At 41.1% G+C, this 62,862-nt stretch overlaps 2 protein-coding genes across 2 annotated transcripts; one reads left to right on the forward strand and one right to left on the reverse strand.

Annotated features, from left to right (window-relative positions):
• The first annotated feature begins 3,556 nt into the window (after positions 1-3,556).
• cmklr1 (chemokine-like receptor 1) lies at positions 3,557-5,530 on the forward strand. The gene is made up of 2 exons (XM_080893877.1): positions 3,557-3,660; positions 3,777-5,530. The coding sequence occupies exon 2, from the start codon at positions 3,809-3,811 to the stop codon at positions 4,853-4,855; it is 1,047 nt and encodes a 348-aa protein (XP_080750003.1). The 5' UTR covers positions 3,557-3,660; positions 3,777-3,808; the 3' UTR covers positions 4,856-5,530.
• A 7,096-nt stretch (positions 5,531-12,626) lies between these two features.
• Positions 12,627-54,888, reverse strand: wscd2 (WSC domain containing 2). Its single transcript, XM_080893125.1, has 9 exons — positions 54,394-54,888; positions 30,001-30,905; positions 26,998-27,112; positions 24,929-25,113; positions 21,973-22,094; positions 21,728-21,902; positions 17,264-17,428; positions 16,969-17,169; positions 12,627-14,387 (listed from the first exon to the last, which is right to left on the reverse strand). The coding sequence occupies exons 2-9, from the start codon at positions 30,386-30,388 to the stop codon at positions 14,035-14,037; spliced, it is 1,704 nt and encodes a 567-aa protein (XP_080749251.1). The 5' UTR covers positions 30,389-30,905; positions 54,394-54,888; the 3' UTR covers positions 12,627-14,034.
• Between the last annotated feature and the right edge of the window lie 7,974 nt (positions 54,889-62,862).

A 62,862-nucleotide genomic window follows, 5' to 3' on the forward strand; every position in this document is an offset into this window, starting at 1 on the left:
GCTCTAAGGTACAATCTCTGTGCCTTTCGCAGAAAATGTAACAAAAAAAACAACACATGTATGATTGCATGAGGGCACTTTTTTTTACCATTTTAACTCATCAGTGTAAAACAACAGCATCTCAGTGGGGAGATAGTAAAATGTTACAGTATGTTGTACAGTATATGAATTAATATTAAAGATGTTATTTTGTAGATGTTTTTTAGAATATTTGATTCACAAAGAATGCTCGAAAAGTAAAAACAAGAGAGAAACAGTGTTAAAACACAGTTCAGTAATATTTAATATTAAAAAAAAAAATTAAAAACACTGAAATTGAACAAAAAAATCCATATTTATAGTTTTACAGCTGTAAAATTGATTCCAAATACCAAGGCATAACCTGCACCAGACTACGTTTAGGCAGCTGAGACGTTAATAATGAAAGTAATATACAAACCGCATTCCAAAAAAGTTGGGACACTAAACAAATTGTGAATAAAAACTAAATGCAATGATGTGGAGATGGCAAATGTCAATATTTTATTCAGAATAGAACATAAATCACAGAACAAAAGTTTAAACTGAGAAAAGTTATCATTTTAAGGGAAAAATATGGGGATTCAAAATGTCATGGTGTCAACAAATCCCCAAAAAGTTGGGACAAGGCCATTTTCACCACTGTGTGGCATCCCCCCTTCTTCTTACAACACTCAACAGACGTCTGGGGACCGAGGAGACCAGTTTCTCAAGTTTAGAAATAGGAATGCTCTCCCATTCTTGTCTAATACAGGCCTCTAACTGTTCAATCGTCTTGGGCCTTCTTTGTCACACCTTCCTCTTTATGATGCGCCAAATGTTCTCTATAGGTGAAAGATCTGGACTGCAGACTGGCTCCTACGCAGCCATGATGTTGTGATTGATGCAGAATGTGGTCTGGCATAATCTTGTTGAAAAATGCAGGGTCTTCCCTGGAAGAGATGACGTCTGGATGGGAGCATATGTTGTTCTAGAACCTGAATATATTTTTCTGCATTGATGGTGCCTTTCCAGACATGCAAGCTGCCCATGCCACACGCACTCATGCAACCCCATACCATCAGAGATGCAGGCTTCTGAACTGAGCGTTGATAACAACTTGGGTTGTCCTTGTCCTCTTTGGTCCAGATGACATGGCGTCCCACACAAGAACTTCGAATCATGACTCGTCTGACCACAGAACAGTCTTCCATTCTCCCGAATCTTCGGATGATGTTATGCACAGTTGATGATGATAACTGCGAAGTCTTTGCAATTTTTCGCTGGGTAACACCTTTCTGATATTGCTCCACTATCTTTCTGAGCAACATTGTGGGAATTGGTGATCCTCTACCCATCTTGGCTTCTGAGAGACACTGCCACTCTGAGAAGCTCTTTTTATTCCCAATCATGTTGCCAATTAACCTAATTAGTGTTAATTGGTCTTCCAGCTCTTCGTTATGCTCAAATTTAGTTTTTACTCAAATTTGTTGACACTGAAATTTTGAATCAAGATATTTTTCCTTTCAAATGATACATTTTCTCAGATTGAACTTTTGATCTGTCATCTATGGTCTATTCTGAATAAAATATTGACATTTGCCATCTCCACATCATTGCATTCAGTTTTTATTCACAATTTGTTTGGTGTCCCAACTTTTTTGGAATCCGGTTTGTAGATTATTGCTGTGAATGGCTTATTTCTAATCTGTGAACTCTTCCACTGGAGACCTTGCAAACCAAGGCCATGTATATCGCAGTGCCTTGCTACAGCTAAGGATGCTTTATGAGCATAGGTTGGTGAAGGACAACCTCCTCATTTTTACTGTGCCATAGTTCTGAACCCAGTGCACTGCATAATTTTTAGCTTTGACACCCTCGAGAAAAACAACAACAACCTCTCTCTCTCCCCTTTCTGTGTAAAGCAGAACTAATGGTACCAAACTCTACAGAACCTGCAGTATTATCTTTATTGACAATTTTTAACATATGTTTTTATGATATTCCTTTAATGCTTTAAGTGCTATCACCCTTATCAAAGTGACCCTTTAAAATCCAAACAGTTAAATATCTGCATGCTTAGTGAAAGTATGAACAATGATCTCCTGTCCTTTATGAAAGCGTAACACATCTTCTTCATGAGGCAGGAAGTTGTGTTTTCTCACATGCACGGTGCAGCAAAGAAAAATGTGGTTACTGTGTGTTTTACTGTTTATACGTGCGTGGTTATTTTTAACCTTACCTTCACTAACACATCCATCCAGCAGAGTCGTTCTGAGTTAAAGTAGTTTTGCTGAAATGCATCATGAGGTCAGCTAAGCAATCTGCACATAATATTTCCGAAACTAAGTTTGTTACTTGTTGCTATCTACCATATTATCTCATGACGGCAAAGTAAGAGGGGCGGCCTGTGTTTGTGTGTTGTTTTTAGATAAAAGTACTGTAAATAAACCATGAGTGTGTTTCATAATGTGAGTGCTAAATTCATAAATTCACAACAAGTAATCAATAAATATAACAGCTTACATAACACTATGAGCCAAATATGTAACCTCTAAAAGCTTGTTTCAGTGTCTGGCTTTGGTCATGCAAAATAAGAACTCATGTTAAAAAAAATGTGAGCTACAAACAAATTGGTTTCCTCAATTTGTTAGAAAGTTTAAAACACCTTCACATTTCTCGTTGGATCACCTCTCTGCCTGATGGACCCAATCAGTGAATTATCTTGTAGAAAAGTGGAAGTTTGAGATGCAAAAAGGAGTCACGCCTGAGCGCACTGCCGTCCTCCTCACTCATCACAGCATTTCTACACTGAGCAACTTTGCCATCTGTGTTTCTTCTTCTTGCAGCTGTTTCCTCGCGGTCAGGAGAAACCCAGAACGTTAAGGAACGGCTGTGTCTGCCTCCGTGATTATGGCTCCATGCAGCAGGACAACCATTGAGAGCTAATTCAGTCATTAAAATGATAACAGACGTGTGTTTACAACAGCTGCTGCACTTTGTGCGCATTAGTTGAATCATCTGCATCAGAGGTTGGCGTTGCAATATCAAATTAAAATCATGTTGACCAAAGCTTAAATAAACAATGTGCTCTGGCTTGCTTCCCTTCCACATCTGGCCAAAAGCGTGCAGCTGTCAGAGACAGAACCATCAAAGCCAAGTCACAAAACTCACACTGGGCAGCACATGTGTGGCAAATTCAATACTTTTGTTATTTACGTGCCAGAAGAAGAGAATAATAACCTTTGCTGAAGTAGGATATTAATATTTAACCTTGCCCACTGATCATATGGGTAATAATAATAAGTAATAGCTAATAACAGCCTAATGCTGCGGTTTCTAGGACTACGATCAGTCATCAGTAATTTGATATATAAAAAAGTAAAAAATTGTTTAGGTTGAAAAAAGAAAAGAAAAGAAAAGAAAAGAAAAGGAAAGAAGAAGAAAAACATCCACAAAAAACAATCAAATGCCTCAGAGCTATTAAAGTGCAAGACCACAAAATGCAGTAGTGAAATTAGGAGATGGAAGTGTTAAGAAACCACCCTGTCAGCTGACTTTGGTTGCATGCTGTTTCTTATACCTCTGCAAGCATTATCTCAGCTCAGTTGGTACTGTGCACTGGACACGATCATCACCAGCAGAGAACAGTTGTTGCTGCAGGTATGTTGTTGTTGTTGTTTAATTATATGCAGTTATACACAAAGATGTTTATTCAGATTAAAATTAAAATGGGAAACATTTGTTTAAATTAAATGTTTGTTTGTTTGTTTTCACAGAAATTCCAAACATATTTTCACCCTTAGAAGAAATGGATTATATAGAAAATTGGGACTATGACTATTCTGAAAATACGTCCTACACTTATAATGATTCCTCCAATATCACTACACATGAAGAGCCAGTTTTTCAGCACAAGCCAAAATGTGAAGGCTCCTGTGTGACTTTAGTCATAATTAATGTGATCATTTTCCTGCTGGGCACCTGTGGGAATGCTTTGGTCATCTGGATTTCTGGCTTCAAGATGAAGAAAACAGTCAACACCATATGGTACCTGAGCCTTGCGTTCTCTGACTTTATGTTCTGCTCCCTCATCCCATTCACCATTGCCTACACGGTGACTGAGGATTGGATTTTTGGCAGTTTTTTGTGCAAGTTTATCCCGTCAGTTATGTTCCTCAACATGTTCAGCAGCATCTTCGTCCTTGTCCTCATCAGTGTCGACCGCTGTGTTTCAGTCATGTTTCCAGTTTGGGCTCAGAACCAGCGCACTGTTAGAAAGGCATTAGTTGCTGTTGTCATGGCGTGGTTGCTCGCCATCGCAGTTAGCATTCCCTCTATGATTTTTCGGGATGTTAAGGAACACCTAGGTCGGATGATTTGCTTGAACAGTTACACACACCAACACGGTCACAAGTTTGTCGCAGTGAGCCGTTTCATCGCTGGCTTTGTTATCCCTTTCATCATCATTACCATCTGCTACTCTATCATCATCCTCAAGCTTCGAACCAACAGGATGGCCAAAAACACCAAACCATTCAAGGTGATGACTGCTCTGATTGTTGGGTTCTTCATCTGCTGGCTTCCGTACCACGTGTTCATCCTGCTTGAGCTGAACCCCCACCACCACAACCTCACCATTTTGAAGATCGGACTCAAAGCAGGCACTGCTTTGGCAGCAGCAAACAGCTTCCTCAATCCTGTGTTGTACGTTTTCATGGGCAACGACTTCAGGCGTAAGTTTAAGAGCTCTCTGCTTTCAAAGATGGAGAATGCAATGGGAGATGAAGGTCGTACCACCAGCCGTTACCTGTCCAGGTCCAGCTCCATGGATGGACGAGCCTCTACACACATCTAGATGTGCAAAAATCACCCCAAACTGTTTCAGTCAGTTGGTTCACTGGACAACAAAAATAATGTTTAAAAATGTGCAATCAATGTAAAATATGTCTTTACTGTGAATGAAATATGTATATTCCAGCTGTAAAAATGACCATGTATTATACATTAGACTCAAAGCATTACCTGTATATTAAGTGTTTACTAAAATAAAATAAATTAAAAACAATCGTATGATATACTTTCATGCATCAAGGAACACAAAGTGGTGCATGCATTTGCAGATCACTTTCTGATTCTTGCGGCACTCCTGCATGGTTGGATGGTTATAGAAAGCCTGATTTGACTGGTAAAACACTAAAACAAGAAGGAAACAACTTGTGTCTGTTGTTGGAACAGACACAAGTTTTGACTTGCTTTCTTGATATCTTAATTAAAAGTTAAATAAAGGATGGTCAAGAGCACTCACTCTAATTATAATATAACAACGCATTATAGTTTCATGCTGCAACACTTCAATAAGTGTAACTGACCACAATACAGAGTAAGACAGGGTGAAGCTCAGCCAATCACACACTCTGTATTCACAGATACTGTGCAATAATTTATGTTATGTCATGTATGAGTGCTATGAATGTAGTTGTAGTTGTAAAAGTTTGACTTTTGTTGCTGCTTTTCTTTGTTTCTGAGATTAAACAAGATCCATTAAAGTTAGTTCTCTGATTCAATCTCGAATTTCTCAAAAGTTGAGGCTTAATTTGTATTTGGAGGCTGTGCTTTTCAAACAAACAATCACTTACTGAAAATGTACTCATTTCTTATCTGCAATGAGATATGCATTTGGGAAACTGTAAAAAAAAAATGCACAGACAACACTAACATCAGTTAAAACTGTGCTAAGCAATGCGTTTCTGGTGATGAAAAATCTGTAGCAGCCTTCCAGTTTATCGTACATCAAGCTGTTTGCCAAGGAAAAGATAGACTTCTCTCTCAAGGCCAGTTTTCATTTTTTGGGAAAATGTGAGGCAAGAAATATCAAGAATAAAAAAGGGCAAGAAAGGAACGAAGCCATCGTTAGTAAAATGTGTTAATTTTGTCAGAAAATGTTGTCGTGGGGGAGCGAGGTTTGAGTAACATGTGAGGCCAAAATCCTTTCTTTTCACAGCTTTAATAAACTAAAAGAATTTTAATGTCTGTTGTGCATCCGCATTTCACTGACAATTCCAGTTATGTCACTAACATTTTATTTGCACCTGTATCTGATCCAACGGTATCACCTCCGCCTCTGCACACCAGTAGAACCACATGACATATTTGCACACTGTGTTTGAGCCTAATTTTGAGTCTAAATTAGGCTCAGAGATAAACACTCTTAACATTTTTAACCTAAGAGATATCACAACAGGAATTTAAGAGTCTGGGGATTTTTATTCACCATCTGGCTGAAGGACCGATGAGCTCATGCATGCCAAGGAATCCATCGTCCACTTGTTCAAACTTCACAAGAATCACTCCTCCTACACCATTAGCGAGAATTTAGTCAAACTCACACAATGATCACCTAACAGGTCTCACCCAAACTGGGCTGAAGGTCAAGGTGACTTTTGTCGTGTCAGATTATCATAGGCTTCTCCGATAAATGTCTGTGCACTTTTGTATACTCATTGTTTTCCACACCTTAATTATTATTGGCCATGAAATAATATTAATAATAATAAAAATACTCTGGAACTAAAACATTTTTATTTGGTGGTGAAGTAGATTAAATCATCCTTGATATGGCTGTTTGTGAGTCTCACTGACTTCTCAGTGGAGTTTAATTGTCTTAGTTTGTACAGCCAAGCAGTGAGAAAACCTTATCACCTTCCTTTTGTACTTCACACATTACAAAAACCAGTGAATTTTTGGTAAATCGTGGGCCGGATGAGTTCCTATACCTCAGTGACATTCTGCTGAAGCAGTGTAGGGCTGTGACAAGACACAAGTAGATTTCTCAAAACACTGGCAGTGAGTCACAATGAAATGTTGGTTAGAGAGTTAGAGACTCTCAACTATTTCTGATCTGAAGTTCAATTGTTTTTCTGGAGTTCTGCCCACTGAGGCTTCAGGAAAACTTTTATACTGTGAGTTAAATGTGAAATATATGTGGTTTACTGTGAAATGCCAGTTATTTCATCAATATTTTACTTGCATATATTGTATATGGTGCAATGGTATCATACCGGTCACTGCACAAGAACAGAGAAGCCTCTATTTCACAGCATGTTTGAGGCTATGTTTGAGTACGGTGGGGTGAAAGTTATGCTTAAAAAGATATACGCTCAAAACACTTGCATACACACTTTAACAGAAAGGAACAGTCTCTAATTTCTATGGTAGTTGTATTTTAATCAAGAGAGACAGAATTTCAACACAATACGAAACATGAAGTTATAAACTGATTTGCATGTCACTGAGTGAAATCGGTATTTTATCCCCTACAATACAATCAGAATTCTGGCTCCTATAGATGGGCTGTGTGCCACATTACAGTCGATCAATTTCAGATACTCCTGACTCAACTTGTTATGTGTGTAAAGCACACCTGTATACAGATTCAGTCTTTCTTTCGAATCTGTCCACCACCGTGGACAAGACCAAAGAGCTGTCAAAGCAGATCGGGGACCAGATTGTTGACCTGCACACAGACTGGAATGCTCTACGAGACCACCAGGAAGAAGCTCGGCAAGAAGTTACCATTATTCTGAAATGGAAGAAACATAAAATGACAATCAGTGGCCCTCAGGATGGAGCCCAAAACTACACAGGAGGAGCTTAAAATGACCTGAAAGCAGCTGGGACCACAGTCACCAAGAACACTTTTGGTAACACACTACACCCCAATCTTCCAGCATCCGCAATCCCCCTGTAGGCATGTTCCCACAGTCAAGCTACAGGACACACTGAAGAGGGGTCATGGATGGGTCCTTCAGCAGGACAATAACCCAAAGCATACCAACAAGTCCACAAAGGAATGGCTAAAGAAGAAGCACATTAAGGTGATGGAGTGGTCTAGCCAGTCTTCAGACCTTAGTGTTTTTGAAAAATTGTGGTGGGAGCTGAAGCTTCGAGTGTGTGAGAATCTAGTGAACAACTACAAGAAGCGTTTTACTGCTGTGGTTGTTGACAAGGGTTTCTCCACCAAGTAATGAGTCAGTGTGGGGTCCAAATACATCATTCACTCAGTGACACACAAATCAGTTTATGACTTTTATGTATGACTCACTGCAAAAATGAAACTACTTCAGATGAAATATCTGAGACTGAGGATTCAGAAGGGGATCAAATAATTATTTCCCACGCTGCAAGAAGATTCACAACTTAACAGGAAGCATGAGAGGAATTGAGTTTTAGTAATTTTTTAAAATGTTGAAACAGTGTAGGGCTGTGGGGAAACCCTTAAAGCACAGATTACCTGAAACCCTGTCAATGAGTAACAATGAAATGTTGGTCAGAGATTTAACCTTTAAAGCTGAACTGTGTTTGTAACCTGCCCACGTATAAATGTGAAAGAGTTTGCTTAAAGTCAGGAGTTCTACAAACTGTGTCAGAAGCCACTGGATGGTTTCTGTTTACAGTCACCACAATCAGTCCTGTTTTAAAACCAACACACATAGTTGCTAGTAAGTATTCTACTATGACTTTAAATGTGATCTAGATCATGCTGGAGGAAATGCTGGCAAACCTGACAAAAACCATAAGTAAGTATTAGGGTCATTACTCAAAAACTAAGCAATTTGTCATGTGCAATTACTGCTGATTACGTGACTTTTTGGTTACTCTGTGGCCTGAAATGCATGGTAACATAATTACAAGTTAATACAAACCTCAGGCTACAAACCAATCATAATAGGGACACACTTTTTTGATACCGGTATATCATTGATAGCCACCACACACTCAGCCTGTCATTAACCTGTTATTAACTATTAAATGACTATATGATGCCTTTGCTTTGCCTGTAAATCTCATGAAGCTTTGATCATCAAGATATTTTGCAAATGTGGTTTTCATAAAAGTGACTAAGGCGCTGTCAGACAGTGTATGTGTACCTTGACACCAAGCTGTGGCTTGGTGTAGGAACATCATTGGTTTCTCCAGGAAATGTTTGTGGGTGATGTGAAAAAAAATGAGGCACAGATGCAGTGTTGTCTTTAGTGTCAACTTTTACAGAAAATATATGCCACTATACAGTTTTACCATTGATGTTTAATTCGTCTTTCTTCTCTGGCGTCTAGCTTGTACGCTTTTTTGATTATGATTATTCTTTTGGAGTTCTGCATCATTTATCTATTTATTTATTAAATTTTTGTTGTTCAAGCATACACTTTTTGCTGCATGCTAGACATATCTTCAGTGATCTACACTGGCCTATCGGCTGTTACAGACAGCCTTTCCCAGATGACCCAGCCGGGGTATGCCAGGCCCCGGCTTGTATCCAGGGATCCTCTGATATGTATCACCCTTCTTCAGCCAAAGCCAGCTTCTATGCTGCTTCCAAGATTTTTTGACAGTTTTACTCATTTGGAGTCTCCATATCCCCAACAGCAGTATGACTCAGTGTAGAGACTGGCCTGCAAAGACTTTCACCCCTCTCACCTCTCACCTCACACCTTCCACCTCTGCCTCTGACAGCTGGCAACTAGGTCCACGTCTTTCTTTCCTGAGCTTACTGTACTCTAACTGGTCTTCCCACGGGACTGTCAGCTCCAGCATAACACACTAACTTCTTTCAACTTTCTGGATAACTGGACAGTGTCTGGTCTGAGTGTGGTGGGTACAGTAACGTCCAGGAACCTCAGCTATCTCCCTGGGACAACCAATGTACACTTTATACAGCTCTTATTTAGCTTCAGTGCTGAGGACGCAGCTTCACTGCACCAGTTCCCACAGCAGCCACTACCTAAAACACACAGTGAAACATGCAAGTATAGCAACAGAGGCTACAACATCACAAGCCTGCATGTCATCCCTGCTTTGGTTACATGATGAAGATCAGGCTCAAGCTGCCGGGCTGCGGTTGGCTTACACTCGGCTTTAACATCACTCTGGGTTCTTGCCTTCGAGCTTTGTGTTAGCATGCTGTCTGTGCAGATGCTTCAAAGGGTCATTTCAGCAGCACTGGATAGATGTTTCTGTCCTGGATACGGTTTGATCTTTACCATCATGTTATTTCTCTTTGGTGCAGTACAAATAAAAGTATAGTTCACATCTCCACTCATGGAAAGATGCAGAGTGGTCTATTTCTTCCCAGCACAACTGACATTAGCTCATTGGAACTTGCTTGCAGGAAAAAGGCACAATGGATGATTTTCTTTCTCTCTAATCACAGATCATCCAGATAACTAGCTGTAGTTGACTATCTGATAGTTGTAACTGTACAGTAATCTATTATATTACAGCATTTCAGAAATATATAATGCGTTTCGTGATGCCTTTCACCCAAAACTAGACAGCTGTAGTATAAATGCTGTTTGGTTTTTGGTTGGGAAGAGAAAGACAAGACAAGAAATATCTCGCTTACATCCGTCTGGCAGAGGTCACAGAGGATGAATCCTGATATCTTTGGTAATCCCTTCAATTTTCCTCCAGCCAGTAGGAGGTCAACATTTTGGCTTTTTCTAATAAACTGCCAATAATTTCAGCACAGATATCCACAAGCCTCAGGTAAATTCTCATGACTTTTTCATTACGCTCACTTTTCCTCTTGGACAACCCAACCACCGAGGGCAACAGGCCAGGGTACTCCTAGTGCTGGTCCCAAGCCTGGGTAAATGAGGGGGGATAGTGGATATATACGTAGGACAAAGGATGTTGAATATGGAGCTGTGAGGCCGGAGTAAAAGGGCAAGACCATGGAGAAAATTCATGGATGTAGTGATGTAGAGCAGTGTAGGGATCGGATGAGATGGAGAAAGGGCACAGCCAAAAGATAAAGAATTTTCATCTTGGACCTCTAGAAGCTGCCATTAATTTTTTTTTTGTACAAATATTTAAAGATAATTGAGTTAGTTCTCAAACTCAATTAAAAATACTCAAACTCTTCATTTTATTTGATTTTTATTTTGTCCAAAACTTTGCTAGTCAGACTCAATAATTACTGCTAATTAAGTTTCACTAAAAGGTCCAAGGGATCTGGAAAAGTAACAAAAAGCATTCGAGAAAAAAAAGAAATGAAAAATAGTTAAATCAAAGGTTTTTATTACTAATTAAACTGAAAGAGATGGTTAGGTTACTATCATCTTTAAAAGAAAGGAAACACAACAAGACCCAGGAGCTGATCATTAAACAGAAGAAGGACTAAATCACCAAATTACAGGGTCAGAATCACAGGAGGCCGAAATAGACGTGCTGTCATGTTATTATAAGGTGGTGAACACGGTAAACACAGACGGCAACCTCTAAAGGGATGAAAAATGAAGCCCTGGAAGTGCTACAAACTACATTCATGGTGGAGAATGAATCCTCACAGAGTGAAAAGACACAACTCTGCAGGAGAAACATACATAACAACACACTTTTACTACAGCAAAGTTTAAAATAAGACAGTGTTTAGCCTCCTAAGAATAACCTACATTTTTACATAACCCTCTTTCCTGCTAGAAAAAAAGAAAGAGAGAAGGTTGGTTTGTAAGGTGCATTCCTGGATCAAGCAAGAATTGGGAAACTGTTTGCTTTCTATGTTGCAGCAGGTTGTTTTCTCAGTTCTCTAACATGTACAGCGTGTTGCTAAAAAGAGAGAAAAAGATGTCTCTGTTCAAACTTTCTTCAGCTGTGTTTCTGGTTTCACATTCTAAATGGGCTAAATGAGTTTTCACTTGTTTTATATTCATTTTGTACTATTTTAATTTATAAACAGTTTGAATGTTATTGCGTCCTCACTGGCCACATCATTAGGTAGGTCTGTTCAACTGCTCATTAATGCGCATTTATGCATGTCGACATTGTGCAAACCAGCTGCTCTTCCTTAGAAACTGGCATCCCATCCTTTATCAATAGTTGAGGCTGCTGATGGTGTAATGGTGTGGGGGATACTTTCCTGGCACACTTTGGACAAACTGAGCATTGTTTGATCACCACAGCCTTCCTGAATGTTGTCACTGAGCATGTCCCCTTTATGACCACAGTGTACTTATCTTCTATCCTACTTCCAGCAGGATAACACACCACACCGCAAAACCCAAGCCATCTCGAACAGGTTTCTTTAGCATCACAGTGAGTTTACTGTGCTGGCCTCCACAGTCACCAGCTCTCAAACCAATAGAGATAAGGTGGAGCCGGAAATTCACATCATGGATGTGCAGTGTGATGCTAATATGGACCGAAATCTTTAAAGAATGTTTCCAGCCCCTTGTTGAGCTCTTCTGAAGGCAAATCTGTCTCCAATGTTTGTCTTTCATATACCTGTTTTGATATTTAACCTGCTAAAAGAAATTAGCACGTGCATGTTAGCAGCACACGACATTAGTATTTATAGCTTTAGGTAACGAAGCAGAACGCTTGTCAGTGCTTAGTCTTGTTTTTCTCTTGGCTGCGCTCTCAGAGGTTTACAGGAAAGCCTTGTTGTGCACACTGAACCATAAAACTACAGAGCGCCTAAGGGTCACAGCAGGAAAACACTTTTTCTCTTACCTGTAGTCACAGGCAGATTGCTATTGTGATATGGTATGCGATATATTAATAAAAATGTTTAAGACTACTGCAGATCGTAGCAGATTTCTAAAAATTCAGACATGAGTCACTCCTTGGATTCACTCATTTATTGGGCCATATTACATTACATTCATTCCATAGAAAATACATTCAAATGTGACACCTGTTCAATAAGTGCCGGCTTGTCAATAAATGCAAAGAGCCAATAAAGTTTAAAGCATGTGTTAAAAATAGAAACAACCTCTCCCGTTTGCCTGTTGCAATACAAATATTTTGAACGTGTTCAGCATACACTATAAAAATATAGTTTTATTATACTGAAAATGGAAGTCAGTTAAATGCTGTCTGGCTCTCAATCACTGGTGCTGTTGTTGTTTTTTTATCCTTGGATTTATCAATCTGTGTATTTGTTTGTGTTTAAGCGGCAGAGGAGATCGAGCGCCGTTTTAAGACGTGCTGCACAAAAGTTTGCTGGAGTTTTTTTGTTTTTTCAACAAGGAATAGGAAAATGATTACGAGCTTTAACGGTTTCAAAGCTTTTCTTACAACAAAGCAGTGAAAAAAAAGAAAAAAGACAGTTTTCACATTCAGTATGATTAGCTCTCATAAATAAACCTCTACAACAGTCACTACTTATAAGGTAAACTCCAGTCTATTACATGAGTGTAATGCCTAATTCCGCAGTGATCTTTGGGGAAGGTGTTGCACACCGAAGTGCTTTTTGGATTTCTGCATCGAGTCCAGTGTTAAGAAAACATATTCACAGCCAAATGAATCAACGTGTGCGCTGCTCACGGGAGATAAATAAATGCCGCAGACATTAATCCTCTTCTCTCCTCGAGTCAGTCTCTTCGAAAGGGATAACTCAGCTTCTTGAATAACCTTCTGATTTCTCGTACATACAGTGAATTAAACACCTTACAAAATCTTGGAAACACACAGTATCATCACCATCAGGTAGTTATACCCTGCATATTGCATTTTCCCCCCTAACAAAGAGATACAGCTTTCAGTGAGCTTCTTATATAAAATAGTTCTGTAACTGTAATAGCAGCAGGAAAATTAATGTTTTGACTTTTCTTTTGCACAAAATAAGCTCACTGAACACACTTTGCAGTGTTGTATCGTATCTTTTGTCAGCACAGTCAGATGAGCCCCTCTGTAGTCACAGCTACTGTAGCTTCTTTGTGTTAAGGCATGTGCACATGCCTACACAGCACATGTGCATAGAGCAGGATAAGGAGTGCTTTTCATTCAGCAAATGAGAGAAACACAAACCTTGCCTGCTAAAACTGTCACGTCTACTCCATGAATGCATGAAGCTGATTTAGTTTCGTTTAAAAAAGAAACAGATGACTGAAAAAATGAAATAGGTGTCCATCTACATGACTTAACAGACATCTAACACGATAAAAAATCTATTTATCTCATGAAATTCTACAAGATGTGCAGGAATAAAAAGGAAAACTAACAAAATAAAAAGGAAAACAGAGGTCTTCACATTTATCATCTTGGCATGTATTCCTCTGGAACCCCAGACATGTTTCTTTTCTTCAAAGCAGCATCTACTGTTCTGATCAGTTCATTGATGTTTGAACGCATTTCAGGAGTATACGGGTCGTACTCGAGCTTACGTAGCCCCGACCGCTTGAAGTTCCCGTCCTTCTGGCCCTCGACGCAGAGCAGGCGATCCTCAGAAACCTTCAAACCCAGAAACTCGACCATTCCTTTGAGCTTGGTGAACAGGTCCCTCTTCAGATCCTCAAAGTGGACCACGTGGACGTTCCTCCCATAATGCAGCCAGTCCAGCGTGTGGGACGCCCACCAAGGGGCATAGTTCTTGACAAACTCGGGCCACTCTGCAGGACAAAGAGGCCACAGAACATAAATAAATGAGGGTTTTGGGTACCAATGCACAAGTTAAAGGGCATTCTACAGTACAGACTGAAATATAGCAGGAAGAACATCTACAGCCACCCTGTGAACAGCAGATGGATCACCTCTGGCGTCTTGTGTCAGGTCTTTGTTGGATTTTTTCCTGTATTTTAAGAAAATGACTTTCAGATATTGTTTATCTGCTGTAGTTTTTTCAGGCCTGACACTTCTTCTTTTGACCTCCACTTCTTCAATTTCCTAATTTTTCTGTTTTTAAAAGACACACGGCACACCATGCTGCGATATGCCCAGTTTTGGCTAATAGCTCTTTGCTCTTGCAAAAATACTATTTTATCCTAATTAACTGTGTTATGTTTGGCATTTTTCATAGATTCAAATAAAGAAATGGGAATAACGTATGAATTTTTGTGTCAGCATGCTAGTACAAAGTGCCTAAAGATACAATTTAAAATTGGTTCTTTGCTAAGTTTGTCTGTTATGTGTTGACACACACTGGTTCATCCTTTGAGTTGTTGCCTTTATGCTTGAATGACTCATAGGTCAACTTACAAAAAAGCACTGCTATAGCAGACTGCAATTAAAAAGAAGTGACGGGGCAGCCGATTTCCAAAGCAAAACCTTGAAAGACCTTCAGAAAGCCACTTCAAAGTGCTCAAGAGCACTTCAAAAACTTTTGCTTGACAATGATGAAACAACTGTAAACCAAAAGTGTAAGTGAAAGAAAGATAATAAAAAAGAAATAACAGAACTGAGCCGTCTCCATTAACACCAGAAAATTTGCACTTTGAGATTTCAGCTTAGACGAAGAAGCGGTTACCAAAGGTTATTAAGTCATAATTGTCAAAGAGCTCATATTGCTAAGTGCATGTACGTTTTGTCTGTTCGAATAAAATTTAAGTTCTCGGTAAAATGAACTTCGGTACAAAAAAGTCAAAGTGTCAGCGTGGGCATAGAGTTAAGAGGAAGTGAGAGCTGTGTTAGCTGTGTTAGCACTGATGTCATTCAACTCCAGAGGCAGGGAGGACACATTAAGTAATTTCTGAAATGTCCGGACATTTTTGGTTGTCATTCAAACTGCAGAGCTGCTGTGAGAAAACCTTTTCTTTCAGCTTCATCTAGTGGCCCATAAAAAGTGGGAGCTGGCAGGAGCTGTGCTGCATAAGGACAAATCTTTACTGCTGGGAGAGGGTATCGATAAAGTTTAAAGTCTGCTGAGTTTGCAATGTCTCAGAAACCAATCATAGAGGCAACTTTAGTGCCAGAGTGGACAGAATATCAGAAATTTCCCCCCAAAAACACAACCAGCAGTGCAGAAATGCCAAGAAGCTGCAAATACAGAAGTTACAATAAAAAACATCAAAGTATTTTAACTTTTTCTCCAAAATCCTGTTCTGCTCATTTCAGAGTGAAGACACAGACAGTATCTTTTTGACAGATTACCCCAAAAAAGGCATCTGTATAGCTTCTAAATCTACGAGATAACAGTGGAAAATAACTCACTGTGCTTTCTAAAATGGCATGACCTCCAAAATAAGTTGCACTTGCCCCTGAGCTGACATTATGGGGCCACGCTGGAAGGCATCAGTGTCTGTGACATCATCTGTGCCCCACAGGCTCCCTCTGTGGAGGTGAATGCATCAAATCGTACATGTGGGGCCCTGCGCACAATGTCACGCTGACCCGCTCTCCGTCTATTCGAAGTGGCAGCTGTCAGAAAGCCTTTCTCTTTAGTGATGTCACCGCATCATTTTCCAAACAACAGAGGGAATAAACACTCATTGGAAATGGCAGGCCAAAGTCAGACAGACGATACGGGGACGAGACAAAAGCGGTTGCCACGGTTACTAAGACATGAAGAATGCAATAGGAAGAGCAAAATTTGCCTGAAATATAAAGACATCTCTATATTTTAGACATAGTTATTAAGCATCAAGTGGACAAAAGAGGAATTAAACATGACTAAACTGTGACTTCCTGAATGGAAGACATTTCACCAGCTTTTTAAACTGTGTATTCGTTTTCTGACTGATAACATCTGCAGCTAACAGCATAAAGAAGGAAACAAAGTAAGCTGCTAAGTGTTCAGATCATGTATACCGGTACATATATTTCCCACTTTAAACCTAGAATGAAGATCTGAATCAGACTTGTCATAAACACTTCTAATTTATCTGACTGCTGATGCTGTGGCTAAATGGTGTAAATGATTTTCAAAAGACAAAATGTTGCGCTCAGCCACACTGGTGCACGTCAAACTGCTAAAAAAGGCCAGAGTTTGATTGCATTTCCTCAATCCTTTGCCCTTCTATATCACAGTTTCTCAGTTCTTTTGTTTTTCTCTCATTTTGCAGTGTTTCAGTTTCTACTTATTGTGAAGCTTTACTCAAACTTTGTTCACCACAATGTTATCAGCACAAAAAATGAAATATGCCCTCAGTGCCTCAGTTTAATGAAGTCTTTTATTTTCATTTTCTTCATAGTACGATGACGGAGAGACTTCCGTGCAACATAATATTCACTGATCCAGAGATTTCAGCAGCTTACCTTTCCCTCTCCAGTGGGCCTGGGAAGCAAATCCAATATGTCCACCATATTTCCGGTTAAATTCTGCCATCAAGGCTTTGTAGGGGTTTCGTATCATGAGGATGCTGGAGTCGAAGGCTTCGATTTCTTTCCTGCCGCTCTCATGTGTCTTAATGCACATTGTCCTCCCACTCCGCCAGTGGTCGCGCTCCCCTTTAAATCCTGTGAAACAGCCCAGAGTGACTTTATAGCATCCACGGTGGTGCATTCATGGCTGAGCGCCTGTGAATCGTGTCAAAAACATGCCGAGGCATACCTTTATTGTACAGGGAGCCATCAAAGTAATAGCTGCCGGTGTAGAAGCCAGTGGCGAGCTCTATAAGGTGGCGAGCCCAGGTGTTACCAGCTCCAGGGAAACTGGCGAGGGCCACCAGCTGCTTAGCACGAGTGGGAAGGAAGTGCCGGTCCATGCACCGATTATCTGACAGTGGACAAAGATCAGCCGATTAAATGAACCTCAAAGTTTAAAATTAATACTGAAAATCAGTCACTTCCTGCGTATTTACACAGTTTTGTAATAACAGACACAGAATTATTACGTTTCAACTTTGGATGATTATTATAGAAAGAAGAAATGTCAAGGCGGGCTTGTTTTATTATATTTTTCTCCACAAAATATCACCTAATAACTTCAAACAGTCTCCCAACAACTCAAGTTGACCTGTCTGTTTCCATCCAAACTATTACACCTTTTAGATATACAACATTTGTGTTCAATTTGTAATAATTAGGGTTTGAATTATTGAGTTATGTCTCAGTCATGCAAGTGTAAAAACAATCTCCTTAAAACTTGCAACAGGATGCAACCTGTCTCCAAATATTCATGATCCAGACCAACTGCAATCTCTCTCAGACACTCTGTGAACAAAGCAACTGACTGCAAGGGGTCACAAACCAGACAACAACATCTCAGCTTCACAGCACTACTGTCTTCCCTAGTAGGGTGTAGCATTGGGCCAAAACCATGTGGTGTGGTAAACAATTGTTTTTTCCAACTGAAACCAGATTTAAAGCTAACACATTCAGACCTCTGACAGGTTCCCTTTTCTGGGTTCAGCTTGCCAAGAATGATCACATGAAGTTCATTTCCCACAGCAGCTGATTTTTGTTTTGTTTGTTCACAGCAACCTCCATTTCTGTTTACTGCAATGTGACTCTGCTGATCCAAGCCACATCTGTCCACTGCGTTAAGGAAACACAGCCCACAACAACGCCTGGACTGAAGACAGACCTATTCTGGATTTTTGAGTTTCATAACAATATTTGGAATAACGAGAAATACAGCGATAAGCATGCATGTGTCTGGAACCCAAGATTTTACAGTCAAATCCAAGAACATTCATGATGATATTGTTTTAAGTAAACGTTTTAGAGCATATACTATTTAAAAATTTGCAAATTTACAAAAAAGGAAAAAAACAAATAAAAATGAATAAATAGTGTTCGGATGATTTGCAACATCGAGTGTGCATAATGGCACGAAAATAAGAATTTAGTGCATGTGTGTGTGTGTGTGTGTGTGTGTGGGGGGGGGGGGGGGGGGGGGGGGGTCAGGCAGAAGCACTCAGAAGTGTGACTTCCTCATATGTGACCCATCCCTTTGCTGTTCGTGTGCATGTCTGCAAACTCCAGACAATAATATCACAGCCATTTTTTTTCTTAGTGCCCTCTGCTCCTGCTTAAACTGCGTGGACACACTCGGGTGTTTTCACACTTGCATCCTGTTTGTGCGCACACAAAATGCTGAGACTTTTTTTTATTTCTGTTTATTCCCGAAATTGTTCACATGTTGTGGTTTTAAGCTTTGTATTTATTTTTAGTTTTTCCAGCTCATAACAAGCAAAATATCTCAGTATTAGGAAAAAAGGAGCCACAGTGGGATAATTATACCTGTTGTGCAAACAGAAGGTTATTATTTTTCCTTCATGACAGAAATTCAGAAAGAAACTAATTAAATTGGAGCCAAAGTGCTTTGGTGTATTGCATCTGGGTTTCCTAAGGTAGGGACCCTGCCCACTCCATATGAATAAGTGGTTCATGTCTTCAGTCCTGTGTGTTTTCCAGGTTGGTATACCAGGAAACCACACACACACACACACACACACACACACACACACACACACACACACACACACACACACACACACACACAACCTTTTAGCACTAGTGTAATGAGTCTTTTTAGGGACACGGCTGTTTATCTTAGTTTAGTCTGTTGCCATGGCATCTTAAGAAAAAAAAAGGCAGGAGCTATGTTACAAACAACGCTTTTTTAAGCTTCATAATGTACCGATAATCTGTGTGTGTGATTGCGTGTATTTATTTTCAATACTGCGGCGCTGAACCCTTGGCATATGGCACAGTGCCGATAGTGTTAACGCTGTGACTGGGTTAAGGTTTAAAGTGTGACGCTGGAGGTTTTTTTAGTTTGTAATTCATTTGATGTTGTGAGCTCAAATGAGAACAATCATAGTTATTTAAAAGTAACTCTGAGGCTGTGATTTATGCTGTGAGATACCTGAAATATTAACTGGTTGAAAGTGAAGCCTCCTGAATGAATCTCAGTGTTGATTTGGTTTATACAGTTTGAAACTGAGCACGAGTTACGTCTGTTGTTGACATAAAGTAAGTATAGCCAACGCTGGACACTAGAACAAAGGAACATGTGGAAATTTATAACAGGGTTTATAAGTCATGTTTATAACCAACCAACCACTTGTTACTTTGGTACAACTAGTCCTAGGACTCGTAACATTAGTTCACTGCTCTTTAGTCAATGAGTTTGCATAAATTGCAGCTTTTCCCCAATTTTTGGTTTCTGGTCAAACAGGGAACTCTCCAAGCGGACCAAAGTGCGTCACTGCAAACCACACCAGAACAATCAGTCTGCTTACTGAGCACATGTGTCTGGAGAAGAAGCACAGACAACACATTTACTCCTAACATTTGTATTTATATATCTGTTTCCCTCACTTCAGTTTGCTAAAAACTGTGCACACTGCATTCTCCCTGAATGCAAAGTGTGCTTGGCAATGGGCGTGTTTATTGTCAGCACACAACTCTTAGCCTCTGAGATGGATCATGCTCCCACCATAAACAAACCACTATGGAGTTCCTTTGGAAGTACAACTAAAGCCACCTCCTCCAAATTAGTCTTGGTGGTCTCATCTGTACCTGAATGTGAGAGTGCAAAGCTGACATCTATACAAATGAATCCCACCTCTTTATCCATTTCTCTTTATGTGGTTCTGAAGTCAATTATCTCTTCCTTTAGCCCAACTACTCCATGAAGTTTCCTAAAAACCGGGCTGATAGCTTTTGGATAGTGTGGAGGTACTCAAAATGTACCTGCAGCCCAGAATTAGCTTAGCAGAGGAATTAAATAATTGATACTAGCGCAGGTGATATATTTTTCATGTTAGTTGACAAAAATCCACGATAACCTTTTGGCACGTTGTAATTCAAGTGGTCTAAGAGGGAACTACACTCCTGCACCTCCTCTGGGCTCTGTTTTCAAGATGCACTTCGACCAATCAGACGTCATTTTAGACGAGTAGCAGCTTCAAGAGTGAAGTTTCAGGACTTTGCCTACAAAATTTAAAAACATGAACTTGTCTAAATGAAGCTTACACACACGTTTAATAAGAAAGATCTGTATTCAAACATCTGTCTGCTTCTCGGATGTTTGGTAACTTATCTAAGCTTTGCATCAGTTCCCCTTTCCCACACTGTCAAGCTCATTGCAAGATCACAAGTCCAATTGTCCTTCTGCCTGCCTTCTTCAGGTCAATCAGCCGCTACTCCATGTACTTTAAATATCACTGCGGATTTTTCATTTTCCTTTCCAGATGCCTTCATGCAACCAGCTTCCTTCCCTCTCCCATGTCAGGCTCCATCCAAGCCTCCATCTTCATCTCCATCACCAGCATCTAGATTCCGAGGGGTTTTTCCCTAATCCCTATCACTGCTGGGATTCTGCTGCGTCCAATTGACAGATCTGGATCTGATCTATAGATCCCATTCTCATCACAAGTGATGATCACCATTGTGAATTCTGGGCAGCTCAACACAGAAGTTGGCATCTTATCTAAATGAGAGGCACATGCAAGTAGTAGAAGCTAGAAGGCCAGTGAGTAGTCCAGATGTGTGAGTTAATAAGGAAGACAACCACAACTTTTTTTTATTTCACATCACAGACTGCTATAATCAGCAATGCAGTCAACATAGAAAGTAAGCAACTGTGGAGCCAGTAAATACATAAATATGAGTTGAGTTGAATTCCATGCTAGGCCCAAAACAGCACTAACTTAATATTAGAGTGTAAGATGCATGTCTGGTTGAAGGGGCTAAGAACAGATGTGGCAAAGCTGCAGGAGAAGAACTGTTGATTTTTAAATTCTGTGATTTTTGAAATGATCTTCTTCACTGCATGATCACATCTTTAATCCACCACAGATTCATGCATCTCATACGTGGAATCATCTACAGCTCAGGGTTGAACAGTCAGTGCCAAAATCATTTTGCAAACTTTGCACGACATGTAAGTTAGACAAAGTTCCGGCTCATGCTGACACTTTGCACTTGAATACCACATGTGTTATCATACTTTAAATTGAATGTGCTAAACCTCAGTCTGACTTGGACTTCCCACCAACAGAATGTGACCAACTTCAACACATGTGTGGCTTTTCAGCCGCTGCCAGGAAACACTTAAATTTACCTTGAACCTGTGTCTGGTAGACGACAAAGTACTTGTCGTTTCCACAGCTTTCAAACTCTTCCCCTTGGCACTGATTGAGACACATGCCCTCGTCCTCCAGCTCATGCAGGGAGAAGAGGGGCGTTGGGAATCCGCAGTAGCATCGATCTCCAGCGAGCACAGCCAGCGATTTCTCCTGGAACACAACAGCCATTATACACTGAAGACACACTCGTGCAGCGTACAAATCCCCAACATCCACTCACCCTCTCTGTGCACATGTCCACGCACTTATCCACAGACATGTTCTGGATGACCGCGCTGAAGGGGAGAGCCAGTGTGACATTGTCTGGCCGGTGGAAACACCCTTTGAAAATGGCACTGCCATCTGAAACAGACAAAACAAGCCAGACTGTCACTTACCAACACGAAAGAACACAGAGACCCTAAACTAACAGCAGCACTCGTGTCCCTGGGATGACTTGCAACCTCCAATCCTCTCTGTGGTCTGATGTTGGTGAAGACAACACATCACAAAAGCTGCTCTTCTCCTTCATGTGCAGGTCTTTTTTTTAACCTTATTTTAATTTGTTATTGACCTTTTTTTGCCAGCCTGCTGAACCTAACTGAAAAGATAATTTAGTTTTTATTCACGATGGAAATGTTTCTCGCACTGCACCACAACTTTAAAGGGTGACACCCAGATTTAAGTCACTGCTAAAGGAAATCTAAACATCCATTTCACATTTATTGCAGGCTGTCAACCTGTCAGCAGCGCCAGTATAGAGTACTTACGAAAATGTCTCTGTTGTCAACAAACTGTTAAGAATTAATGACAGAGGAGAGAAACCAAACAAGCGCTGCTTTTCACTGTGACAGACAGTGTGATGAAGACACCTTGCTTGCTCAGACATAGCCAAGTAAAATATGCAAATGGAGCTTCGTCTCTTTGGTATTCCTTCCTCTCAAAGTTTATAGTGTCACTACCAGTAAACAAGACTATTGAGCACTCTCTCCTTTCCTTTACAGGAAGTATTAGTGATCAGTGGTGTCAGACTTTAAAAAAAAAGAGAATATCCCCTTTATAAATTAGTTCTAGTGCTGTGTGTGTGTGTGTGTTAAATGTTTTATTTATTTTCGACCTTGTTCTCTGACTTAAAGTTGCATTTTTAATGCCACGTTCTCTCCACGGATCCTGTTTGTGTTACCTTTCTGTGTTTTAACATGCTGCAGCTATAAATCCATCCAGCTATCACAGAAAATGAGGTCTCAATAACAAAGAGTGCATCAACGATGCATCTGTGCTCAGTTATTATAGCTTTTAAGAGCTGGGATTTACTCGGCAAAGCTTGCAAAACAGCTAACACATCACATTTCCTCCATTTCCTCTTTGATGTTCTGAGCAGCCCTCACATGACATGAGATCGGGGTCAGAGGTGAAAATGCCGACCTGAAATGCTTGCGCAGCAGTTAGATAGAAGGATTAAAAGCAGAAATGAGAATAATAACAAACAAACAGCAGAGGAACAGAGGGGTGCACTGTGAAGCAGGTTCAGCATAGCCAAACTTTCTTTGTGTCAGCTGGCTCAACAATTTCTCAAACCCCCAGTCAGAGATAACGGATATCGCTACGGTTGCTATCAACAGTCTCTGTTAATCCAGGCTTCCCGCTTCTCACATAAAAGAAGGATTCGGACGCATTATTAGACTTTTCGTCCGCTCAGAATTGATCATTTGAGTGCCGCCTGCTTCAGTCAGAGACATTATGAGGAGAGCAGGTGATAGAGATTGAAAAAGAACGGGCTGTAACAATGAAACAGCAAAAGGAAGGCCTGGGGGCATTCAGGTTTTACAGTGGCCCATACCCCAAAACAGGAATGTGGAAATTACATTAGAATGTGTCCAATTATTTCAACTGATTTATCACAGACTGGTCAAAGTCCTAATCTTTGTTTAGCAGCCATGGTTTCAGCAGAGTAAAATCAGGTCTAGGATCGAGTATAAAAGTATTCATTTTATGCATGATCTACTGAACTGTGACCATATATGGTGATTTTTGTACTGCAGTCTTTTAGCAGGTTCCTTCAGCTGTGCCAACATTTTTATTAGGTTGCATCTATAAAATGTTTTCCTTCAGGACTTGGAGCATGTTGTGATTATAACCTGCTGTGCACCAGGTTATCTGTTCAGCATAAAGCTGAATGTACCAAGGTACAGCCACCTTCGTCACAATGAGAACCTTGACTTTAAGCTTGAAATACCACCCTAACCCAATAATCTTGCTTTGTAGTGCACACCTCTGGAGAGAGCAGTTGAGCTATGAAAATATTCACCACATATCTGCATGGTAACTCTCTCTGATCTCACAGTATTTCCAAGAAGCAGGAGCCAAGAAAGAGAAAAAGGAAGAGTGAATGCAAAAAGGAAAGGGTGGGTAGAGTCACCCCACCATGTGTTCGGGACTTTTTTAGATTATAAAGAAAAAAGTTCCCACAACAAAGCAACAAAGCAAGCCACAGTTTTATAACAGGTATAGCAGGAGAAATAATTTTTAGACACCCTGCTGAATTTGTTACAAAGGAAAGATTTTTCTGGATGTTTGGTTCATATTCTGTCTCTCTCAATTAAAATTCAGCTGGCATACGAAATAAAGACTGTTCATTAGTTTGTAAGTGATCCAGCAGGGAATCAAAAAAATTAAGCATATTCTGTACTATAAGATCATTACAACTCCTGATAATCAGCTCTTTCTCCCAAGACTGAAGTTTTCCACTGGCAGGCAGTCGGTGTTTAGGATGAAGACCACAGGCGGCTGGGCTGTGTAGGTAGAGCAGCTCCCCGGGGAAAGAGGTAAACACAACAGAGCAGCCTGCTCCCGACTGTGGCAATAAAACAAATCTTTTCCCTCAAAGTAGCCGCGGGTGTTACACTCCTGAATCAAAATTACATCTTTGTGCCTAAGTACAGACTCTCAGGACACTCATATCTAATCAGATCCATCTTAGAAAAGGGACCCAAGTTTAATATTTTATTTTCAAATATCAAATTCAATTTTTATGGCAAATCTATAATGAAATTAAACTTTTTGAAGGTTCCATTTAAAGGATTCATTTCACATTTATTTTAGACTGTGAACCTGTCAGTGTTGATATAGAGTATTTATATCAGCAGTGGTAAACACTTGACGTGTTGTGTTATTGGATATGCTGATGCCAGACTTACAGCGGCGCGCAGACTCCTGACTCAGCTCCAGCCTATAGATGGACAGTCTGTTGGGCCCTCCGCACACGTTGCTCTTCTCTCCTTTGCACTCCATGTTGCATTCGCTGTCTGAAGCATTGGGCGCCTGGATCTTATGACCACAATAGCACTCTGCGCCAAACTCCAGGCCTGCAAACATATATCCCCTGGAGGGAAGAGGAAAAAAAGGATTAGCATTGTTAGCGTAGGGAGACAGAGGGGTTTAAGTGATCGTTTTGAGCCTTCATTATGTTCCTTAATCCTCCACAGGCAAAAACAGTTCATCCTCTGGAGCAGCTGGGAGAGCTGTAATCAATGGAAACAAACCACTGATGTGGTTTGTGCATGAAAATATTATTCAAGAATAATGCATCGCTGTGAAAACGAGAAAACTTATGTGCTTTGCAGGCGTCTTAAGCAAAGCCAATTATAAATGTGTGCAGTATACTAGAATTTATCACACAGGGCTTCTCCTCTCCGTACTGTTGCCTGATGAAGGATCTGACTCCCAGAAGGCTTTTCAGGTGCAATTAGACATCGAATATGCATACCTCACACAGGAGAAATCCTCAGGCTGTCAATCAAACCCAAACCCCTTTCCCCCCCTACGATGTGTTGCCCCACATTTGTTTGTCTGCTTTTATTAACCCGCTACTGTAGCAAACGTGGCTGCAAGAGGCAAGAACTAATAGGAGAAGGAGCTGAAAACAGGCATCTCTCTCTGCTCCTATTCTCTGCTCTGTGAATCAGTCATGGGTGTAATTCAGTGCATTCGATAGAGCCGTCCCTGGTACTCCACAGGGAGGGAGGAGGGAAAAAAAAGAGGTGAGAGAAGGATGGTGAGGTATCGCGGAGAGTGAGACGGGATGAGAGGATAATGGGAAACAAATGGAGGAGAAGTGGGGGAGATGAATGGCTTGAAAACTGGAGCGCGTATTTTTACTACATGAAAACTGTGGCAGTGCAAAAAAACCCTAAAACAAAACAGAATTTTTTTGGCAATCAGTGAAAGAATACTTGCATTATAACAAACCGACTGATGTTTTTTTACCTTATAAAACATGATATAAATGCAAATGTAATTTAATAAACGGCCTGAGGCTTTTTGTTTTGTTTGCTTTTTAATGAATGGGCTTTAATTATAAACCAACACCAGCATGACTCAAAACCGCAGTTCAGTGTTTCAACAAAACAATCACATTTCTTTATAATATGCAGAACTAAAACACAGTAAAAGCTGAGCACTGCATAATCTTAGAGGCCTGAAGAGGCCGGGTCAAAATCTAGTTTTAAAGTCTTTATCACGTCGCTTGTGTCATTTCGTTTTGTACGTTGTGTTCAATGTTCTACTCAAGCACAGGAAAACTATTCACGTACACAAACAGGGAGGTTAATGGTCCGGTTAGCTCATTTTGCCCTGGGCCGCAGTAACAGATTAATGTGGCCATAGCTGAACGGAGGCCGAGGAAGGGGCAGCCCAGTTAAGTTCTTCCAGCAAGTTGTTTGTGTGCCATGACCACAAATAAATAGAAAAAGGGTATTTTTGAAACTGCAGATCCAAAGTTGGGAGGACTTGGATGCCTAAAATATCATGTGGTCTGTGGTGGAGCACTGGCTCATACTTTAGCCTATTCCAAGAGCATTTTCAAACATTTTCACACCATAAGCAAATGTATTCTGTCACGTTGAGTCAAGAATGAACTCTGGAACTCAAAAACTGTGAAGGATTTGTTATATGTGATATAAAAATGTGATACGATTGGGAGCCTGTGTGCAGCCACAAATGGGCCTGGAGGTCATCTTGCTTGGTCTGCTGTGCATCTTTCCTCGTGAGCTTTTCTCTCTCTTTCATTTATTTATTTTTTGCTTTTTTAGCTCAGTTACGATGGGAAAGTACCTTTTGATCTCCTGCAGGTTTTTTTATCTCCCCTTCAGCTCTTTTGTAGTGGAGGGTTTTTTTTAAAATTTCTCAGTAGGAATCAAAAGACAGCAAAAAAAAGAAGGTTAACTTGCCTAATGGATGATTTTTTTGTTGTTTGCTACTGTCATACCTTTCTGCACAGTTGTCCTGGCAACGAAATACAGTCATTTTTTTGTAGTCAAAAAAGGAAACTCCTCTCAGAGCTCTTTTCTGAGTGTCATCAATGTAGCAGCCGATGTACTTTGCTGAAAAAGGAAAGAAAACACAGTTGGTCGTGTGTGCAGAGAAAACATAACTTATATGTACATAAGATTACATTTCTAACGTAACAGCTCATACAGAGCAATCAAAACCCTTTGTCAGAAGTGTCAGAGGTGAATTTTATCCACATTAGAGTCCTCACACACAGCGTCACGCTGTGGTGACATCGCACATGGGAGTCCAAACTGGGGCAGAAGCTTTATTTATTTATAAAGACAGATATCCCCTTCTAGTGGCCTGTAACTGTAGTGGCAGTCATCTCTCTGCATTTTTCAGAAGTGTGTGGGGGCTGGGCTCTAGTGAACCTCTGCAGAGGCATACAATGACCCTCTAACAGCTTCTTGCCTCTCATTAGAACAACGTTCTCGTGTTTAACCGGGCTACACAGACCCTACCAGCAAACCTCTCACCATCTGTGCTCTGCTATCACCCCTTTAAACCTCTGTTAATAACTAAATGGGGGAAAAGCATAGAGTCCCCTGCATTATCTTAATTGTGCTGGTCTACAGGCCTGCATTTGAGCAGCATGTTGTGCACTGCAGCGGATGGTAATCTACCTATTGTTGAGCTGGAAAATAATCTGCTTTTTGATGGAGGCAAATGCAGATTTGATGAAACAGCATCTCTTGTTTTGAATAGCACACTTCTGCTTCGCATTACACGAAGGTAAAGGATGAAATGGCAGATGCAACTGATACAATTATTGTTTTCAATCATTTTAGCATCTTCCGAAATGACCTCATTGCAGCTGGTGAATCACATTTTCCATAGTGCTCCGAGTATATCCTTTCTCCAGCCTACTCCTGTTGTCTATTTGTGCAGCATACATCTGTGCAATTGGCCCACACAGCAAAAATGTGCTTATGCGCCGTGGTCTGCATCTTATCGCAATATTCCCTTCAAATTAAATTTAGAGCCAAGGTGAATTAGTACATTTGGAGTAAAAAGAGAAGGGGAGAAAAACTCTTAACCCAAACACAGCCACCTTTGGAAGACAAAAGGCTCTTAAACACTACATATTAATGAGTGGCGCTGGATGCACGAGCGCAAAAGATAGCTTTGAGGTTATTAATTACTCTATCATCACGTTCGGCTGCAATCCCGTGAGGTTAGAGTTTCAGAAAAGGGCGGCGTGGGGGTGGAGGCGTGGGGTGGCTGAGTGTACATTGTAAACATGTTTGCTTTGCTCCCTCTGAATGCAGAGGGAGCTAAAAAAAAAGGTTATTACCGCTTGTGCATTGTTTTATAGTCTAAATTTGAATTCACAGCAGGTTACTGTGCTGTGACTCAGGGATTATGACCCGCTTCACGCTTACAGATGTTGGGAGTCTTTCTCAGAGTTAAAAATAAGGAGGGAACTCTGCTGTTGTCATAGCACACATAGCACAGATGGAGCAGCAGTCCCTCACACTTATGTTTCATCTTTATGGCAGTTTAGCTCTCCCACCTGGCTGTACAGCTTCTCTGGAGAAAAAAAAAAACAGGAACCAACATCACTAAAAGGTAGTTTAAACAAAATCTGTCTGTTTATTTACGCTTTTTTTCAAGTGTCTATTTTAGGATTTTATAGATGATTAAATAGAAACAGCCAGATAGCATGTGCTCATTCCCAGTGAAGTTATCTCCCTGCCAGTGCGTGAAGCAGATGATTATCAGTAGTGGCACCCGAGTGTTTCGAACTCATGCTGTTTTGTATTCTTCCTCCGTGGCGCTGTTGCTCTTTGAGTTTCTTGCACTTATCTAACAACTGTGGGTAAAATGTTACATGTTAACATAAGAGGGGAAAAAATGGTATTACTACTTTTTTCTTAAGGACTTAACTAGTTTATAGTTTTCTCTTGTGTTTCGCCATGAAGATAGGAGCAACACAGGGGTCGTTTTTTACTTAATAAATGCATATGGCAGAAATGTGAACTGTTGACTTCGTTTTCAAATGTTTGTGCTTCATCCAAGAGCAAAGAAAGTGATAGACACGATACGAAAATCAGAGAGGAGGAAGAGAAAACAGAGCCAGGAGCAAATTTGTCCATGTTTCATTTTAAAAGATCTTTGTCCTGTTCAAGCTCAGAGATGTCAGCTGCAGGTAGACACATCCCAGCCTTACACCAGTGTTTCCATAACACATTATGATTTAATAAGCTGGCACTGAGTTTACATGTAAACCTTTTAAGACGGGATTGTGCACATGAGCCAGATAAAGGGGTTAATCCCACAATCGTCTAATCGTCTGGTTGTTGTCATATCAGTCAAAATGTGAGCATGTGCAGAACATGTGAAGGAGCTACAGCTGAAGCACAGAGACAGGGAGATCCTTAAAGGATTTATTCCGGAGAAAAGACATAATTATAATTATCATCTCACTCCACTCTGAGGAGATCTCCCACATGACCAATTACAGCTAGTAGCGTCGAGTCATTAAGATGCAGCAGTTTGTAATTTTTGGGATCTCTTTCATTTTAGCACAAAGTGGGACAAAAGCAGCTTGTGAGTATGCCAGTGAGCTTCCATTATGAATGGGCCTGCAATAAAAAGTTCAGCATTTGCACCACTGCTGCTGCTATGTTGCCAATTTAGCATTTTTCTCATGCAACATATTGAAAAGAGTTAAAAATGAAGCAGTTAAATGAAAAGTGCGATAACAGCGTACCATATATGACAAATGGAGCCTCTCCCAGCTGACATAATGCATGACTCGGCGTTCACCCTGGACAGGACTAACCACTGAACCATATTGTTTAAAACTGCTTAAAAGAGACATTTGCTTACTTGCTTTGAGATGTAAAAGAAACTAAAGGTTGTGGCTCAGATGGTTTATTTGGAAAACTCCCCAGCTAAAAAAAAGTGCACAACTGCAACAGCGGTTTTCACCCACCTCTTCCATCATCCAGGTCTTTGGCATTGCGTCCTTTCAGCGCGCGGTTCCAGTTGCTGGTGTAGTCTCGCCCCCTGCCCACCATCCCAAGGCCCTCCTGTCTAGTTTTCTTCATCCAAGGGGGACCGAACCTCCGTCCACTTCTCCGTTTTTCCTTAAACACCCTACTCATGAGGCCAAGTCCCCGAGTGTCCGATGAAGCCCAGCTGCCCATCTCCGAAGCTATAAGAGAGTCTCGGCCTCCTCGGGCTCCGGGACCGTTGTCCCCGACAAAGCCAGCGTGCAAAAAAACGAGGCTCCCGGCGGTCAGGTAGAGGAGGATGAGGGAGAAGAATCGCACAGGTTTCCTGCGGAAGTAGCGCTGTATCTTCAGCAGAGGCTTGGCCATGCTGGCTCTCCCAGCCACTCAGACACACTCGCCCAGTGATGAAAAATCATAAAGATGAAGAGTCAACACCACACACAGCCCCACTGGGCACCAGCTAAAGCAAAGATAAAAGTCAATGAAAAAGTCTTAGACCTGCATGAAGGTCACCCAAAAAATAACATGTCTTTTCCCTTGTGGATAAATCTCCAGTCTCGTAAGGAAGGCTGCTTGCATCTGTGCTGCTCTGCCGGTTGTGAGAATCTCTTTCTGCTCCCACTGACAGACCTGCCCTGACAGCCGGCTCTGGGGCCACGTCCTGAAAGGTGAGTGGCTCCAGGTGAAAGATGATCGCTCAAACGCTGCTTTCACTTCAGTTATCAGCCTACAAAGATGCCACACCAGCACCGCAGTGGCACTTTCTCCCACACTGTGCGGAGGGAAGAGGGTTTTATTTATCAGCTGAGCTGAGATCCTTTCAGCTCTGTGCGGCCGGCTATTCACTGAGATGATCCGGGAGAGAAAGGGCGTGCCTCACCATCTGCAGTGAAGACAGACACACACACACACACACACACACACACACACACACACACACACACACACACACACACACACACACACACACACACACAGGGAGAATAAACATACACCTGAGTCAGTTTCATCACATGTGGAGTGGAAGAAAAAACATGTGCAGGTTACAAAAGGATAAAGAAGGCAGATCTAAAACGTCTTGAAAAGCTACAAATCAATCCGAGAAAAGACACAGAAGCCGAACACTGAAGCATTTCCTTTACAATACTGTTGGTCCATGCAGTTCAACTTTGTTATGCAATGCAAGCGATCTTCATTCTTCTGTCAAACTCACAGCAAACAGAAATACCAGATGGAACAAAGACAAGCACAGAAAATTAAATAACAGGATTCAAAGCAATTACGTATCTTGGAAACGACTCTGTTTTTAACCGTTGCGCCAAACAGTCATAAAAAATTAACTCTACAAGCCTCAGAGTGCTTTATTATCTTTAATAAATTAAGCTAAGCAGAAAGGACAGGAAAAAATAAAACAAAGCTCTACCCCGCAGCATTTTCTTTAAGATCTATTGTCTGTGGGAGTTTGTGGGAATTAAAGACATTTGTGTAGATGACAGAAAAAGAGCAAAAAGCATCTTTTAAAGAATGCAGAGGTTAAAAATCTGGAAGATTAAGGGTGGTCATCCATAAAACACATGCTTTCATGATTCTGTTCAAGATTTACTGATTGCTCCATTTTGGTTGTGTGTGTTTCGGGATGGCTGTATCCCGACTTTCCAAACTCTCTGCAGCTTCTCTCAAAGGAGTCTCTGTTCTGGGACGAGCCCCAGAGGCTACAGTCGGATGGTGTAACGCAACACTCCTCAAGGTCAGGGAATTTTCCAGAACATTTGAGGGGACACTCACCCATGTGACTTTTCTGTCTGTCTGCCTCAGGACAAATCTGCAGAAGACTTGTCACCTGAAACCTAAATGGCACCGCAGTCCCCCCCACTTCCCCTTCTTCTTTTCCCCTCGGTAGTCTATGAAGACTCTGGGACCCTCAAGGAGAAAAAGATTACATTCATGTGCTTCAGCCTGACACAAAGACGGCCCTCATCCTGTTTGACGTCTCTCAAAACTTTGCCTGGATGTAAGGATGGCTTCCATTACCGATGTCTCTCCGCATCTTGATTATTGTGTATTTTGTTCATTTTTAGGATCAGATCTCTCTTCCACAGATAAAAACACGAGACGTTCTGAGATGTTGCAGCCATGTTCACGTCAGCTTTACGAGGACACAAAAACAAACAATGGAGCTTCAAAAAATGTCCGAAAAATAACATCTTAGAAGTAAATCTCTGATGGCGCCAAGTCGCTGAGTATGAACAAACAAATTCACAAGAGATTTAAGTAACTGTTTGACATTTGGGGGAAATGCATTAATTTCCTTTGTCTGTAACCTAATTAACATCTTTATTGTTTGATCTGTACACAAACAAAAACGCCTGCTTCTGCCTGTTAATTTTTCCATCCCCTAAGAAAACAAGTACGATAATAAACTCTTCCTTTAAACGTGCCTGAAATGTCATCCTTTCATTCCCATGAAACAACCTCTTTTCCACAATAACGCAGTTACACAGTAAGATAATTCCTCAACAGCTGTATAAACACTGTTGAAAAGTGACTCCTGCACTCCAACTCCACATTGTAGCCACAATAATTTATCATTCCTGCGTCAGTGTTTCGCTCCCGGTCGATGGAGAAAAGATATTCCTGGACGACTCGGCGACTGCTAAACAAGCTGGTGTTTGTTTCAAACCGAAAACTGTTTGCCCAGGAGACGCTGAATCATGTCGAAGCCAGGGTTATGCGGTTGAAAATCAAACTGCGTATTACATCATGCTTACGACCCCTACCTCACCGAAGACAAAAACACAAGTCTAATAATTTGCACCGGTCCTTCCTGAGATCAGGCTGCTTGAAGGCCACGGGGGTTTTGAGTGGGGCTGTTACGTTTGCCACAGCTTAAAATCAGCGTTCTCTACTGAATCGTATAGTAAATGGATTTATGAGAGCAAACGGACACGTGTGACATCTAATCACTCTCCCTCTCATGAACACGACAGGACCACACACAAAGGATAATTACTGCTGTTAATAATTCATGGTCCCCCCTCCCCAGTTACCAAAGTGAAACTGAGCTCTACTTGTGGTTAATTTGCAGTAACAAAAGTGTGGATGCATGCTGCAGGTACATGAGTCCCATGTTTAAAAAACAGGCAAGTACACACTTTACTGTGCCTCTAACTCTGCCAGTTCCAGCACAAGTTAATGTTAATATAATATATGTCTGTGTGGATTTTTTTATGGTAAAATATTCAATTTTTCACAGGAAAAGTCAGAGGATCACTATTTAGATGCAAAATCTTTACAAAATGAGTCAGATTATAAATATTTGCTGAGATATTTCAGACAAAAGTGAAGGTCTGACTGACCAAATAACACTGGCTAACCTCCCTGACCCCAAGTATGATCCCACCATACTTTGCAGCTTAGTTAACTTAATCGCATCCTTTCTTCTGGGAGAAAATAGGAGAACAGAATTGAATAAAACAGACACACGAAGAAAAAGGAAATGCAGACAGAAAAGAGACAGGAGGAGCTGTGGAGGTCTTTTTTTTTTGCCAGATCACCGATATTACTCCAGTGGAGTGGGCACAAACTCACTGACTGACCATTAATTCACATTCATATTAAATGAGCCAGCAAATATTTAATCAGAGAGGATTTCAGGACGGAAACGTCAAAGTTAATCTTTGGCAAGCAGGCGGACGGCCAGCTTTGCTTTTGGTGCAGGCAAACGCCGCCACAAGTCAATCCATAAATATTCTTCCTATGGGACTCGTTGGGCAAGGAGAGGAATGAGTGTTTCACCTCTACAGTCAAGAAACAGACAACTGTCAACTAGCACGGACAAGTGGTGGCTTCAAACAAGGAGCGATGGGAAGAAATCAGCAATAAAATATCTGTGCTCTACTCTGCCTTTGTTTGCAGGTTGTTAAATGTTGATGCTGATCACCTGAAGTGCACAGATCGGGTTTGAGAGTCTTTTCATCCTCTCAGCTCAGCATCAATTTTCATGTTCCCAATGAAAGATTCAAATATTGTCCATAAACACTTTATTGCTGTAAAATGTACTGAATAAATGCACATTCACAGCTATAAACAAAACACCGCCCACATGCTAAACTGACCATAAGCTGAGCAACCGCCTCTCCACATTGTTAGAATACTTTATGCAGTTAAAGACTCGTAAAAACAACCATGCTGCGACAGAGATGACACCAGCAGGAAAAAGGCTCTATTAGAGTGGTTATGCAATACTTGATTTTGCATAACGGTTCTGATTCAGGACAGGAAGAGAAAAGTTATTTCACACCCAACAAGATGTGATCTTTAGTAGATTTGGTTTTTAGACGTGTTATAGTCATGACAGAGGCAGAAAAAACATCCAGTTATGTTACATGACTCTGCAGATCCTTTCCAGGTCGCCAATTTTCTTTGCTTTCGTTCTTTTCACCAGTTCGTGAAGTGCAAATCAGCTGTACGGAATCAGCTATGATATCCTCCCACAGTTTTTAAATGGGAAAAATACCGGAAAACAAGTGTTTGGTAAAGCGAGGTTGTGTTTAGTCCGCAGTGGGGGGAAATAAAAAGCAAGGACAGTCATTAACAATGCGTTTGCACACGAGGGAAACACACACTGCTGTGATGGAAACTAGCAATATCAACAGTGGCAGGAAGAAAAGGTTATCAGGACTCTGGTGCCAGCATTACTGGGAGGGGAAATCATTTGAGGTTTCTTCTAATGCCCTCTTTGTCCCTGTTTGTACAACTTCGAGTCCCATCCTGTAAAAGAGCCGTTCTGTGGGACGTCTTCTTTCCTTTAGCAGCAGAGGGGGTTAACAATGATAGCGGCAGCAGCCCTGACCCTCCCCTCACCCTGGGGCCCGTCCTTCCGCTCTCCTGGTGTGTTTGGCCTGCCAGTGCACATTAGCTATGACTGTCAAATCACATCAAACTAAAGATCGCATTCCTCCCCCGGTGACATTACTAAGCATGTTTGTTTTTACACGCAGATTCCTCATTCATCCGGCTGCAAAGTTGCCTTATTGCAGGTCTGAATGAAATGTCAAAGCAGAGGAGTTATTGAGAGCTCCTCTTTAGCATAAAGTGTGTAAATGTGTTTATTTCAACATTGGTTTTAGGTGTTTTTCAATGAAAACTTTATGGAAGACATCTGCAGTCTAGAAAAAGATCCATCTCATGTAAAAACTGAGAAAGCTCAAATAAACCACTGCCAAAGTTTTGCTGATCTGCAGAAGAGATTCAAGTGGCTCGCTCAGCACAGATGGCAACTCTTAGGAGCGCATGACCCCTGAAAACTGGAGTGTGAACATGACTGTGTCGAGTAACAACAGGATTATACTGCCAAAGCAGTTTTCTTCCTTTAGCGTTTGGCAAAAGCTGCTGTGGTATGTGCTACAGTTTTGGCTTCCCATCTTGTTGTAAGCCATTTTAATTAAAACTGTGTTTATCTCACTGTGTGTTCACATTAGTGATTGGCTTAATGCCCAATACACTTCATTAGTGGTGGCCACTCACAAGGAAACTCATCAGCAAAGATGCAAGAATCACCGCACGGCGACAAATCCCATGAAGTAAAGCACTCTGCTCACAAACATTTTATTACGAATGGTTCAATTTTAAACTTTCTCCCAAATCCAACAACATAACTAGGAACCATCACATCCAGCAGGCTCCTGACACCTCAAAGTATCACTTAACATATCCTGTGATAAAGTTTCTAAATATAATGCTCCACTATCAGCGCTGCCTTGTAATGCATGCTGTTTATTATTGGCTCGTCTGTCTAGAACCTCTGTATGTCTGGATATTTTTAAAAATGTGAACTATCTGATAAAAGTATGACAGAATTTGAGTACGTGTGATTAAAAGTGTGTTAAAACTGACTTGGGATGATGGCGTGCTTAAAAGCGAATAATGTAAGCTGTTAGATTTCGTGTGTTTAGACTTTTTCAGAATTATCTGTTTAACTTCATTTTAGGTTTGAGCAACAAACCTTCGGACACGCTGTAACATGTAACTTAAACATTGTGATAAAAGCTCTGACGCTCTGAGTTATAGAAGTTCCATGATGTGCAGCCGATCAGTGTATGAATGTAAACACAGACCGTAAGGTTCAGCAGAGGTTTACGTGACAGAAATAATGATGACACGACGCATATGTTAGCCAAGTTTTAAGAGGATACAAAGTTTACAAGAGGACCAGCACTACCATTTTTATTATTGAGAGCATATTTCAGGCTGACATAATCAGCATGTGTGTAAATAAATGATGATAGCAGATTAATAATCCACAAATATTTGGCTTTCATCCACCAAAGTTCAAGGTCAACTCAATGATTTATTTGTCAAATATTTACAAATATTGTCAACATATGGAATAGCACCATATAGGATTTAAAACTCCGTGAAGCGCTACCTTATCGTGGTGGAGGGGTTTGTGTGTCCCAGGGATCCCAGGGGCTATGTTGTCTGGGGGCTTTTGCCCCTTGGTAGGGTCTCCCATGGCAAATAGGTCCTGGGTGAGGGACCAGACAAACAGTGATTCAGAAGACCCTTATGCCCCGCCCTGGAGCCAGGCCCAAGGCCCGAGGGCGAGCATCTTGGGCCCAAGGCCCGAGGGCGAGCGTCTTGGGCCCAAGGCCCGAGGGCGAGCATCTTGGGCCTTGGTCCATGGGGCCCGGCCGGGCACAGCCAGAAAAGGGGACATGGGCCCATCCTCCCGCAGGCCCACCACCCGCAGGAGGTGCCGTAGGGGTTCGGGTGCATTGTGTGCCGGGCGGCGGCCAGGAGTGGAGGCCCTGGCGGACTGATTCCCGGCTACCAAGACTGGCAATTGTGACATGGAATGTCACCTCTCTGGTGGGGAAGGAGCCTGAGTTAGTGCGTGACGTTGAGAGGTACCGGCTAGATATAGTCGGGCTCACCTCTACGCATGGCTTGGGCTCTGGAACCAGTCTCCTGGAGAGGGGCTGGACTCTGTCTCAGTCAGGAGTTGCCCCTGGTGAGAGGCGGCGGGCTGGGGTGGGTATTCTAATATCCCCTCGGCTTGCTGCCTGTACGTTGGGGTTCTTCCCGGTGGACAAGAGGGTTTGTTCCCTGGGCCTTAGGTTCGGGGAACGGGTCCTGACTGTCACCTGTGCTTATGCGCCGAGTGGCAGTTCAGAGTACCCAGCCTTCTTAGAGTCCCTGGGTGGGGTGCTGGAAGGTGCTCCACCTGGAGACTCTGTTGTCCTGCTGGGAGACTTCAATGCTCACGTGGGTAACGACAGCAAGACCTGGAGGGGCATAATTAGGAGGAATGGCCTCCCTGATCTGAACCTGAGCGGTGTTTTGTTATTGGACTTCTGTGCAAATCACAGTTTGGCCATAACAAACACCTTGTTCGAACATAAGAGTGTCCATAAGTGCACGTGGCACCAGGACGCTCTAGGCCGCAGGTCGATGATCGATTTTGTAATCATATCACCAGACGTGCGACCATATGTTCTGGACACTCGGGTAAAGAGAGGGGCTGAGCTGTCAACTGATCACCACCTGGTTGTGAGTTGGATCAGGTGGCGGGGGAGGATGCTGGACAGACCCGGTGCACCTAAACGCGTAGTAATGGTGTGTGACGCTGCTGTATTGAGCTGTGGCTGCAAGATGGTTGGTGCCTGTTGTGGTGGTAACCCCGAACCAAATGGTGGACACCAGAGGTGAGGGGGGCTTATCGGGCTTGGTTAGCCTGTGGGACTTCGGAAAGAGCTGACAGGTACTGACAGGCCAAGTGGAATGCGGCTCGGGCAGAAGCAAAAACTCGGGTGTGGTAGGAGTTCGGAGAGGCCATGGAAAAAGACTTTTGGACTGCCTCGAAGAGATTCTGGCAAACCGTCAGGCGTCTCAGGAGAGGAAAGCGGTGCTCTACCTGCACTGTGTATAGTGCTGGCGGAGCGCTGCTCACTTCGACTGAGAAAACTGTCGAGCAGTGGAAGGAATACTTCGAGGACTTCCTTAATCCCACTGACACGTCTTCCGAGGAGGAAGCAGAGGCTGGGAATGAGAGGGATGACCAGCAAATTTCCGGGGGCGAGGTCACTGAGGCAGTTAAACAGAGGCACCGGGGAGCCCCTGGTGTGGATGAGGTCCGCCCCAAGTTCCTGAAGGCTCTGGACGTTGTAGGGCTGTCCTGGCTGACACGCCTCTACAATGTTGCGTGGAGATCAGGAGCAGTACACGTGGACTGGCAGACCAGGGTGGTGGTCCCCATTTTTAAGAAGGGGGACCGGAGGGTGTGTTCCAACTTCAGGGCCCACGACTCGGCCCCGGATAAAGCGGAAGAGGATGGATGGATGGATTTAAAACATCAAACTGATGATAATGCTCTGCAGAGCTTTTTAGATAGCCTTTGTTTCTTACTGCCACTGTTTGTATTGACAATACACAGGCATGTAGGGAATCATACATGAGGATGTTAAATATCATGTTACTTTCTTGTGATTTTGTTATAATATATATGAATACATGTACAAAGTTCCTGAATAAGTATAATATCTTTGGAAAACAAGATAAACGTGACCAAAAACCTTTACCAAACATGAAGGCTACACATGTATATCTATAGCCACATAAACAAAAAATAATTATACTCAGTATCTCAAGTACATGAAAATGGGTTTGAACAGGACAAATTAACAAAATCCTGCACTGTGCACTTGTTTTTACTGCACCACAAACCTCTTAAAGTAAGTTCAATGAGAACAAATAAAAAAATGAACACATGTAAAATACAATGCAAGTCCTTTAAATGTAAATATTGCCCAGACAGAGAGCTGCCTTGGGGGAGGTTTGTGCTTTCTCTTGTTTGTGCTTCTGCATGTTGTTTATTCAGAGAGGTACATTACGACGGAAGTTGAACACTGCCATGCTTTCTCAGGGTTAGCTGGCTTAAAAAAAAATCCAGTTGGCAATAACCAGTGTCACATCTGTGGTTATCAACTGTTTCTGTGTGCTCGCTTAAAAAGGGGTATTTCACACCTCATATGACTCATCTTCCACACAAAATGAGTGCCGCCTACTAAATGGTAAAAAGAATCTACGAAGACTACAAAAAATATAACAGCAACCATGTTGAAGGAAGGCAGGACAGGAATGCTGCAGAAAGCGTAAAATAAGTTTATTTTGAGTTAATATATTTATTCTAACGCTGAAACATTAAAGCTTACGTCCTATAGTGAAATTAATTTTATTGATTCAACAGGTATTGTTGGTGTTCTGACACATATAAAAGTATGAAGGCATTTTCTGCACATTGTCCTGCACATTCCCAGCAAAAAATCGATGCATTAGTATTAACTAGTATTAAAAGAATTGGTGAAAATGTGCCATTTTCAGCAGTTTTTAAAGTGAAACTCCTGACCATTTTTCCATTCATAATCCAACCAAATTGTGGATTTGGATCAGAGTTAGCCACCTGAATGTACAGAATATATATCACTACATCTTAAACCCACAACTGCAAGCACGTAAACATTTGGGGCACTAATCTTAGCACTGAAGAAAAGAAAGGAAACGGTAAGCCTGCTAACAAACACGACACACACACACTCACATCTTTTTTTTCTCATCAGAGATAATAATTGTAAAATACGACCTTTGTCAAATCACATCCTGCCCTGGAGAAAACTCAGTCCCGACCACTGCATCACTATGAATCATCTAACTGCTTAATTATTAGTTTATCAGCATAAGTTTACGGAGAGACACTACGACAACAATCATTCATCTTCCCCAAAACAACACTGAGAAGTTAATTATTCAATTCAGGAAAGGAGCGTCTGCTTGATATTTCAACATGTACGTGACATTTCTTTTTCTTTGCCAATGTTGAAACAAGCAGTCGCTGTATTCCTTCGTGTTGTTACCTGGCCCGGTTAGTTAACCTCCCCCAAAAGCCAGTGGTAATTATGAACAGCATTACATTTGTTATTGGAGAGAGCTGAATGCACCAATGAGAGGAAAACATTTTAAGAACAACCCCCCCAAAAGCTTAAAAATTAAGCCCAGGATGGCAGGGAAAAGGCATCATTGTAATCCTGATAAAACTCCAGGTCCATTAAGCTCAGTGGTGACTTTTACTCAGAAAAAGAAGAGGTAAATTAAAGGGTCTAAAAATAATGTAATCCTCTCCTTTGACTAGCCCACAGTAGCATTAAGCTGCAGAGCTTTAATAGAGTCACTGATGATCATGAACATTTCCACCAGAGCAGAGTGATAAGCAACTTATACAGTGAAAGCAAAGTGGAAGTGATAGAATAATAGCTCTATTGTGACTGCGGACACGAAGCAGCAGAGTTCAATTAGGAACGAGCAAAAAGCCAAAATCCGGATTAGCACAAAATTTTCTGTATATTTAAAAGAATGGAGAAAATAATGAAATAAGAAAAAGTAAGTTGTTTGACTCTATTTCGGGAGAGAACAGCTGGAAATGTTTTTGATGCCAACCGAATGACAGTTCTGGTATTAATGTGTCAGCAAGCTCCTAACAGAGATAAACATCCCAGATGCCTGCTGTGTGACTTTCTGACTCACCCTCGCTAGCTGTAGCACCCAGATCCCAGTTGGCCACATAGACGGGCATTTGAGAAACAATCACTTGAATTGGTTCTCTTTAATGGCTTCATAAAAGAAGTAATTATTCTGCAGCGGGAAGGCGCTGTCAATGGGAGATCAAATGATGTCTTCCACTATCCAACCTTAACAAAGCTCCTCATTCAGGACCTTACAGGGTATCTGCAGCTTTTTCTCAAAAAAGGAAAAGAGCTTGGTTTTTTGTTTTTTTTGCCCCACTTCTCTTCTCGCACCTTCTCTAAGCACACAGGATCTCTGCTTTAATTAAAAGTGAATTCTCAAAGCTCAGCTCTGCTGTGAATCTCAGCGCTCTCTGCTTCAATACGCTTAAGGAGGGGATTGCGGAGGGTTTTCAGTAAATGTTTAGTTGGTGAGGAGGAAGAAGAGGAGGAGGAGGAGGAGTGTTGGAGGTAAGGAGGGGAAAAGTCGTGTGGAAAAATGGAAAGTTTCAACAGTCAACAATTAATCTAAAAGCACAAGACTCATTCACTAGAGAAAATGTAGTCATTTATTAAGAGAGAACAAGGCAAGAGCTTAGACTTTAGAAAAGTGCAGTGCTGCAGCACTCATGAACGTGCATTTGCCTGATCTGTATTTGGTATCACTCATTATCAAACATATTAATATTTATGGGAAGCTGTTTACTATTTGTGAGCTGGATTTTTGAGTACTCTTCATTTAGTGCCCACTGTTACCATCATTGTTTGTGGGAAACATATTAGCATGGCTGAAGCTCTGCTCCACTTATTGGATCTGCTCCATTTATTGTTATTATTTATGACAATAAATCACTTTTTTGAGGGCCTAAACATGTTTGAAAACTCACGGGTTTTGCACGCGCATCACAAATAAGGATTCAATATTTTAAGGATCTCAGCACCCTCGGCACATACTCTGGCCTACATGAATGAAATTTGTTGCACATTAGATTTCCACTGTGGGATCAACACATGACATACAGCAAGACATACAGTGTAACTACTGAATGCTCAGTAATGCCGCCTAGTGGGCACAGGAAGTGATAAGTAACAAGTTTACGCAACAGCCAGTTAGATTCCAGGACACATGGCTATACTGTTGATGTCCTTAATCAAGATTCCGACTTCCACTTGAAAGCATGAAATGCGCCATCGATATGGATAAAAGAGTGAGGACCACGTCATCTCTGCTCAAAGCTTTAATTCTTTTTTGTTTGGGAAAATTATACTTTGAGGGGAAATGAGCATAAATAATCTGCTAAATTGTATTCTCTGCTTAGTGCCAGACAACAACACTAGCATCACTCAGGAGTGTGAAAAACAAGGCCAGGGGACCAGAATAAGCCTGGCAAAGACCCCAATCCGGCCCACTGGTAACCTTTGGAAAATGTGATGAAGGGCATCATTTCCTGCTAAACAATTACAATTAAAAAGCATGAAAGTTCCTGTTATTTTCACTATCTACCATAGAAATTATAGAAATAAAGTGGGCCCACAAAGGGGAAAAAAGGAGATTTTCTGGGCAATGAGCTGCCAGAACTTTTTCTGTAATTTTACAAATTTATTTATTTGTGCTGCATTTACTACATAACCATTTTTTATTTTATTTTTTATTCTTCTTTGTCTTATATTAAATGGGATTAAATATGTAATTAAACATGTGACACACTGACAGAAATGTGGGTTTTACTGGTTCGGCCCACTTAAGGTCAAAGTGGGGTTTATGTGGTCCACTGAGTTCTAACATAAAAGGTTTAGAGGCCTTCGTTACTTATTTATCAAAATAAAATGTTGTGTTAGTGTTAGCACTGCACTCGTCCATGATGCACATAATCCACCGTCTTTGCCAAGACAGTTGATCAAACACAATTCGGTTTTCTGCTATTCCCTCTTGCTGAGTGAAACGGCAGTGCTAGAGCTCATCTCTGATTTAAAGACCACTTAATGTAGAAACAACAAAGGGGACTTACTTAGAATCGGCTTAGCAGTTTAGTTGTATCTCGCAAAAAAAGACCTCTACATAAGTCATTGGGAGGAGGTCAGAAAGAGTGGAGGGTGTATAAAATGCGGGGTTTCAGAAGAGATGAGAGCTCTGGATCCTCAGTCCCACATGTTTTTGGCAGCAATTAGTTATAGCATATAAATGGACTACCAAAAACAGAGCTGGAAGAACAGTGACTATTGGATTTGCATTCACCAAGCGGACAGAATAAAACAACTGCCAACGCAAGCTTGTGGTTATCTAAGCTCGTGTGCATCTAAGCATATGCTCGCCATCGTGTTTTCCGTGCCGGCTTGGGTTGGCCAGGAGATGTTTTTACATGTTATTGCCCACGAGTGACCACAAAAAAATGAAAGAGATTTGACAGATGAGGAAAAAAAGCTGAATTATCCCTTTACAAGTGCAAATATGCATAATTCTATTTTTTTTTTTTAGCAGAATCACTACCGCAGATCAGAGGTTTGACCGCTTTTCGTGCTAAAAACACCAAAAGGAAGCATCTTTCGTTTGTAATGATCCGAACTGCATCCTCTCGTACTCATGGAGTACGGCTTAACTTATTCCCTGAGGAAGATGTTGACACAACTGTCCTTGTGTATCACACAGCTCCTTCTGGACCGCTAGGCAGAGTAAGAACAGAAAAACAGTCGAGTGCTTGGTGGTGCAGCAGGAGGGGAGACAGACCCTCCACTGTATGACACGCATTCAAGCTCCCATGTCAACGAGCAGCCACTCTGCTGAAGTGTCTTTAAGCAAAGAGCTGGATCCTCCAGCACTGTTGTTCTGCAGCTCTTCACTCTCACCTCCCACAGCAAGGGGAAAATGAAAGGAACACTGTTGTTATTGTTACGCAAATACAATGAACAATAGAGCAGACAGGAAATACTCGTTAAACGAAACAATCATTAACGTGGGTTTCAAACGCTCTGAAGACACTTTTGTTTTTACGCCATAGGTATTAACAAAATCTCACTTCCTGTATTCTGAAGTCTTTTCTGGTTCCTGTGAGGAATCACAGTGGTCTAAACCCTACGCAGCTGAAACTGTTGTCACCTAAAGAAATCATTTCAAATTTATTGATTAGATTTTTTTTTAAAATAAATTAAGACTTTGACGTTTGAGTACTACATATGTCTGGAACACTCCCAACATGATTAAAGAGGTTACTCAGCAAGCTGTGTGGACTATAAAAGGTGATCCTGTCCATGGCACCACATGCTGGGATGACTTCAGCAGATATAAAATCTTGAAACTACAAGCTGCTGTCTCAGCATGAAGCTCAACAAACAACAGGATTCTGTAAAAGACTCGGGTATGTGGTATTTTTCCACTTCATTCTGTCACTTTATGTGCTTTTTAGATTTAAAGAAAATTCTCATTCTCTTCGGCGCGAGCAAAAACTACACCAGCATGTCTGTTGCCTAACATTTCAATGCATGTAAAACGTCCCTCATTCCTATTTCTCCAAGTATCATTACACAAATTATATATGATGAATGTGATATTATTGCATTGTTATTTGCTACATTTCACCCTTCCATCTGATTAATGTAGAAGCTAATCTGCAGTGTCTGCAGAAATACATTATATTGCATTTGTTAATAATATACTTTATCTATGACATCTGAACCTAAATAGGTGCCAGTTAGTAAAGTAAAAAGTGTGACATTTTCTGGGAAATATATGGCGGAGGAGAAGCAAATAAATGCAAAACGTACCTCAAAATCTTTTGTAAGCACTCAGCTGGAGTCCACTACATAAAAGCATACGTTTTCCCAGAAAGCGGATGAAATGATCCGTTTTGCAATTCTAAAAAGTTAAACAGCAAACATCTTGAGCTAAGTTCCTTATGAGATTGCAGTGACAGTTGAGTAGTTATATATGTTGAAATAAACCACGAAAAAAAATCAATGTTTTCAATTTACAGTGTTTGCACAGACCGCCGCCCCAGCAGAGCAGAAGCTTATGCAGCCAAAGCATATGTTTTGAATCATGACTGAAAATTATTTTCTCACTTCACTGGAGAAATGTTCTCCTGCCGCTAGTATTGCAGAAGTCTATATTGCATTTACCACCTACACAAACAACCCACAGCAGAATCTCAAGTAACTGACACCCATACTGGTGGAGTGTCAAAACAGCAACTTATCTGCACTGAACATAACAGCAGCCTCGTACCGACTGACTTTATTTTACTTTACAAAAAAGATAATGAAAGGATAGCATGACAACAGTCTGCTCATCTGTCGTGGAGCGCTGTTGTACACAAGCTGTTTAGCAGTTTTTGATGAGCTGTTCGGTGTGAACAATTACGCAGGGCAGTGGTCTGGATGCATTCATTGGAGGAACATGAAGAGCGTACATATAATAGGATGCTCTGTAAGCACGCCTCGCAAAATGTGTAGTGAACCGCGCGCCTCATCAGCATCGTGCAAATCTCCGTGCAAAAGGTCGAGCAGCACCAGAGGCCTACTGTCAACATATCTTTTCCAATTAGATATGAAGATTGTTAGAGGCCTCGCTGCTTTTACGTTCTATTTTTATTCAAATGATGGTGTTGTTGATAAGTTGCTGATGTTCTGATGTCCTCGCTGTTGGTCCCGTCAGTTCAATATTCCCATGACTGAACACTGATAATAACCACAGCGATAATGTGCATGTCAAATTCACACGTATTTTAAGACTGGGGGGAACTAAGTGGGTTTTGTGTAGGAGTATGTTAAGATATGCACTTCCTTTACTTAAGAACTTTTCATTAGTTTCTTTTTCTTTAATGTAATTTGGCAGAATATCGAACAGAATTTAGGACAAGGACTATCTGCCTTCTCTAAATTCTGCTTTGTTTTGAAAATCAAATCCTTTGAAGAAAAGGAAGAGAAAGAGAAAGCTTAAACTTTGTGTGTGCATGTCTGTGTCTGTGTGTGGTAATGCAGTGTTGTGCCACACTATTGTGATGTGCAACAAAATTACCATAACATAAATTATTTAAATTTTAAGGTGACAACTTGGTAATTATGTGAAGATTTAGGTTGAGGTCAGGTTCACAGGAGTTGAGGTTTATTCGTTTTGCTAAATTGGCAGCAGGGATTTAAGAGTCTGCTGTCTCCCCAACACGCATATTTTTATATTTCCAATTATAAATCTTTGCTTCAGCTAAGAATGTTAATGTAAGTCACAAAACAATGCTTTCACAATAATCTGCTCACGATAATCAAAATACGGTGATTCTTCTACGGTGCATATCTGGTATAAGCCACGAGAAATAACTCCAAGGAACCAAAAATAAATTATGCAGGAATTTGTTTTGCATGCTTGCAAAACTGATTTTTGGCAAGAAAAAGCGTTGTTGATGCTTTGTCCCACTTTGAGTTTTCACATCTTACTTCAGCATTAACCCAAAGAATATATGTAATGCAATAACGGGATTTGTCTTTAGAAAACCATGAAGAAAATAAATAAGTACAAAGTGCAAAATTGAAAACAAACCAAGTCAAAATCAGGTCTCCTGGTTTCTAAATAACAGAAACAGAAACTAACACAATGGAAACCAAACTAAGTAAAGCTGAAAAAGAATCCATCTGACTTAAATCTGCAGATATCTTGGTTTTGCTGCATACTGACAAAATGCCAAACACTGTTTGGCCGGAAAGGAGTGGCCTGGGAAATAAAAAGAAGACCACTTCCTGTGGATACTGTAATTATGAATCTTCACATATCCCTCAAACAAAAATATGGAAAAAAATGTTTATAAAAAACCAAAATATAATGATAAAAGATGTATGTGTTTCAAATAAATAGATTCAAAGTAAGCAAGTTATGCATGATAATACTGGACAAACAGAGGAAAAAATAAAAGGACGCTTGTATGGCACCTTTGGAAGTTTGAGAAATGCTGACTAGGGCTGAACGATATATCGCATTTGCGATAATATCGCGACATGATCAAGTGCAATTTTCTAACCGCAAAGGCTGCGATTATACTGCGATTATATTATACAATTCATGGGCTGCATCCTCCTGAGGCCGCATTTGTAGACCGATTACGTCACAGCGACGCGCCGAAGGCTGTCCAAATTACTACCATATCCCAGAATTCATAGCGCGGCCCAGCCAAACTCCAGTTTCCAGCAATGGCGGCCGCTACTAAGTTTTAAAATTACTCATACTAATCTTTCTGGGTCACAAAATAAACTTTTAACATATTTTCAGGCGAGAAAGTAGTTGTGTAAACATCAAATATCTGCTCGGTTTATCAAGATATCCCATATTTGCAAAAGTGCTTCGACGTTTTCAGAGGCGTCTGCTACCCACCAGCTCGACAGCTAGCCGGGAGCTCGAGGGTTACTGATGCGGCCGAGAACGGCACAACTCCCGGCACATCATTTTCAGATCACCGCGGAGTTTCGCTGCTCGGGTTAAACGTAATATATAAGTCACTTAGACAACCTAAAAATGTTATTGTTGGGCTTTTTTCAGTGTTTTGTTTGTTCGTGAGTAAATCGGTTTGGCTGAGATTAAAGTTATTAGATTAGATAAAATAAAACTTTATTAATCCCCCGGGTGGGTTCCTCCTTGGTTTTCACACAGCTGACTAAACGTCAAACAGAAAACTTATTAAACAGAAGTATGAGACAGTCGAGAATTTACACCAGTGTCTGGTTATATTTTAGATAGCAAGAAGCAGACGGCCGAGTTTATTAAACTCCACCGAGACAGCGGTGACGCTAATCAGAACTAGACCGTCCAATTTCACGCCTTTAAATTTTAAAGGCGTGTTTGTGTGTGTGTTTATACAATTGCTATTATGTTTGCACTTTATGTGTAATGTTACTGACTGCAGAGATCAGTAAGATGTGTGTATTTTTTATTTATTAGTTTTATTTATTTAATATTATTTTTTAATTGAATGACTGTCTAGTAGTTCACAGATGTCGAAAAACTGAGTGTGGTAAAGCCACTGATTTTGTTTATGTATATTTCTGCAATCTGCACATTGTACTGACTTTCATTTTAATGTTTACACCAGGGTTCCTTGTCAGCACTTTATGCTCAGATGTTTGTAAGCTAAAAATAAACTATTGTGTATGTTCAAATATACTGTTGTGATTGAAGAAGTTAAATAAAAATGTCAGTCATCAATTCATGCATCACCTCATGTCATCATAACAGAGGTCTGTCTTCCAGGAAAGAACAGTTTAAAATTAATGTAATATAGTATTGGCCATACTATGATGTATTGCTTGTCTTTGTTTAATAATACAGAAGACAAATACCTTAAAAAATAATCGCATATCGCATCGCAATCGCAATATTGGGGCAAAAAATCGCAATTAGATTATTTTCCATAATCGTTCAGCCCTAATGCTGACGCAGTGGTGCAGGGTTGTATTGTTCTGATAACAAGATGCACTGTGTATTATTGAAAGTGACAGAGCATTTCAGGGCAGTGGTTTCCTATTGCATTGTTATGTAAGTGTTGTTTGAGACTAATAAAAAAGATAGAAGCTGGTATCTCCCATGCACACAGCCCTTCTGCTTCGAGGGTTGAAACAGAAGCAGGTTCATTTAAAATGAGGTTGGTAGGGGCTCGTCAGACCCATCTTCTCCCGCTGTCTCATGAATTTCACTCTGACCAGTATATCTTAGAGATTCTTGTTTTTCCCAATGGCTTATGCTACAGTAGACGTAGAAATGGCTACAGTATCTGGGGATTTCTGACAGCTGCTTGCTTTGGGCTCGCAGAAAGGAGCGTGCCTCAGTGCTGCAGCCTGTATGAATAAAATATGATGTGCACATAGAGTAGTGCTTCACTGTTGCTCTGATGCAACATGGAACAACATCTCTAAAGCAAAGGAAGAGAGAAGAGAGCTGCCTGTGTTTACAACTGAGTATGTGAGATACAGAAACGGAAGTCTATGAAGCAACTGCGTGACGACAGTGAGGTGCTCAGTAATTTTCCCAAGGAAATTCTCACATTTCAAACATGCAGTTGCATTTATTTAAATTCTCCGTTCACCTGGGCCCCAAATACACATTTACTCACTTCCTTCTTCTTCTTGTGGTGCAAAGAGCTTTGGTTTTTATCTCCACCTCCCTAAGGGACTGTGCATTAGAAGAAATAAACCCACTGAAGTCTGCGGACTAAGCTGTGAACACAGCAAAAACAAAACAAACACAAAAAACACAGAGGCAAAGATTTATCATGGAGTACTTTGGATTATGAATTCTTTAAGGTCTGGAATAAACAGAGAGCGATTAGCCCCTCTAAAAGGCCCTGTAGTTAATCCAGGAGAGTGCTGAACATTCGAGCAGTCATTTCCAGGCTGGGTTACTTCTCATGGTTTCTGCATTTACTGCTCTGCATGTGGGAAATGTTGTGGAGATGATATCTCTAAAAGAATAGACGTGATAATGCATTCATACTGTGTTAGGTCAAAAACAAATAAACAAGAGACTGTAGGAACTGATTAGAGCCTGATCTGTAGCATATTTAAGTAGTAATTGTTCAGATGACACAACAGAATTCCCATATGCTGCAAACTACTTAGCATGCAAGCAGAGAAGTCTAAATAAACAGCTGAAAGTTGTGGATAAATAGCTGAAGTGTCACAGTATGAAAGGAGAGCTTCTTGAACAATTCCAGGATGTTTTGTGTGGATTCACGAGGGCAAGTGTTTTCTTAACGAAATAACACAGAATAACTGCATAAAGTAATTTCTTCAAGAGGCCGGGAACCACTAGAGTCGAGAGCCTGACACTGAAAATAATGTGTTTTGAGCCGAGTCTGAGTGCAGCCAGATCGCGTTTAAGTTGCCAGTTGACTGAGGAGAGGGGCTGAACTGGGAGTCGGTGAGGCACCGAGTGAAAACTCGAGCTGAGTCATCCTACCACCCCCGAGCAACCTGGGAAACATCTGCACCATCACCGAGAGAGGGGAGGTGATGAGGGTTGACATGGCGTGGCGATGGGCTCGTGCTTGACCAGGCGTGGTGCAGTCACTGCGTGTGATAGCTCCCAACATCTCATCCAACCTGAGCAGCATTACTGACAGATGGAGAACATTAGCACAGAGGAGGAGTTCATGTGTGCGCGCTCTGCTCACTGCCAGATTCAGAAAAGTAGCCGATAAGGGGATAGACTTAGCCGCTTATCCTGCTTGCTGCTGGAAATTAATGGAACAACATGTAAGGCTGAGTGTAAGAATAATAAGCCCCTACTTTAGGCGTGCCGTGTATAAATAGGCGCAGCTTGGTTACCGATGCACATCTTTCAGATGAAATCCCAGGAAATGCAATTACTGAGCAAACAACTGTGGTAAAAAAAAGTGCAAGTATTTACCCTTTAATGACACACTCCCAACAGGAAATGAGTGAAAGTAGTTTATCCATTTAAAAACCCGAGTATCCTGTTATTTCACGGGCAGATGAGTGGTTTGGGGAGGAACAAAATGATGCACATTTTGATTTGCCCAAGTAGTTCATTTTACAGCAACCTGACAAATTTCTCTAGCAAGTGTGACGGCCCAATTAGGGAGCAGCATGCTGAAAGGAGATCTGAAGCCAGCGCTGACACTGACTGCACAAGTTGACAGACCTGGAGGGGGCTCCACTCCTTCAGATTCTTTATCACACCGGGGCTCCTGCTGCTGTGCTGCAGTATTGTTGGGACAGGGTTTATCAAAATCTTCTGACATCCTCTTTAAAGCAAAAGCATGTCTAATTCTTTACGGTGCAGTCTGGAAGTTGATGGATGTGTTTTTACAGACTGACTAACACTGCTTGGAGTTATGTTCCCAATGCTGAGAGAGCACCACAGGGCTGGAACATGGAAGGAACATCTTCTTTATTGACCTAATAAAACTAATCAAAGAATCCCAGTGTTTTGCTGTCATTAAATTATACTTTGTAGCCAATATCTTTAACGACACTGTAAACAAATTACGTCTTGTTATCGCAACTCCCACATTACTCAGCTTCCTTAATCGGACTATAAATAACTTTTATGTGGAAAAACTCATTTAGGACTATAAAAGGCAGCTTTTTGGTTAAGGTCAAGAACATTACCCAGAGACTTGCACGCAGGCATGCGGTCAGACAGTCTTGGTCTCCGGTTCCTAAAAGCGGAGTTAGTAAACTACATTTTTTCCCCCATTTAAAGCCTCTCCTGTTGCCAGATTGGACTTCTGTTGGGGCAGCAGGTATAAAACACAGAGCCCAGCAGTTTAACACCAACAAAAGGCTTCTTGTGAAGCAGGGATCGAGTTGAAGAAAGAACAAGGAGGTCTGCTACTCAAGGTGAACAATTACAGTAGTGATGTACTAATCCCGCCGACAGGCAGAGTCTCAAGGTCAGCTGTAGACCACAGAAAATGTGTCTTTTAAAGTCACCTTTTTCTCCTTATCGTCTGCTCCTTATCTTTTTCCATTTTACCCAATTTACACTCTATTTACCCTCCCTCTCAAACACCTACAACATCACGCCGTCTGACTAGACGTTAGCAATCAGAGAACTGCGAGGCAGCCTGATGGCACAGAGAACAAACAAGGAGCTCGAGACCCTGACACAACAGTAAATGTTTTGATAGTTCCAGTTCAAGGACAAAGCTTTAGAAGAGAAGAGCATGTTTTCCACATTGGGTGAGTACCAATCTATGTAGCCAACAGAAAAATCTGTTTAATTACAATTATCTGCTGAGAAAATACACCCTGTGTTCAGAAAACTAAAGGACCTGATTGCACGGTTAAGCGCGGGGTGAATGCAATTTGACGGCAGGTGTTGCTTTTGGATTGCACGAGAGGTTGGCGGTCGCATTTCAACTTTGAACTTTAAATTTCCACAATAACTTAAGAGTAACATGCAAAAAAATGAAATATGGTTCGTGTTCCAGAAACCAAAGAAAGGTTTGTATGACACTGAAAGAGCAACTGATATTTAGCTGCGCTCGAATAATTATGCACCGTGCACTTGATTAAGATATAAAAAGTATGCAATAATTACCTACTGAATGTCTTTGCCTCTGTTTAAAAACACACTCGGTCTGCCAGGATGTAAGGAGATCGACGACATGCAAGCACATAACCTTGCACTGTGACTCAGACAGATACAAACAGAGGCCTCATATTAGCCTCGGTTGGATTAAACATGTCCTCAGTAGGGTGCCTGTGTCTGTCTGAGAGAAAAGCCTGAACAGCAGGTCTCTGAGTTCAAAAATATAATTGGCTTTTACATTATATTCACTCACTGCAAACTGACTGCGAGCACTGTGAAAGGTTTTTTCACCTGATCATCAGAACAGAGACAAAACAGATCGACTTGAAGGTGGTAGACTATATCGTCTAGATGTTTCCTTTTTAACATCGAGGTTGCTTGTCTTCTTCTTCCTCAGTTTATTTGAGCCTGATAAGTGCATCTGCAAATTTAATATCTTTGGACAAAATCCCCCACACTTGACTTACAGATTAGTCTTTCGGGGTTTCCCAGCTTTGTCTGATGTCTGCCTCGCAGTATTTCCTCACCACCTGTCTAGGCTGTCATTATCTGGCTACGTCTCACAGAGGAAGTCTGCCGTTGTGAATAATCCTGGTATAAGCTGAAAATCTGGCTGAAATGTGCACACGGCGAGGGTGACCCACTCCTTCGGCCTGTGCAGCCGTAACACAGTTTTAAAGATTATCCTCTTTCTAAAATCAACTCTTTCTTCAAGGAAACTGAAAAAAATCAGTTACTGACAAACATGAAGGGACAGCGCTAGTTGTGTTTGGTATTCACATCCATGCCACTCACTGTGAAACTACTACTGTGTGTTTGAACGTCAGACACTATAAACAGTCGAAAACCAGCCAAGTATTTAATGCTAAGCTATTTTTGTAGACGCTGTAATGAGGATGTTGACATCCTTTCTTGACGGTAATATATCAGGAAGGAGCGCACCATCCAGTCTAGTGGTGCTGCACCACCCTCACGTCACTGTAATGGCTTTCACAACCACGCAAACTGTGATTCCTCTGGCGATCTTCAAAGCTTGCGTCCACTGGATGCGATCCATGGAATAAGCGCTGGAGGAATTCAAAGCCTTCTCCCTCTGCCGCCAGTCACCCAGTCACTACACAAAGGACTTCATATGTAAGCACATTCAGGTTTCTCACAGTTAATCCTGTGTGTGAAAATCATTCACATTCAGCATCAAGTTAAAAAGAAAACATTTTTTCTTTCAGGATTTCATCTTCATGGTCACCAAGAGGATCCTGGAGATACAAAATGCGGTGACTTTGACCCTGATGATTCACTGCATCGGCAGCAGAATCTATTTGACTTCTGTACAAATATGAATTTCAGCCATCAGCATGTTTCCCTGACGTCTGTTCACTTCTGCCTGAGGGAGGACTGAGCTTGTGGGAGAGCACAGCTAATGTTAGCAACAATAAAATCTATGCGATTTTATTTTTAAACGAGCATCAGCAGGTTCCTGCCTGGCACAAATGAAACCACAACAATATTCAAATGCAGCAGAAACGCAGATTTCCAGTGGTTTCCGCTCAAATAAAGTGAAATCGAAAACGGTTAGGTAATATTTTACAGTGATGTTCACACTATTGATCAATTCAGCTTGGACTAGATTCAGGAGCTATGAACTGAGTGCCATAACAAGCGGTCTATCAGGCTCTATGCTTTTTATTTATTGCCATGACAAGTGCTGAAACACCAGCATGACCAATTAGTCCCATTCATCAATTGATTTTTGAGCATTGTGATCCATCTTAACAGCCACTACGCTCTTCTTCTCCCACCTCCACGCTCCACAATGAGCAGTTTCTCAATACAGTGAACACCAAGGTCATCAGAAACAAGAAGGGTTACTGGAGGTCGCTCAATGTGCATAATATTCTGGTAATGCTGAGGATGAATGATTAAATATAAATTACACATTTACACTGTATTATTTTATTGTTTCTTGATGCAAAATCTCACTTGTACACTTTATAAAAGACAGTGGAAATCTTTTCAAGCCGAGGTAAACCTAAAAAATATTCAGTACACTGCAAAACACTTGAGAGAAGCACTTTAAGAGAACCACATAACCTCAGGTACAGAGACAAACATCCTTGAAAATACTAAAATGGTTTCCCAAACCAAATTTTAAAAAGGCTATGAATACAGGCCTCTTTTCAGAGTCTCAGTTTGCACCTCTTCAAAAAAAAAAATAGCAGGTGGGCTTTAATGAAACGCCAGGATCTTCACACAAATGCTGAAGGGGTTCTGACTGTGGCCACCAGACGGGCACCTGGTTAGACTGACGCATTTTTAGCGACCACTGCTCTGAGGAGACAGCAGAATACGTTGCATTAAAAATATAAAACATTCACTTCCGCACTGGGTTAGTCTGCAACTATGTTAAGAGCAGAATAGCTTCGAAAATCTAGTTCAAATGGATATTTTTAGTACCGGCGGTTCAGTATAAGCAAAACATATGGCCAGTCTTTTCAACAAGTGACAGTCAAATTCTGCAAAAACCATTTCTGAGCTGTGGTTTTTGGTCTGAATCACTATTCCAGAGCAGCTGCACTGCGAGAACATCAGGACTCCTGCAACACCAACACTAAGCAAGCAAGCAAGCGCTGCTTTTGCAGGACATATTTCGAGCTGCTGCAGTGAAAAGGGGAAAAAACATATATATGTGTCCTCTGTGTGTGTGTGTGTGTGTGTGTGTGTGTGTGTGTGTGTGTGTGTGTGTGTGTGTGTGTGTGTGTGTGTGTGTGTGTAGTCTTCGGGCTTACCTTGAACATGAGTCAGAATAAGGCTCTCAACACAAGCTTTGGTGTTGTTGCAGTTCACAGGACGCAACTCAGCTCAGGATGGTCACCCCTCGGGCTCAGACATGATTCATATCCACGATAACTCGGCCAAAAATGAAGAGCACCATACTCTCAGAAAAGCCCTGTAGCGCTAATGTTAGTTTGTCAATCCCATTAGCCCGTACAGTCTCTCTGTGCTGCTCAATAATCTGCTGTAGTGCAGATGAACCGCTACACGCTTCCAGCTCTCAGTCCGAGGAGAAGGAGGGAGTAATGTTAATGGCCTCACCAATGGACGAGCCCCTCTGAAACAGTCCGGTCTTCGCCCCGGTGGCTCCAGTCATCTGTTTGGGTCAAACAGCGAACGCATGCGGTGCGTCGACTTGTCGTTTCTGTCGCCCGTCCGATTAGAAGAGGGCTGTTTGACGCGGCGAAGAGGCAGTGCCGCCGCACCGTGTGCCCTGCACTCCCACGCGGACCAACAGCACTGCCTGCTGTACTTAAAGAGACACAGCAGAGCACACAGAGGCGCAGCAGTCCCCGCACTCCTCCCGACGCTCAAGCTTTCCGGGCCACACAGGTGACCACTCAGCGCGGCGACGATGCGCTCCCCTGCGGATAAGCTGATAAAAAAAATGCGATTTTCATTCAGGACGGGGTGCAGTGTTTGCACATGCAAGCGGTCTGCGTGGGTTATATGTTCTGCGATGGATCGACCGTCCAAAAGTTTGGGTATCCTTATTTAGGATTCTCCAAAAGGCAATTATAAGGCCTCGTTTTGTTTTGCTTTGCACATTTTCATAACTTGGAAAAGCAAAGTTTTGGAAAGCAAACACTTTCCAAAGCTTGATAAACTTCCAACATGTTGCCTAGCAGCCTGAGCAGTTTGTTAGACGCTCAAAATGCTCACAAAACACAAACGATTTCAGGTAGATGTTTCCTCAGCTCAAGAAATAGCATGAACCTTTGAGGTTATGTTGAGGTATGAACACCAAGGAATCAGGGTGGCAAGTAAGGCAACTGTGCAGCCACGTCTGCACAATAAGACCTTTATGGAGGAGTTATCCAGGCTAAAAAAAAGTCTTATGCATTTTAAGAAGAAGAAAAAATCCTGTTAACTGATGAAGATAAAACTGAATTTTGGCTGTGAGTAGGATGTAGATTTTAATGAAAAGAGCACAGCGTCAGCTGCTAAGCACAAGGAAAGTTGGTCATGTTTTGGAGCCAGCAGCATGGGATAAAAATTGATTCAACTAATGCCAGAAAAATGTAGAAGCAAACGCCACACTATGTGAAAAAAAAAATAATAATGATAAGCTGAATATGAAAACAGGACAGCTTTTAAAACAGGATCATAGTCCTAAGCACACGTCAAAAACTCACAATCGGTTTCTTCTAGAGGAAAAAACTGAAGTTTTTGTCTTGTGTTCAGTTCACCCAACCGACCCAACATTTACTGAAAATCTGTGGTCAAACCTTTGAAGTTCATACAGGAAAGCCTCAAAAAGTCACACAACCAGAAGCCTTTAACTTCAGAGGGGAAGTTAACTTCTGACATGAGAGCTCAAGACTTTTGTTTTCTTGTTTGTTTGTTTTTTGAAACTCTAATAGAATAAAAATAACATAAATTCAGTGCAGTGTATATAACTCCCTGCTGCTCATCAGAGCAACTGGAAGCATGAAAAATAATAATAAAAACAGATATAGCTGGTAATAACATCAGTAACAGTGGTGGTGGTGTGTTTGTGTGTGTGAGTGGGCGGGGGGTTGTCTGCCTGCTTTGCATGCTGATTTTAATCCTTCCTGCATCGGCCTTCACAAACACACATCCAGATGTTCAGCTGTTCCTGCTCCACGTAGGATTTCAAGTCCGATCGGGGTGATCATCCATTCTGCTTAACCACAAATCTCTTTGTGTGTAAACTGCACTCTTCAATCACTTTTATTGTTCTGTCCCTGACAGTCGCTGCTGTTAAATCAATGGCTTAAAGCAAGTGCATTACACAGATCCTTAGGGGTATGAACACAAATATCCACATGCAGAGACCACATGGGGTATAACATAGAAGATATACAGGGATTTTTAAAGTCTCCAGTCTACCTGTTTCTGAAATAAAGACGAGTGTCAAACTGAGGGATTAAGAGTTAAATGAATGACTACTGTGGGTTTGTCTCATCTGTGAGGTTAGTTAAAGACTGTGTAGTCCCTGTGTAGCTCCAACACCTGCTGTTTGGGCGAACCACTTACTGCAATTTTAACGCTAGTCTGTCCTTAAGGGATGGTGTGCTGACACAACAGAGATGACTCTGCATATTTCAGCAGCATCAATTCAGTGGTAGGTTGTTTTCTGTAGCCCTGTCACCTGTAATTACACTCTTCTTCATGATGACTCAGCAATGGACAAGTGTGCAGTGGTGGTATTGCTCACGATGAATCAAGCAGACAGGATGGGACAGTAGCCAAAAAAACCCGGACTCTGTTATTTCAGGATTGGTGGCTTGATTAATTCAAAGAATTTCTTCTTTTTTATTATTATTATTATTATTTTCAAGGATATACAGACATGCATTGGAGGTCAGGAGTGGGGTATAAATCACGTGGTGCAAGAGATAAAACTCCAGGCCAGCCAACAGCCCTCATACATCATGAGGCAGCAGTCACTACGTTGTAAGTCTGTGTGTGTATGACAACCACTGGTTTATATCCCCCTCAGATTTCAGAAAACTGAAGTAAATAGATGATAATGGGTTCATTGTGTAAATCAACGCTCTCTCATGGGGATACGTTGGCGGGGAACTGAAAGAGGAGACAGAATTTTCCGATTGTAACCGTCTTCTGATGGCTCTCTTTCATGTCGCCATCTGACAAATGGACCAGATAGCACACAGCCCAACAAAAAGCTCAGCCGCTGTGAAACTTTTTTTGATCCCTCCATGATTCACTGAAATATTCAGATAAAAAAAAAAAACATCCCACATATCTCAAGAAAGACCATTCTTTGACAGATCATTTTAATGCATGGGCCCTCATTCAACCTCTTTGTGTTCAACTGTGTCCCACCGAAAATAGTCAGTGTAACATTTTGGACTGTTTGCAAAGCTTCGTATGATGTACTGAAGCTACGCTTTAAGAAGACCCTTACATTGCTGCTTAAAGAATGGAAGAGATTAGCTTTAGGTAAGTTGCCAACATCACATGCAACTGAAAAAAAAACTCATACTGATGTCAAAATGATGTCAGCGTGTGCCGCATCACCCACAGCTTTCAATGACACTTTTGTCAGAGAGCCACTGTGACTGTTTTTAAGGCGTGTTTTGAAGCACTAAGATCCACTTAATTGTCACAAGAGATTAGAAACAACAATACAGCTGGGAATGACAGATTTGCCTCCATCACACTCAATGAATAGTCAACACTGAAACTGCAGCTCATCAACTTTGAAAGCAGCTGACATCATCTAAAGTGCACAGGCAGAAGTACGAAGTACTGAGGAAACTGTTCAGCCTGAAGATTGTTATTTCCATTAGATAGATAGATAGATAGATAGATAGATAGATAGATAGATAGATAGATAGATAGATAGATAGATAGATAGATAGATAGATAGATAGATAGATAGATAGATAGATAGATAGATAGATAGATAGATAGATAGATAGATAGATAGATAGATAGATAGATAGACAGACAGACAGACAGACTTTTCTTAAGTCAAGTGTATGAGGGTAAAAGGGCAGGAAAAAAAAAGGGGGGGGGGGGGGGAGATGCTACAGGATCATAAAAAAAACTCCAATCAGGCTGAATTAAGGGTGTGCTTATGCAAAAACATGGGACACTAAAGGCTAAAAATGGTGGCAGAGATGAAGCAGGTGGTGACTTGGATGAGTTACTCAACTCTAACTGACCAGGGTGAAGTGTAGATGGGTAGGAGGGGGCTTGCACTAATGAAGTTCTGAAAGGAAGAATAATAGAAAAGCACTGAGATTTAGAGCACATGCGACAGAGGCTGATGAAGGTAGAGAAGGAAATGACTGGGCCAGAGTGATGAGGACAGATTTAAGTTTGAGAGGGTGTGGAAGCGTAAATAATGTAAAGAATAGACTAGCAGCCCAAATACAGGCCGATGGGTCAAGCAGAAATTTCATTTTCAGTGGGAGAAACGTCTCATCGGTCATCCAAGTGACTTCTTCAGTACCAGCTGACTTCAGAGTTCCCCAAAAATATGTTTGCATAATGACCGAAACTGGCACCCCGGACTAACAATGGACTGTGAGTTCAGCTTCCTGATTATGATTATAAGGTTGGGGAATGGTTGGCTACATTTTTCTTTTATGGTTGTGTAGTATTCCTGTTATAGGTTATTGGTTATAGTGTATTCATTTATTCATTGATTTATTGCTGCTGTAATTATGCGATTAAAGTGTTTGACTAATGTTCTCTTATCTGTCTTACTGCTGACTTTTTAAAAATCGAGCCAAAGTTTATTAATCACCTCTGCCCAGCCCTGAGCCTAATGGAGGTTTCTTCTTGTTAAAAGGGAGTTTTTCCTTCCCACTCTTGCCAAAATGCTTGCTCATAGGGGGTTGTCTGATTGTTGAGGTTGTTTCAATTATTGAAGGGTCTTTACCTTACAGTTTAAAGCATCTTCAGGTGAATGGTGTTGAGATTTGGTGCTACTGTATAGAAACAAAATCTTATAGATGGTATTCATATGGCATATGTTGAAAAGACTGCAAATAGACTGACTAAAGCCTGCCATCTTTATAATAATGGATTGGATTTATATAGCGCTTTTCAAGGCACCCAAAGTGCTTTACAATGCCACTATTCATTCACTCTCACATTCACACACTGGTGGAGGCAGCTACGGTTGTAGCCACAGCTGCCCTTGGGCAGACTGACAGAAGCGAGGCTGCCATATCGTGCCATCGGCCCCTCTGGCCAACACCAGTAGGGTAAAGTGTCTTGCCCAAGGACACAACAACCAAGACAGCGAGTCCAGGGATCGAACCGGCGACCTTCCAGTTACAGATACGCTTCCCAACCCCCTGAGCCACGGTTTCTATATAGATGGCCCCTGTCTTCACCATTTTCTCCTGCAATATTGCTGATTGTGCTTACATCTCAATCGGTTGATAATCGCAGGTCATGTTTATCGATTTTGTATTGTGGTGATTTTTTATCTGCCTCATGGCCACTCGATACACCCAATTCCTGCAGTGAAATCTCCTCAGTGTGATGCATTTTATTTCAGTGTCATTATCTTTCCTAACTGCTGATAAACCTCACAATTTATTTCTGAAGTATTTTTCATTTATCCGACACACAAATAAGACAATCGATAAGTCCAGTGGGTGTGCACTCTGTTTGACCTTTAAACCAATAAACACTTGCCTCCACAGGCAGCTCCTTTGGACGAGCTGCAGTTACATAAGCAGGTTTTACTGACTCACGTTATGAGTAATTTCTTTGTGCGAGGGTTTACTAAGTGTTACATTTTTGTAATTTTTTTACTGCCATTCAAGCGCGCGTGAAGCTCAGGGGCTACATGTGACACGTCGGTCACGTAGTGAATAGAGAAGCTGTTTGTGTCATTATTTTATCCATTTGCACTCTGTTATCAGTGTTGTGACGCTTATACAGTCTTTGTGTTGATAATGACAGTCTGAACACACTGTACTTTGTCGCTTACAGGAAGTTGGGCATCAAGTATCAGTAATAGGCCGTGATTTAGTTTATGCCAAAGTGCTCAATTAACACAAACAAATTCCTAGTGTTTCTGTCTATCTGGGTCAGTTATGCACCGCCCATTCTGTATTCAACCGTAGCCTTCAGCTAAAATATGCAGCACTGTGAAACCTGATTAGGGATCTTTCAGAAAGCGCAGTGGCAGCAGCATGACATACAATGTTGTAGGATAACGAGCGGTGATGAAATCTCCGGAGATAAAGTTAATGTAGTGGACGAGGGTGTAAAAGAAATTAGGTTCTGGCTGCTATGTTCTTCATAAAGGGTGAAAGGAAGGAGCAGGTGGAGCAGGAGTTAGTGAGGTAGCAGCCCTCATCTATAAAACCGAGTGATGACTGCTGGCATTAATAATTCAGCAGTCTTTCTGAAAACTACCAAAAAATAGATCCTGCATTATTTAAAGGGCACACTGAATTGATTATGCGTATCAATTGGTAATGAGGTTATCTTAAGCATTCAACTTACAGTGGCACCACGGCAATCAAATTCAGCTTTTAATATAGATTTTACACCAACAAAAACGCTCTGCTCGGAGGAGTCAAGCTGTGAAATCAGCCACACGCTGTAATTGCTATTCAGGAGGTGTCTCAATGTCGTTGCTGCAGCGCTGGGTAGTGTTTCCGAAGACCTACATCTTTCCTTCATCATGAAAAAAATCATGATTATTTCATCAAGTTACATTTGATCTTTTTGACTCTGCTGGAGATTGTATCTTATTAGATGCGTCTGACACGATTTGGGATGTTTTGCTCACCGATCCGATTTCTGTGATGCTTGGCTGTCAGCATCACAAGCACAGTGCTGCAGCTTAAACTTAATCACACTCTTGATGAAAACGCACTCTTGTGTATTATGGCTGCAACAACCGTGGCTGGAGACATGTTTTGGGGGGCTGTTATCTGTTCTACTTTTGTGAACACGTTCATGTTAACTTTAAAATGCCTGGAAGGAATTTCTACAAATAATTTGGCACCGATGTTGACTTGGACTCAAGGATAAGCTGATAACTGATCCTTTTTGATGATAGTTGTATTTTCTTTAATTTATACATACTTGTCTGACGATAATCACCTACATTTATTACAAATGTGCTTGTTTTACTAAAGCCTCTAATGACACATTCCTCCATAATAAATAGATTATACAGATGTTAGGAACAGCAACATTTCCATTTAAGCTAATTTCAACAACCTGAATAATACACTTACATTTTTGTTTTAAGAACCAGAGACATCTAGAACATGACTAATACTTGACACATGCTTTCAAGGGGCTTTGTTATGGGCCCTCATATCTGCCAAGCTGTCTGAAAGCTCCACCTCTTCGTTGATGTCTGCACTGAGTCTTGTATTATTAATGACTACAGTGTGCACAATAAAGACAAAGGAGAGTTGCGAATGGCTATGTGTGTATGTGTTTGTGGCTGAAAGTGAAATAGTAAGAGAGATTAGGATGAGAGTGTGTCATGGAGAAAATGCTACTACAGTTTGAGTGAATAGGTAAATGTGTTTGCATATGCATTTAGAAATTTATAACAGACAGGCTCATGTGTACAGTTAGGTCCATAATTTGATGGACATGGACATCAGTAAATACCACAGCTCCGATTCTACTGGCAACCATACTGCCTCTACCATGTTTACAGATAATCTGGTATGCTGGAATTCTCCATATTTCTTTCTTAAAATCATTTTGTTCATCCTGGTTTATCTGTCCAAATATTTTTTTTTCCAGAACTCTGCAGGCTCATGTAGATGTGCTCTGCAAAAGTATAATCTGACCTTCCAACTCCTGAGTGTAACCGGTGATTTGCACCACTTAAACACCATGTATTTACATTCATAAAGCTCTTGATTGTTGACTTTCCCAGTGATGCTCCTGAGTACTCCTTGAGAGTTGTCTTTCTACCTTTTGTGGTCTTTCAGGCCTGTTAGTGTTGCTGAGCTGGTCAATGCATTCATTCTTTTTAAGGATGTACCAGATTGTTGATTTGAACTTTGGTTTTTGGTCTTTCTCTGAGAGGTATTTTTTGATTTATCAGCTTAATGATGGTCTCCGTCAATTGCACCGACCTCATGTTTAAAATTACAGGGAAAAGATGTAAAACAACACTTTGAATCAACCTAATGTCTACTTCATTTGTTATAAAATAATTAGGGGACAGGCCTTGTCTGGCCATGAAACTGCATGTCAGTCAGTTAGCTAATTAACTCTGAGCCTCTGAAAATCAGGAACTGTGTACAAAAATGGCTATAATTACCTGTAATTGCACTTCAATTGCAATATCTGATTTAATATCCACTGTGTTACAAATGCAAAACTACAAAAATTGTGTCTTTGTCCAACAAATTATTGAACTCACTGTAGATAAAACGGCAGAATTTTAAAAATTTCTTTTAGGGATAGCAGATAAAATTATCATGAGATGAACAGAAGCTAGATTATGTTGTACATAAAATAACAAAAATGCCCCATTACATAAACTTCCCTCCTAAGTATTGTCAAAGCCACTTACAGCACAATTACAAAACAGTGTTACAACATTATCCCTGTGTGTGAAAAATAATAAACCTGTAATCTTATTACAGTACTTCATGCGTTCCATCGATGCTTTCACATCCAAAGCAGTTTATTGATTTGAACATATTTGTTCATCCCAGCCGCATGCTGCATTAACCTACTTTTTTCCATTTTTTGTGCTG

This window comes from Rhamphochromis sp. 'chilingali' (genome assembly GCF_963969265.1).
Source record: "Rhamphochromis sp. 'chilingali' genome assembly, chromosome: 10".
In the NCBI taxonomy this organism is placed as follows: Eukaryota; Metazoa; Chordata; class Actinopteri; order Cichliformes; family Cichlidae; genus Rhamphochromis; species Rhamphochromis sp. 'chilingali'.

Excerpts from the sequence above, each read along its gene's own strand:
- cmklr1 (XM_080893877.1), top strand. The coding sequence starts at position 3,809 with ATGGATTATATAGAAAATTGGGACTATGACTATTCTGAAAATACGTCC.
- wscd2 (XM_080893125.1), bottom strand. The coding sequence starts at position 30,388 with ATGGCCAAGCCTCTGCTGAAGATACAGCGCTACTTCCGCAGGAAACCT. Across the intron at positions 25,114-26,997 it reads CAGGACAACTGTGCAGAAAG|GGGATATATGTTTGCAGGCC; the intron begins GTATGACAGTAG and ends TCTTCCCTCCAG. Across the intron at positions 17,170-17,263 it reads TGGCTCCCTGTACAATAAAG|GATTTAAAGGGGAGCGCGAC; the intron begins GTATGCCTCGGC and ends GCTGTTTCACAG.